This window comes from Vulpes vulpes, chromosome 2 (assembly GCF_048418805.1).
Source record: "Vulpes vulpes isolate BD-2025 chromosome 2, VulVul3, whole genome shotgun sequence".
NCBI lineage: Eukaryota > Metazoa > Chordata > Mammalia > Carnivora > Canidae > Vulpes > Vulpes vulpes.
The window spans coordinates 31,493,790-31,564,425 of record NC_132781.1 but is presented as its reverse complement, the minus strand read 5'-3'; the positions used below and the strand labels follow the sequence as shown (position 1 = coordinate 31,564,425).

Sequence of the window (70,636 nt, the reverse complement as noted above, 5' to 3'; positions counted from 1 at the left end):
AGCAGGCTCCCTGCCAGGCCCGATGGGGCATCGATGCCAGGACCCCGGGGATCACGACCTGAGCCACCCAAGAGCCCCAGGAAGGAGTTAGGGAGGGAGGGAGAGGGCAGCCCGGGTGGCGCAGCGGTTCAGCGCCGCCTGCAGCCCCGGGCGTGATCCTGGAGACCCGGGATCGAGTCCCACGTCGGGCTCCCTGCATGGAGGGGCTTCTCCGTCGGCCTGTGTCCCTCATGAATAGACACATAAAAGCGGGAGGGAGAGGGGCACCCTCCCTGGCCGGCCCTCGGGCGCTAGCCCAGCGGAGACAGCCTGGCCCGGGCCCCCAGCGGGAGCGCAGCTCGGGGAGCTCCGCAGGGCGGCTCAGGCCGCGCCCGGGGCGCCTCGCTCGGGGGCTGGGGGCGGGGGCGGGGCCGGCCTCGGGGAGACACCGCCGCGGGGGGGCGCCCTCCCCCACCCGCCCCGCCCCACGTGACTTCCCTGGCGCCGCGGGCCCGCCCTGCCGCTCGCTCGGTTTCGTTTCCTCGGCCTGGGGCGGGGCGCCAGAGTCCCCGAGCCGGCGCGTCCCGGCGCGTCCCGTCCGGCCGCCAGCGCCATGGCCGAGCTGGTGCCCCTGGCCGAGGAGCTGTCGTGCTCCATCTGCCTGGAGCCCTTCAAGGGCCCGGTCACCACCCCGTGCGGCCACAACTTCTGCGGCGCGTGCCTGGACGAGACGTGGGCCGTGCAGGGCCCGCCCTACCTGTGCCCGCAGTGTCGCGCCGTCCACCCGGCGCGGCCGCAGCTGCGCAAGAACACGGTGCTGTGCGCCGTGGTGGAGCAGCTCCTGCAGGCGGGCGCGGCGCCCCAGCCCCCCGACGGCCGCCCGCCCGCCGCCCCGGCCCCGGCCCCGGCCCCGGCCCCCACCGGCCAGGTGGCCTGCGACCACTGCCTGAAGGCGCCCGCCGTCAGGACGTGCATGGTGTGCATGGCCTCCTTCTGCCAGGAGCACCTGCAGCCGCACCTCGACAGCCCCGCCTTCCGGGACCACCAGCTGCAGCCGCCCGTCAAGGACCTGCTGCGCCGCAAGTGCGCCGAGCACAACCGGCTGCGGGACTTCTTCTGCCCCCAGCACGACGAGTGCATCTGCCACATCTGCCTGATAGAGCACAAGGCCTGCTCGCCCGCGTCCCTGAGCCAGGCCAGCGCCGACCTGGAGGTGCGGGGTGCGGGGTGGCGCGGGAGGGCTCAGGGAGGCCGCCGGGGGCCTGCTGGGCGGGCGGGGCCGAGGGCCCACGGGGGTCACCTGGGCTGGGAGGATGGGCCTTGCTGGGCCCGACCACCGAGGCAGGGCGAGGAGAACATACAGGACATACAGGCCTCCCCTGTCATCCGCGGTCCACCCTCCGCGGGCCCCTCTGTGCAGCAGCTGATGTGGCTTGCCTTAAGCCTACTCCCGGCTGACGGCTTTAGTAGACGGTTTCCAACATCAAAGAGGAGCCCTGGAGGTTACCTCGGGAGATCTTGGCAGCATCCAAGACGTGGATCTAATTGGGTTCATCCTGCAGTTGAGGAAGCGGAAGATCCAGAGAGGTTAATTTAGCCTAAACTAACCCCGTGAGTGGTGGAGCAGGCATTGGGACCCCTCCCTGGTTCGACTCTAGAGTTTGCCACTTTTCCCCATGACCAGCCCGGTACCCGAGTTGGGGACATTCCTGGAGGCTTGAGGTCATGTGAACCAAAAAGCTTCGGTAGGCAGAGAGGTTTTTTTTTTTTTTTTAAATAGTCACACACAGAGAGAGAGAGAGGCAGAGACATAGGCAGAGGGAGAAGCAGGCTCCATGCACTGGGAGCCCCACCTGGGATTCAATCCCGGGTCTCCAGGATGGAGCCCTGGGCCAAAGGCAGGCGCCAAACCGCTGCACCACCCAGGGATCCCCGAGAGTTCTAGTGACCAGGGAGGATCATGATGAGCAGAACCGTGGGCAAATGCCAGATCTCTCTGGAGACCTCCACAGGCAGCGCCAGACTCTTGCACCACAGTACCCTCCAGCCTGGCTGTGAGACTTTCCGAGCACACTGTTGGTCCCCGGGGCCTGAGTGCTCATCAGTAAATTGAGGAGGTGGGACCAGGTGGCTCCTAAAGGAGCCTTCCAGGTCTGTGATGGTTTTAGTGGTTTGGGGTAAATCATAATTTCCCCTTCTGGACTCAAGGCAGGGCTGACAAGGTGTAATCGGACCACCTTTTTTATATCAGCATGAGCTCCACAGTATAGCCTGATTGCCTTTAAGTCTCTCAGCCCAGTCATGGAGAACAAGGACTGTCCTGTTGTCGAAGGAGATAGGAGGCCTGGCAGAGGTTTGGGGCGGGGGCGGGGGGCGGGGCGCCAGGACCAGGGGCCAGGTCTTGTTCCTGTGCAACCATAGCCATTCCCGGGCCTGGTCTGCTTCTCTGTCTGAGCTGGGGCCCTCAGAACTTCTTCCCTGAGTCTCAGAGACCAGACCTCAAGACATGGCCTGAGAGTTGACCTCTGAGGCATGACCAGGTCAGGCACGGCCACCTGGGTCTCCACCAGCTGCCTTAAAGAACCTGTGTCACTTTTCAAGCCAGGAGCTGCATTCTGCCCCATATCAACTATGGTTTGGGGCAAGTCACTGCAATTTTCTGAGCCTCAGCTTCCTCATCTGTAAAATGGGATAGTAGCCTTCCCTCCCAATCTGCGAGGGCGGTCAGGAGGCTCTGGAGGGATGAGCTGTGTGGAAAGTGCTTTGTAGGCAGGTCCCCATGTCAGGCAGGTGGCTGGTTGACCTGGGCTCTGACCTGGGCTTGGTGTTGACGCCTGGGTTTGAATTCTGACCGCTTCCTCTCTGGGCGAGTACTGCCTAAGTGCTGCAGGTGTACTTTCTGTGCAGCTGGGGTGGAAGAGAACTTGCTGGGGGGGGGGGGGGCAGGTATCAGGCTGCCCATTTCTTCTTTGCCTCAGGGTGCATGGGCCTATCCTTGAGGACCCATGATGGCTCTTGCCAAAAGGCTCTTCTAGAAGTTCTTGTCCATGAAGTCAGAAGGCAAGTAGGGTCAGGAGGATTCTTCTCAGCCTGGCCTGGAGCTACAGCTCTCTCTCAGCCTCTGGGGCCTGCATCCGTAAGTGCTTGGCTTTGTAATCCTTGTAACACGCCTGGCCTTGCCACCTCCCCAGGCCTCACCATTGTCCTGGCTAGCAAAGTCCTTCGATCGGCCTCCCCTTCTAGCCCTGCTGCTGTTCACTACTGGGACAGAACCAGTCTCATTGGTCAGTGCCCCAGCCTTTAGTGGCCGGCTTGGCTTGGCTACTGCTGTGGGGCAGACTCAGGACTCTGGCGCTTCCTACATCCTCTTGGAGGACTCAAGTCCCCAATATGTGAGCAGAACCTCAGAACTTCAAAATATTCTCTACTCTCAATGAGGAGATTGTTGCGCCTCTCAAAATCCTTGGGCCACTTTCTTTTGCCTGGAGCCTGTTGGCCCCTCTCTCTGCCATCAGGGGATTGCCATATACATTTCATTAGTGGTGGAAACAATTTTCCAAACCATAGAGTTTTGGGGTGTACTGCAGAGAGTGGCTTTTGGAGGTGGAACAGTTGGCAGCCCTGGGTGTTTTGAGTTCTTTTCTAGCTCTGAGACCCGTGAGTCAGGATCTGCCTTGGCCTGGCCTTCTGCCTTCGGCCCACTGTTTATCTTGGCCACTGTAAGAGGACGGGTCAAAGGGCATTGTCACGCAGGTTGAATCTGAAACATCATCAGTACGTTGGGCTTTCAGGGACAAATTAGTGTGGCCTTGGTCTCTGCCTCCAGCCCTTCCATGTGACTGTCGTTGGGTTGTTCAAATCCAGATTCAAGGTCAGATTTAGGCCTGAATATCTTAGTTGAGTGGGAGAGGCAGGAAAGTGGAGGCGAGGCTGGAGGATGTTGAGCCAGCTCATTAGGGGAAGTAAATGTTTTTTCTTGACATTTCTAGTGTACTCAGTGCTTTCATTATAACGCCAGGACCTTGTAACGCTAGTTAACAGAAATGTGACCTCAGGCAAGCCACTTAATTACTCTGTTTTTCCATGTCCCAATTTATAGAAGACAAGTAACTCCCACATTATAGTGTCAGTTCTTAGTTTTTGATCAGTTAATGCCTATAAAGCACTAGAACAATGCCTGGCTCGTGGTGCAGATATAAGAAACTCTAGTCACTATGATTATGGTGCTGGGTTTTTTTCCTTCCCGTTTCTGTGCCCCTGTTTTTCACCTTAGCAGGGAGGTTGGACGCTCCAAGATTGATTCTGAAAATTTATAGAAATGCTAAGAGGCCTTGGATGATATTATCTTCCTTCATGCGCAATTGGCTCTGGTTCCTGGAGGTGGCTAGGGACTTAGCGATTTTGAGTCACCTTAGTTCAGTTTCAGGGACTGAGCTGATGGTTAGCTGGCCTACTGCTTGCTCATCCTTATTCCCAGCCTGTAGCCTGTGGAGGTCCCCGCCCCAGAGCCTTGGACTTTGACTCCTGTCCCTCTGCTTCCCTGTGGTTGACAGTGGTTCTTTCAGCTGTCTTCCAGAATGGCAGGTGGCTCTGGGAGAACCACTCCAGACGCCAGGCTGATTTCTCTGGATTTGCTCCCCCTAGATCTTGGCTGCCGTCCTTCCCTGTTTGGTTAGCTCCCCATTGTCATTAAGCAGATTTTTCTACCCAATAAGTTTGCTTTTCTGGTTGTTTATAGGGGGAGGGTGGGCCCCAACGACCTCATCTACCATCATGGAATGAACCGTCCCTGCTCGTTCTTGGCTTTGTGAGCTCAGCCCCCGTGCAGGCCTTCTTGCCTCTGTTTCGTCCTCAGTAAAATAGGTGCTAACAAAGAGGCTCCTAATAAGCCAGGCTGACATTTCGTTTATCCTTACTAAAATCCAGGCACTGTGCTACTGTGCTGAGTTCTTACATTGTTTCTGTTAATCCTCCACTGGCCCTGTGAGGTAGAAACATTTGTATCTCTTTCTTGGCCAAGGACACAGGTGAGAGATGCTTGGACAGCTGGGAACTGGGGACTGGCACCCTGGTCTGTCTGTCTCCAGGTTCTATGCTCAACTTCTTTCTTGTACTGTCCCTGTAGGAGTTTGAAAGGAGGCAATAAATACGAGAATACTTCAAAGAGCTAAAGGCGGGCAAGACTTGGGTTGGCAGAAGGCTCTGTGGGATAGATTCTGGGGGCAATCCCTGCTGTTGGGGGCTGGTTGAGGTGGTTTCTCATGCTGGTGCTTTTCTCTGCAGACCAAGCTGAAGCATAAACTGACTGTCATATACGATCAGATCAGTGGTGCATCCAGGGCGCTCGAGGACGTGAGAACCAGGCAGCAGGATGTGCAGGTGAGTGATGGGGCTCTCCACCGCCAGCCACGGCCCTGGGGGCTCCAGTCGGTTTCACACACAGGGTCGGGAATAGGCATCACCTTGCAAAACATCCAGAAAGCTATGTCCCTGAAAAGATCTTTTGTAGACCTAAACTGGAAACTGTCTACAAGCCCTGACTGTGGTGCAGGGAGGACAGGGGCAATCCCTAAAAATTAGGGCTATACAGTAGTAATATAGGGGCGCCTGGCTGGCTTAGTTGGTAGAGCATGGGACTCATTTATTTATTTATTTATTTATTTATTTATTTATTTATTTATTATAGGACTCTTGATCTTAAGGTTGTGAGTTCGAGCCCCATGTTGAGTGTAGAACTTACTTAAAAGAAAAAGATCGTGAGGGGCTCCTGGGTGGGTCAGTCAGTTAAGCATCTGCCTTCAGCTCGGATTATGATCCCAGGATCCTGGGATCGAGTCCTGCGTCAGGCTCCCTGTTCTGTGGGGAGCCTACTTCTCTCTCCTCCTCTCCCTGCCATTCCCCCTGCTTGTGTACTCACTCTCTTCATCTCTCTCTCTGTCAAATAAATAAATAAAATCTTAAAAAGAAAAAGATTGTGAGAAAAAAGTGCTAATATAAAAAGTGGTTATGATTTAAATGGGGAAAAAAACAGGAAGCAAAAATGTAGGTCTAGGGCTATCGTACCACAAACTCAGTTTACCAGGACAGAAATGTGTTCTCTCATGGTTCTGGAGGCCAGAAGTTCAAAAGCAAAGACAGGGCCACACTTCCTGGTTCTAGGGAAGAATCCTTCCTGCCTCTTCCAGCTTCCAGTGGCTCAGGCATTCCTAGGCTTGTGGCTGGAGTGACTCCAGCCCTGGCCTCTGTCTCACATGGCCTTCTCCTCCCTCTGTGTCTTTTCTTCTGTCTCTAATAAGTCATCTGTCATTGGATTTAGGGCTTACCTGGGTAATCCAGGATAACTTCATCTCAAGATTCCTACCTTAATTTACCTGTGATACTTGGCTCCTGTGGGCAGATCTCTGAGCCCAGCTGCACAATGGAATCACATCTTTTTCCCAAAGGTGGCTGTGCGGCCTACATGAAGGCATGTACAGGAAAGTACCTGTACTGGTTGGAGGGGGTCGGCTAACCTGCTAACAGAGATTACCTCCCTCCTTCCTCCAAATTCAGAGGCTTAGATGAGATAGAAGTTTCCTTTGTTCCCTTTGGCAGATCTGAGCCACCCAGACTAGTGAGATGTCTCTGTCCATGTGGACAGGACAGGACTCAGAATCTTTTCTTCTTCTCCTTTTTTTTTCTTAAAGACTTTTATTTATTTATTCATTAGAGACACAGTGAGAGGGGCAGAGACATAAGCAGAGAGAGAAGCAGGCTCCCTGCAGGGAGCCTGATGCGGGACTTGATCCCAGGACCCCGGGATCATGACCTGAGCCAAAGGCAGATGCTCAACCACTGAGTGACCCACGTGCCCCAAGTCTTTTCTTCTTACCTGACTACTGCCGGGGGTTATCTCACCCCTGGCTGAAGCTGGGTGGCCATCACATCTTCGTTCTAGCCTGCAAAAGAGGGGACAGGGAAGAAGAGTGTTGCACACACCACTTCTGCTTATGTTGCACTGGGGCTAGCTTAGTCCCCTAGCCGAGTCTAGCTGCAGGGGATGCTGGGAATATAGTCTGTGACAGGGCAGCCATGTGCCTTTGTAAACCCCAGGAGTGTTCTCTTATTGAAAGAAAGCCATTCTGTTTGTTCCTAAGCATTAAAGGGCATCATGCTGTATGTTGTCTTCTGCAGGTTGTCTTTTCCCTCATGGAAATTTGTCTGTGCATTGCCCCAGTTCATTAGTTTTCATTACTGTTTAATAGTATATCCCATGAATAATTTGCAGATTTGTGTCTTATTGATAGACATTTGGTTGTTCCCGGGGTCCTGATAATTCAAACAATGCTGCTTAGGAGCATTCTTGTGTCTATCTCTGGGGCAGGTTTTTATTTTTTTTAATTCAATTAATTAATTAATTGATTGGTTGGTTGGTTTTATTTTATTTATTCATGAGAGACACACAGAGAGAGAGAGAGAGAGAGAGGCAGAGATACAGGCAGAGGGAGAAGCAGGCTCCATGCAGGGAGCCCGATGTGGGATTCGATCCCGGGACTCCAGGATCACACCCTGGGCTGAAGGTGGTGCTAAACCACTGAGCCACCCAGGCTGCCCAGGTTTTTATTTTTAAAATTTTTATTTTTAAAATTTTAAAAAAGATTTTTAAATTTATTCATTTGAGAGAGAGAGTGAGCGACTAAGAGCATGAGAGGGAGAAGGGGCAGAGGGAGAGGGAGAAGCAGCCTCCTAGCTGAGCAGGGAGCCCGACGTGGGGCTCGATTCCAGGACCCCAGGATCATGACCTGAGCTGAAGGCAGATGTTTAACCGACTGAGCCTCCCAAGCACCTCATCTGAGTGTTTTTCTAGAGAATATTCCCTGGATCAGGTATGAGCAGATTCAGATTCCCTAGATACTAGTAGCCAAATTCCCATGTAAAGCCATTGTGCCCATTTGTCCTCACATGAAGTACAGCTAAGACTACCTGGTGTTCATCTCACAACACTTGGTACCACAGGCTTAACTTTCTTGCCTATCTGATGGATGCCCCTGTGTCTTGGCCCCATTAGGAGACTGCAAGTCAGAAGATGAAGCAGCTTAGACAGGAATGCATGGAAATCAAGGCCCTCATCGATGGCGCAGAGGCCATCTCAATACAGAAGATAAGGGAAGAGGAGAAGAGGGTCAATACCAAGTTGGGCAACATTTACCAGATCCTCCTCAAGAAGAAGAGTGAGATCCAGACTCTGAAGGAGGAAGTTGAACTTGCCCTGATCAAGCGAGACGAGTTTGAGTTTCTGGAGGTAGGTCTCGATAAGACACTGGAATGCCCTCTCCGCCTGCCTGCATGCTGTTGACAGTGCAGCGGGGCCTGACGAGGTGTGGCTGTAAGTGGTCATTGGAAGTGGCCCAGAGTGCGCACTGTACCTGGTTCCTGTGCTGCAGGACTACCTGCCACAAACTTAGTGGTTTGTACGGGCATTTCTTTGTCACCTCATGCTTTCTGTGGCCCAGGGGTCGGGACGTGGCCTAGAGGCTTGCAATCTGAGTGTTGGCTGGGCTGCATACCTTTTGGAGCCAAGGGCTCATGGGTTTGTCGGCAGAATTCAGTTCCTAGGGTGCAGGCCCGAGGTCCCTGCTCTCTCCCTGGCTGGCTGAGGCCTGCTCCTGGTTGCCAGAGGCTGCTGCAGCTCCTTGCCGAGTGTCCTCCTCCTGGTTCCTGACATGGCAGCTACTTACTTCTTCAAAGCCAGCAGAGAATTTCTCCCTCCAGGAAAGCCTGGTCCCTTTTTTTTTTTCTTCTCCTTAGGTTATTGGTCTTTCTCTTTCTCTCTCCTCTCTCTATCTCTCTTTTTTAAAAGTAGGCTCCACACCCAATGTGGGGCTTGAACTCATGACCCTGAGATCAAGAGTCATGGTCTACCCACTGAGCCCGCCAGGTACCCCTCTTTTTTAAAAAAAAATGTATTTATTTATTCATGAGAGACACACAGAGAGAGGCAGAGACATAGGCAGAGGGAGAAGCAGGCTCCTCGCAGGGAACCTGATATGGGACTTGATGATCCCCGGGACCCTGGGATCCCACCCTGAGCCAAAAGCGTCTGGCTCAAACACTAAGCCACCCAAGTGCCCCCCCCCCCCCCCCCCCGCTTTTTAAAAAAATTCTAACTCCAGTATATAGTTAACATACAGTGTTATGTTAGTTTCAGGTGTACAACAGATTCAACAGATTCAGATTCAACAATTCTCTACATTACTCAGTGCCCATCATGATAAGTGTACTCCCAACCCCCATCCCCTGTTCCCCCAACCCCACACCCCCCTCCCCTCCAGTAAGCACCAGTTCCTAGAGTTAAGAATCTGTTTCTTGGCTTTGTGTGTGTCTCTCTCTATTCTTTTACCCTTTGCTCCTTTTGTTTCTTAAATTGCCACATATGACAGAAATCATGGTGTTTGTCTTTTTCTGACTTATTTTGCTGAGCATGATACTCTTTAGCTCCATCCATGTCGTTGTAAATGGCAAGATTCCATTCTTTTTTATTTTTTATTTTTTTATTTTTTATTTTTTTTATTTTTTTATTTTTTTAAATTAATTTTTATTGGTGTTCAGTTTACCAACATACAGAGAAACACCCAGTGCTCATCCCGTCAAGTGTCCGCCTCAGTGCCCGTCACCCATTCCCCTCCACCCCCCACCCTCCTCCCCTTCCACCACCCCTAGTTCCTTTCCCAGAGTTAGGAGTCTTTATGTTCTGTCTCCCTTCCTGATATTTCCCAACATTTCTTTTCCCTTCCTTTATATTCCCTTTCACTATTTTTTATATTCCCCAAATGAATGAGAACATACACTGTTTGTCCTTCTCCGATTGACTTATTTCACTCAGCGTAATACCCTCCAGTTCCATCCACGTTGAAGCAAATGGTGGGTATTTGTCATTTCTAATGGCTGAGTAATATTCCATTGTATCCATAGACCACATCTTCTTTATCCATTCATCTTTCGATGGACACCTAGGCTCCTTCCACAGTTTGGCTATTGTGGCCATTGCTGATAGAAACATTGGGGTGCAGGTGTCCCGGCGTTTTATTGCATCTGAATCTTTGGGGTAAATCCCCAACAGTGCAATTGCTGGGTCGTAGGGCAATTCCATTCTTTTTTTAAAAAATATTTATTTATTCATTCATAAGAGACACAGGCAGAGAGAGAACCAGGCTCCCTGCGGGGAGCCTGATGCAGGACTCTATCTTGGATTCCGGGATCACACCCTGATCTGAAGGCAGACGCTCAACCGCTGAGCCACCCAGGTGTCCCAGCAAAATTCCATTCTTTCTTATAAGCCTGATCCCTTTTAATGGCTCTGACCTGGTGAAATCAGGCCCACCCAGGATACTCACCTTTCTGATGAACTAAAAACCAACAGATTGGGGATCTTCTTTACATCTGCAGTATTCATTCAGTTTTCCCATGCTTGGTAACTGAACCACAGGAGTGATATCCTGCCGTATTCACTGTCCCACCCGTACTCCAGGGCATGGGGAGGGGGGAGCAGATTATATGGGGTGTGTACCCCCAGGCCAGGTGGGCATCTTGGGGGCCATCTTAGAACGCTGCCTACTGCATATGCCTCTGCCCCTCCTCCCCATGGACCCTGGAGGTGTCTTTCTAAAGGCCCTCAGTGACCAGATCCTGTCTTTGCCAGCAGCCTCCTCTCTTGCCACCCGCCCCCAGCCCATGCTCTGTGCTATAAGCACCGCACAGCATTCATCGTTCCCCAGACACACTGGGCTTTGGATGAGAACTCCAGGGCGACTTCCTCTGCCTAGTATATCCTGTTTTTTTTTTACAGGGCCACCCCAGCTTCCCCCCATCTTCCTCAGATCTTGTTATCCTGCCATTACTGGTGATGGAGCAGGTCACGCTGCCTCTGCTCTAGCACTGGGTGGCGTGCTTTTAGATGTGCTTGTAGTCATGTCCGTTCAGACTGTCTGCTCCTTCGGGAAGCCCATCCCTCATCACTGCCCCCTTCTCCTGGCACGCAGCGCATGTTCTGGTGAGCCCCATCGATGGGGTGACAACGCCTCAGAGGACCAGATTCCTTGTTTAGGTCCTGGGGAGAGTACAGGAGTGACTGGGAACCTCCTCTTCTCCCTGCATGGACTTCTCTCCATGCCTGGGCTGGGCACCACTGATTTTCATCTCCGTATTCCTTCCTGTTTGTTGGAGTGGCTGCCTGCAGCTCTTTGAGAATGATTCTGAGTCCCTTTCTAGAGCCTCTTAATGCTGTATGACCCAACTTTATCTCAAGGTTTGGGACCTTCGGTACATTCCTTCCTTTTCCCTGCATATGCCCTGGCTGAACCTGGGCCCCCCAAGGCATCCCTGTCCAGTTTTAGAACGTGTGTTCAGAGCTGGTCCTCGAGGGCCGGACATGGTCCTGCACCTCCTTACTTGGCCCGCCACAGCTGGAGGAGGGGGGATCATTATCCATGGGGCTCAGCAGATTGTGTCCCAACTTTGTCCCTGCCACTAATTGGCAGAGTTCCTGGCAGGATGCTTGTTATTTCCTTTTTCTTTTCTTTCTTTCTTTTTTTTTTTTTTTGACACTTGTTGTTTGTGGACTTTAGTGTCTCTCATGGTAGGTGACTGGTCTCTGAGGGCCTGTCCCCATCCAGAGAGCTGTGACCAAAAGTGACACATTAGCCTCCAGCAACCTCTGGCCTGTAATTTGGGAAGGCTGATTGGACTGAGCACATGTGGGCATAGGGATGCTCCTCGTGATGTTCATAAAGCCGGAGCTCGGCCCTGGCTTCCCTGGAGCTGCCTGAACTAACTCCTTGGCTTGTTTCAGAAAGCGAAAAAACTGCAAGGAATCTCAACAAAGCCACTCTACGTCCCCAAAGTGGACCTGAATCAGGAGCTGATAAAGGGTATCTGTCAGGGCACCTCAAATCTCAAAGAGAGGCTGAAACACTATATCAGGCAGTCCCAGGACCAGAAGGCTGAGGAACCCACCAGCTCAGGTAACCATTAGCAACCACCACGCTCCCCTCCTGGGACCCCTGAAATGGGTTGGGTCCCCTCAGTGTTTTGGTGTCGGGGAGAGGGTCTTGATTCAGAGCACAGGGGCTTGAATTTCAGGGGTCCTGAGACATCTGCCCCCTCCCTCCATCTGGGAGGTGGTGGGGAAACATCCTGGGTTGTAGCCATCCTGCGTAAAACATTTCTGGGGGCCTTGATGCTAACAATGGGACTTTCTGGACAGGCTCTTTTTGTCTGTGATCTTGAGGCTTGCTCAGATGGCTTTTTTTTTTTTTCTAAAGATTTTATTTATTTACTCATGAGACACACAGAGAGAGGCAGAGACACAGGCAGAGGGAGAAGCAGGCTCCATGCAGGGAGCCCGATGTGGGACTCGATCCTGGTTCTCCAGGATCATGCCCTGGGCTGAATTCAGCGCTAAACTGCTGGGCCACCTGGGCTGCCTCTTTTTTTTTTTTTTTTTTTTTTTTTAAAGATTTTATTTAAGATTTTACTTAAATATCTCCTGACTCAGTCCACTGGTCCCCCTGCCAGCCACCACCTGCCTGCTTTCTCTTGCCACCACCTGTGGCAGCTTTCTAAATAATCCTTCCGTATCCATGCCTGTTGTGGCCAGAGAGCTTTTTAGTATGCAAATCTGATCTCCTGGGACTTTCTTCCCTCACCCTGTTAAGAGAGTTTCCATTGCTTTTAGATTTCAGACCACGCTCTTGACAGTGTTCTACAGGACCCTGCCTGGTCAGGCCCTGTTCACTTCACCAGTCCTGAAGTGCCCCCTTGTCTCACACATGTCTCTGCATTCAGTTCCTCACATATGCTAAACTTCCTACCACAGGGCCTTTGTACATGCCCTTCCCACTGCCTAGAAGGCTCAGACTCCACCATCCTCACCAGTTCACTCCTCTCACTTTTCAGAGATTGGGTGAAACATTGTATTTCTCAGCAAACCTTCCCTGTCACCACCACTCCCACTCCTCAGACTAGGTCCCAGGATCTTTATCTTCCTTTGGGAGCCTTTGCTTTTCTGTCATTTTGTTCTTCCCCCACTAGATTGCAGTTTCTGTGAGGGCGGGGCTCAGTCTGTTTTTCATCCAGTACTCTCTCCCCTCTGCCAGGCACTGAGCCTTGCACACAGTTAATCTTACTGCATAACCCAGGTGGTGGGCTTGCATTTCAGCTTGGCTAGCTGAGTGTCCTTGCAGAAGGGCCTCTGAGACAGGTGTGGCACACTCTGTATAGAGGGTAAAACTGTGGATGAGTTGGCCATGCATATTTATTTTCCTACTACATCAGTGATTGCTAGTCTGGGGGAGGAGGGTTGATGGAAAAACTGGAGGGGGAGGAACTAGCACTGCATACCAGGGTTATTGGCCTCATTGCCACAAGCAGGGGGCTCATCCCTGTTGACACTGGAAGAAATTGAACCTCAGAGAGGCTTCAGAGGTCATGGAGTGGGGCACTGGCAGAGAAAACACTTGACCCCCGCTATATTTTAAGCCAGAGAAATGAAGGACACAACAAACTTGTCTTCATGTCACCTTGTTTCTAGCTCTTGTAAATGAATGGATGGGGAAAGTCACTGGAAATTGCCTTTGTAAAGCCTCTCTTCTCCCGGCCCTAGGCAAGCTGGCCCGGAGGGTGCCTTCAGAGGAGCTGCATAAACTAATGCCTTCTTCTTTGGCACAGGGAACCCTGGAGAGCATGGCTCAGCATCCACGCACAAACCCATACATTTTGCGAAAAAGCTCCCGAGTAAGTAACTCTGCTGCTGTTCCTGGGGCGCAGCATGGCTGTGGCCAGCCGGGGCTCCAGCCGAGACCCTCATAGGCATGGCTGCTCCCACCAGCCTGGCCCAAATTGCTGGGGGAGGGGGGCGAGTGCCTCTGGAGATGCATCTGGCCACGGGCCACTGAGCAGGAGCTGGAGGGGCTGTGGTGAGAGCTCCCCTGGGGTGCTCAGCAGGACTGGCCCATCAGCACTGACTCTGCAGGTGGCCTGGGCCAGCAAGGTTACCAAAGCCCGCTTGTCTTGAGAAATATTTGCCAACACCCAAGTTTTGGCCCTTAGGCAGAGTTGTCCCCCCCCCCCCCCCCCCCCCCGGCTCCCACCCCGGGAGGAGCCTGGCGATGGTCCCCGAGGAGCCAGGGTGGCTGCTCCTCATGGAGCTCAGAGCTGTTCTGTCTTGAGTCATCCTGTGCTTCTGCTGGCAGGACACTTCCCGCCCTTCCTCCCTTGATTGTCTTTCCCTTACTTCCCCCTGCCCCCCCAGCCACTGAAGACATTATTTTCCTAATCGCCCCCACCCATGAAATTTTAATACCGTGCATATGCAGTATGTCTATTTATAGACTATGCTTTTATACATATAAAGAATAAGATTTTTTTCACCTTCTACCAAAAATCCATTTTGGCCCGCTTGGGGGCATATCACCGCCACGGTGAGAAGGCACGTGCTATTAGAACAGAATAGAGCCAGGGCCCGGGTGCTGGGTATGCGTGGAGTGGGAAGCCCCCAGCTCAGCGGGCAGATGTGGAAGGACACTTGGCGTGACCAAGGGAAAAGGAAAAATAGCAGAACCAATGCTGTGCACCTGTGTCCTTCTCAGAGCACCACCCCTGCCCCCGGCAGAATTTCTTGCTGCTGCCCCAGATCACAGCGCCACTCTGGCAGGAGTGAGCTGTGGATGCTGGCCACGGGCTGCCATGGGGCAACGGGCAGGGAAGGAGTGGACCAGTCACAGTGTAAACGGGACTTGGAGCAACTGCGATGACCTGGGAGGGGGCCCTCTGGAGATGCCGGTCCTGCGGGAGTGGGCGGGAGAGAGGGAGATGGGGCCAGTGTGAAGACAGCGTCTGGAAACAGGACTCAGGAATGGGAGGAAGGGGGACCAGGGGGTCACAGGGGGCTGAATGGGGGCTGGCGGGGAGGTGGAGGATGATATAAGAGAGCCGGGGATGTCCACCACGTGAAGTACCCTGCAGGCAGGCAGGGATAAGAGCCAAAACACCCTTTTCATTCTAGGGGTGGGGAAGGTGGCAGAAGGAACCCGAAATCCTCTAGCTCCAGTAGACTCGAATATGTTTCAGACTCACCAGGGGTTTGTAAAACACAGATCGCTGGGCCCCACCCACAGACTTTCAGATTCATCAGGGTCATGGGTGGGATCCAAGAGTGCATTTCCTACAGATTCCCCAGCAGTGCTGATGCTGCTGGGTGGTGGGGGGTGCGCTTTGAGAGTCTTTGCTTTAGCTAAATTCAGTTTTCATAGTTGCATACTCCAGATAGTTTTTTTTTTATTTTAAAGATTTTATTTATTTATTCATGAGACACAGAGAGAGAGAGGGAGAGAGAGAGAGGCAGAGACACAGGCAGAGGGAGAAGCAGGCTCCATGCAGGGAGCCTGATGTGGGACTCGATCCTGGGACTCCAGGATCATGCCTGGGGCTGAAGGCAGGTGCTCAGCCACCCAGCCACCCAGGCGTCCCTCTCGAGACAGTTTTTAAAGACTCTTGTGATACTCAGCAAGCATCTTTCTTTGCTGACTCCCTTTTCCATCTTTTTTTCTTTTTTGGGGTTATGTTTTCTTTTGTATTTTTATTTTACAGAGGTATAATTTAATTAGAGTATAGTTAATTTTGACAGACGTGTATGTGTGTGTCACCTTACCCAAATCAAGTTAGAGAATTACCCCAGAAAATTCCTTCATGCTCCTCATTATCGGTCCCAACCCCCAAAACCACTGATGCATGTTTCTGTCATCATAGATTTGTGTGCTTGCATCCAATGAAAATATCCTAGTGAAATATATTCCCAGTGAAAGTATCTGTGTGGATCACATTCATGCAAATGGTTCTCATGGGATTTTGAAGGTGTCATTGGGCTGTGCTTGCAAAGATCTTCATTCTGAAAATTTTCTTTTTCAGAAGAAGAAAGGAAAACCAAGAAACCTGGTAGGTTATGTACCTGTGCATCTTTTTGTTTCTGGAGATTGCTCACGTGTGAAGCTAAGTGCTGGCAGGCTGCGAAGGCTGTCCTCTGGCATTGGGGCTCCGGGATGGAGCCCGAGTTCTGGGATTATGTTCCTTTGGGGCAGGGTGGGGATGAGGCCTGAGGTTGGGGGTGAGCTCAAGTACATGTGAGCGAGATGAAAAGTGAATGTTGCCCTGGGTGGGCTCACCTGTATCATGCCAGCTGTCCAGGTGTGTTTGTGGAAGTAGCTCTTGAAGATGAGTGTGGAAGGGAGGACAGGCCATCTAATCCCTCAGTGTCATGTTTCTCCTCCTCATCCGCAGCCACTGCCTCTGCCTCAGCCTCGTCTGTCAAGATGCCAACCTTCGGAGCCCCAGAGCAGTTACCGGACCTCAAACAAGCAGGCCTGGAGAGTGAGTTATTGCGGGCAAGGGGCAGTGCGGGGTGCCCACGCTGACTTTGTTCTGAAAATGGCTGTCTGTGTCCTCACCCAGCTGGAGCCAAAGCCACCTCCGAGCAGCCAAACCTCGTGTCCCTCAAAGCCAAGGTGCTGGAGAACTTCTTACTCAAGTCCAGGCCCGAGCTCCTGGAGTGTGAGTAGTGTTGGCTCTGAGGTGTGATGCTGTTGGCTCTCAGGCTCTGGGTGGCTCTGTGCATGGCTTTGCCCTCGCCTCCGCCAGGAGGTCCAGCTTGGTCCCCCTTCTTCTTGCTGGTGACTGGCCTATTCTCCACTCTGCCGCAGCCTGACTGGCTCCGTCCCACCAGCACCTTCCTCCCCCCTCCCCAGCTTCTTTCCAGCACAGATTCCACAGACGGTGCTCTGAACCCCTAGCCCTGCATGAGCCCAGCTCCCCGCTTTCTCTGGGGTCCCACCTGCTGTGCCTCAGGCATTGCTGGGGGCCCACTGCCGGTACTCTGGTTCCAGTTTTCTCCTGACTCCTCTGCCATCCCAGAACCTTCCCACTTGCCATAACCAGTCTTCTCCCTGTCCCCCACCCACCCTCGCTTCATAGAGAAGAGGGGCCCCTCCTCCCCTTGTTACTCCCATCTCTCCTGCATCTCCACCTGCCCCCTCCTGCGCCCACCCCAAGGCCAGCTACTCCTGTTCTGTCTGGACTCAGGCTCTGAGTTAGGCCTCCCATCCCCACCTCTTCACCCTCACTGGCTCTCCTGGGGCCTGCCCTTCCACAGCATGTTTAAATTTTCCTCATCACGAGAGCAAAAGCGAAACAGAGGAACACAAAAGCAGCCAAGGCAGCCTGCCTTTCTTGGCTGCTGCTCTGTGTCTGTTTCCCTCTCACCTGAATACTGGTTAAAAATACAAATTCCTGGGCGCCGGGCCAGTGCTGCAAGATCAGGCTGCAGGGGACCAGCACAGAAGGCTGTGTGGTCCTCTCATTTCCTCGGTGATCCTATTGAGGGAAGTTGGAAAAATACAGCCGTGTGGAGGGGAGACTCCAGTGCTGGGCCTCAACTGTGGCTGCATGTCAGAGGCCCCCCTGCCCTGCCCGCCCCAGGCTTGACCAAACCCTGCTGGTGGAGCTGTAAGTCTCCATGTTGCTGGAAGCCCCCCAGGGCTGTGGGGGCCAGAGCCACGGGCCTCATTCTCCCACGGCAGTCTGGCCTCTGACCCTGCTCCCTCTCCAGGCCAGCTCTGGCTGCGGGTAGCGGCATCCCCATGCAGCTAAATGTCAAAGCTGCCATTCAGCTTCAGTTGGCTGGGCTGCACAGCTCAGCAGCATTCATCGTTCTAGAAGGGAACACTCACCATGCTGCTCTGGTGCTCTTCCTTAAGCTCCTTTGCGAGCTTGCCTCCCTCAAGCAACTGTAAGTGGTTGGAGTTGCATCCTCAGGCCCAGCTCTGGGCTCCTCCTGCTTGCTCTTTCTGTTTCCCATCCACACCCGCAGCCTCGCTCAACAGCCACCCGTACCCTCGTCCACGCAGTAGCCGAGACTCCACCATGGAGCGTGCCCCTGGCCCTGCTCCCTCCGCAGCTGCAGGGGGCCAGGTGTGGGGGGCAAGGGGGCTTGGCTTTCTCAGGGCCTGCCTCCCCGGAACTTCCTGCTCTCCTGCCCCCATCAAGACCCAGGCCTGGTAGAGCCGCGTAGCCGCTGGTGGTGCCCTGACCCTTGTGTTTCTGGAGCCCTGTGCTCCTTGGGAGCAGACACGTGAGCAAGGGAAGGCAGTTCTAGCAACTCAGGGCCTTAGAGAACATTTTCCCTTGTCCGTTCGTTCATTTTGCCCAGGGGGAGCCTCCGGCCTCCATGAAAAGCATCTTGCCCTAAACCACCTAGCAAGGGAGTGGCAGGTGGGGGGAGACTCCAGGCCTCTTGGTTCCCAAGTTCCTGGGCTAGGGATTTCCCCTCTGCCCTGCTGCCCTGGGACCTGTTTCCCACAGTCCAGGGTCTCCTGGGAGGGGAGGGGCAGAGATGAGTGTGTCCCAGGAAGGAGGTGGAGAGTCAGGACAACAAACAGCTGAGCTCCATCTTCAGATCTCCTGGAAGTGGTTGAAAGTGTGGCAGGAAGGGTGGGGAGGCCAGTGCTGGTGTCCCAACCAGGAATATTCAGGTAATCGCTATGTTTACAAATGCCATTTGGCTCCCTGCTGCCCACCAAGTAGAGTCTAGATTCTTTAGTTCTCTGCTCTGTGGCCCAGACATGTCTCTCTTCTCCTGCTAGGACTTCTCTCCCAGGTGCTCAGCCTTGCCTGGTCCTACCACGTGCCCACCAATCATTGTGACCCCAAGCTTTGCTCTCAGTATCCCCTGTGTCCAGAATAGCCTCTCCCTACCCTACTTGCTTCTGTTTAATTTTCCTCATCAAACAGCGAAATGTTTCCCTGTACCCTCCCCACCCTTCAAGTAGGACCACTTGTCCCTCTAGCAGTGTAGGCAACCATTCGGTGGGGTGCGGTCTCACGGTGTTGTTATTGATGGGCTTGTCTTGCTTGTTGCAGTGTGTACTCTGTGGGGTCAGGTACCATGTCTGGTCAGAGTTGTGCATCTTGCCCAGAATCGGGTGCTAAGTAAATGGCCCTGGATGGATGAATAGACAGCTGGGTGACTGATAGATGGAGAGATGGAGAGACAGATGGACAAATGTCTGGCTGGCTGGACAAAATGGATGGATGGATGTGTGTATGACGGGTGGATGGGTGGATGGGTGGGTAGATGAATGGATAGATGGATGGATCAGTGGAAGGATGGATGGATGGATTAAAAACCTGTCCCAGTTAGGGAAAGGCTTAAAAGTGAGAGCACTTTGGGCTCCTTGTAATCAATTCCTTGGGTGATGCTTTCTTAGATGCTGTGAAATTCAGCCTGGACTACAACACTGCCCACAACAAGGTAGCTCTGTTGGAGAACTACACTGTAGCTTCTGTGGCAGACTTACCCCTGAACTACCAGCCACATCCCAAGAGGTTCACATACTGCTCCCAGGTGCTGGGCCTGCACTGCTACAAGAAAGGGATCCACTACTGGGAGGTGGAGCTGCAGAAGAACAACTTCTGTGGGGTGGGCATCTGCTATGGCAGCATGCCACGCCAGGGCCCGGAGAGCCGGCTCGGCCGCAACAGCGCCTCCTGGTGCGTGGAGTGGTTCAACACCAAGATCTCTGCCTGGCACAACAATGTAGAGAAAATGCTGCCTTCCACCAAGGCCACGCGGGTCGGTGTGCTGCTCAACTGTGACCATGGCTTCGTCATCTTCTTTGGGGTCTCTGACAAGGTCCACCTGATGTATAAGTACAGGGTGGACTTCACTGAGGCTCTGTACCCAGCCTTCTGGGTGTTCTCTGCCGGGGCCATGCTCTCCATCTGCTCCTACAAGTAGGCAGGCCGCAGACACTGGCCTCTGGGTGCCCGGGACTGGGATGACAGAGCTGCCAGTGGACCTCTCTGAGAGCTTCCTGAGATTTCCTCAAGGGTTGGGAGTGTGGGAGAGGACCTGTGGAAAGCTAGGGTTAGGGGGTTGGGGTAAGAGGAGCGATCTGGCCAGGGGAAGAGGTGGGGTGATTGCACTATGGGCCAGGAATCATGGCCACCTCCTGGTGCCCATCAGGGCAGGGAAACCTCCTCCCCCTTATTCTGCTAGGTCCCCAGCTACTGGCAGGTGGACGGGGCTTTGGGGAGTAAAATCATTAGCACCCTTTCCTCTTGGAGGGAATCTGTAGCCACTGCACACTCTTTCTCAGGCCATGTGGTATAGGCTCCTTTGCTCTCTGGAGCAGCCTTTGGATCTTAGCTTTTTTGATTACTCTCTATAGGGCTATTCAACTCAATAGATTTTTTAAAAATTCCAAAATAATTGAATTTCAATATTATTCATCCCCCACCTGTGGGGGTTCAGGTGTATGCTCAGGTTCCTGGTTATTTTCTATCCTTAAGCTACCCATAGCGGGTCTCCACCCAGATCAGTTTCTGGAAGAAGTGTGTCCTCTCCCTCCACTGGAAAATAGCCCTGCTTCGCTTCCTCTCCTCATACCTGACACCCCTTGGATGGTTTTTAGGACGTTGAATTCAATGGGAAACTTTTCAGGCTAAGGTTTTGAGCCCTGATCTGAATCCCCCTGTGTGGGATTTGTGATTCAATATCAGGGTGACCCAGGTCCCACGCATGGCCACCCCTCCCAGTCCTACCCTTGGTAGACACTCTGGCGGCACCAGAGAGCCTTGTGGGAGGCCTTCTTCCCAAAGCTCAGGCACTGGGGCAAGGGACGCTACTGGGCGAGGGCTGCCCTGGGTTGACAAGGTGTGATGGTCCTGCTCTCCGGAGCGTCCTCTTGCCTTGCTGCTAACTGCTCAGCGAGAGCCTCTCCTCTCCTGGCTGGTGTAGATACCACGATGGCCGGCAGTCGAGTGCCTACAATCGTGTGGACAGGTCACTGGGGCAGCCTCGGGGACTATGTGAGCTCACCTGCTGGGGTGACTACCTAGGGCCAGAAGCGCCTTCTGGCAAATCCCGGGGAAATGGCAACGTTCCTGTTTACCCCTGGCCATGGCTGCACACCCAGTGCTGGCCTTCGTGGGAGTCAGATGCCTGTCACTGGCTCTGGCCCCTTCTCTTTTCCTCCTTTGAGCTAATTCCAGATGTGGGGATTGACCAGGACAGGGGGCACGGAGACTTTCAGGGCCAGGGAGGGAACAGGCTCCAGGGCCCAAGCAGAAGGGGATGACTTTCCCGCAGTGTTTCTCTGCAGTGAAAAGAACCGTAGCCCACGAAGGGGAAGGAGGGCATGGATTGCCGAATTCCCCGAGCTCCTTATGTCCTGATGTTGTCAGGACATAAATTGCCAATCCAAGAGTGGGAGGAATTTAGCCTCTTGCTGGTGAAATGAATCCTGCTCTGGACTTTCCTAAGAGGGGAGCTCAGATCAGGCTCTTTGTGGTATAAAGAAGAAGTCACCATTGGGGATGTGGGGACCCCAGACCTCTTCTATGAATATTTGAGAATTTAACACATCTCTGACCTTGTGCTGGAATTCCAGGGCACTTCACTCAGGCCCAGAGCACTGGAAATTCCTGACAGGTGTGTTCGTCTGGATTGTCTCCCAGCAAGGACTTTCACTTCCTTGGGAGGGAGATCATCTTTGTAGGGAAGAGATCCCTGCAGTAGCCGAGATGTGGTTTTTAAAAAGCTTTCTTCCTTTGATACTGGGAAGGAGAGTTCTTTAGTGATTCTTCTCTGCTTTTGACCCAGGTTAGAAGCATCTTTATTGATCTTCTGAAACAAAAGTCCTGTCTGAAGCCAATTCCTACTTGGGGAATGGCTGGGGTTAGAGGAGGGGAATGCTGAAGACGAATCCAAGGGTCCTGCTGTGGCCTCCTTGTGCACACCTGAGACTCACAGAGTGCTCGTCCCTGGAGATCGTACAGCTCGGGACAGGGAAGCAGGGTTGCCTCTGTTTCTAAAAGAGGCAAGTAGGTAACCCACACTGAGCTCTGTACAGGGCGCTCTGGAGATGTAAATGGAGGAGTGCACCCTTGCTGTCTCGAGCCATTCTATTTGCATTGGGGAGACAGTGTTCCCTCCCCACTGCCCATCCCAGAGTTTGGGGCAACTTTGTATTTATCTGACTTCTTGTTTTGCAAAGTAAGTCAGATGAGGAGGTTGGACGACTCTGCTTCCTACTCTTGCCATCCCATCATGGAGGAGATGCCTCCTAGATGCCCCCTGGTACTCTGGGGAAGAGTCAGAAATCCCCAGGAACACAAACATAAAAATACTATCCTAGATCTGGGTATCAGGGACTGACAGTCACTCTGGCATGATCAGGTCAGGGTCAGGTTTTTGTATTATTCAAGGCTGGCCGGTCTGTCTGCTTTAATTGCTCTGAAATGGATCTGTGATCTGTAATATTGAGACATAATCTCTTTATCCTGCCTCCTCCCAACCTAGCACACTATTGATTTTAGTTAATTAGGAGTATTTGAGCTATTATTTCATGATTTTTTAGGGAGTCGATTCTTTTTTTTCTTTTTAAGATTTTACCTATCTATCCATGAGGGACACAGAGAGAGAGAGGCAGAGACACAGGCAGAGGGAGAAGCAGGCTCCATGCAGGGAGCCCAACGTGGTACTCGATCCCAGGTCTCCACGATCACGCCCTGGGCCAAAGGCCACGCTAAACCACTAAGCTACCCGGGCTGCCCAGGGAGTCGATTCTTTAAGAGCTGATTAGGGTCATTACCACAGATCTTTTGAAACCCAGGAGAACTACCAGCACGAAGGCTGGTTGACGTGCCTCGGAAGCTGTAATGTAACAAAGCAGTGTCTGGTACTTTTTCTTGCATTGAAGACATTGTATGCATTGTCTACACACAGCAAAAAGTATAGCACTTTCTGAGTTCTGTGAGTCCTTCATGATTTTTTTTTTTAAGTTTTCACGAATTCTTGAGCCCGAAGGAGTTCGTGTGCCATAGACTAGATGTTTGTGTTGCTTCAAAGATTATATGTTGAAAATTAGCCCCCAGTGCAATGGTATGGGGAGTGGGTTAGGTCATAAAAGTGAAGCCCTCATGAATGAGATTAAGTACCCTTATAAAGAGACCTCCCTAGAACTCCCTTGCCCCTTGTGCCATGTGGGGACATAGCAAGAAGACGGCTGTCTTAATCAGCAAGTGGTTCCTCACCAGACATTGAATCTACCAACAATGGATCTTGGCTGGATCTTACAGCCTTCAGAACTGTGAGAAATAAAGTTTGTGATTTAAGCCATCCAGTTTCTGGTATTTTTGTTATAGCATCCCAGACGAAGACACCGTGGGAGCTGGGAAACTGAATAAAGGAAACTTCATTTAAAATGGAGTTGAGGGTGGGCACCTGGGTGGCTTAGTTGGTTGTGTCCAACTCTTGGTTTCAGCTCAGGTCATGATCTCAGAGTCATGAAATTCAGTGCTACCTTGGGCTCTGTGCTCAGAGCAGTGTTTGCTTGTCCCCCTCCCTCTGTTCCTCCCCCTGCTTATGTCCCATCCCCCCAAATAAATAAAATATTTTTTTTCTAGAATGGAGTTGGGAAGCCAGAAGGGGGAGTTCTCATGCTGTACCACTCCTTGCAGCCCTTTGCAGACCCAATGGGAAGAAAGCACCTTGCATTCCCAACAGGAAAGCACCTGCACTTTACTACCCCAGCAGGAGGAAGGGAGATTTTTCTCCTCCTCCTGGCAACAGCTCAGCCAATGAGAGACCCTTGGAGCTTAGCCAGTGGAAAGCCTCTTAGAACTCCCAGTTTACTCCAGCAGGTGTTTTGTTGGTAACAGCCCTCCCAACTCCCCCCACCCCACTTTCCTCTATAAAAGAATGTCCATCCCAGGTGGTATTGGAACACCACTGCATCTTGGATGATGGATGGAACCTAGCCTTTCCTGACCCGGTAGTTATAGTCTGCCTGCATTTTGCTGCAGAACAATCTCAATACGTAAACTATAGGGGGGCAGGTCTAAGGGGAAGAGAAGGGACAGTAATATAAGGACGGCTAGTCAGGTGGGAACTGTTTTGGGTGTTTTGGGTGAAAACACGTCATGACTGATGATTTCCCCGGCCCATTTTTGTGACAGAATTTTCTATGTTGAACAGTTGTTTCCTTTGGGAAGTCCAAACACTTGAGGTTTTTCATTTTTTCCATGTGCTCCTGGGTTTTCTCAGTTGAAAACTTATAGCTGGGGGCACATCTCCCAGTTGGATTTTGAAACATTCCTGGTTGAATGTCCATGAAGCTTGCTGATGAGATGCCAATGCATGGGGCTAGGGCATGGTGCATGCTATGGTGCTTCTAGGATGTTCAGCTGTTGCATATGTAGCTTTGTGGGGGCATTTATTGTGCTTGGTGTTCTGTGAGCTTCCTGGATCTGGACTGATGTCTGACATTAATTTGGGGAAATCTGCAGTCATTATTCTGAGGAATAGTTCTGTTCTTTTTTTTTTCTTCTTCTTCTGGTATTCCATTATGTGTATATTATACCTTTTTAGTAATCCCATGGTCCTTGGATATTCTGGGGTTTTTTTTTTTCAGTCTTTCTTCTTTATGCTTTTTAGTTTTTGAGGATTCTGTTGAGGTACATACTTTAGCTCAGAGATGCTTTCCTCAGCCATGTCCAGGCTACTAATAAGCCTGTTAAAGGCATTCTTTAGTTGTTACAATGTTTCTGATTTCTGCCATTTCTTTCTCTCTCTTTTTTTTAAAAATATTTAATTTATTTATTTGAGAGAGAGCATGAGCAGGGAGGAAGGGCAGAGGGAGAGGGAGAAGCAGACTGCCTGCTGAGCAGGGAGCCCGACTCTGGGATCATGACCTGAGCCAAAGGCAGGTGCTTAACTGACTGAGCCACCCGGGCGCCCCCATCTTTTTGGTTCTTTCTGCTTACGGCACCCATTGTTCCTGTATGCTGTTTACTTATCTATTAAAGCCCTTAGCTTATTAAAGTTGTTTTAATTTTTTATTTTTTTTTAAGATTTTATTTATTCATGAGAGACCCAGAGAGAGAGAGAGAGAGGCAGAGACACAGGCAGAGGGAGAAGCAGGCTCCATGCAGGGAGCACAATGCGGGACTCGATCTCGTGACTCCAGGATCATGTCCTGGGCCGAAGGCAGGTGCCAAACCACTGAGCAACCCAGGCGTCCCAATTATAGTTGTTTTAAATTCCCGGTCTGATAATTCCAACCTCCCTGCCATGTCTGGTTCTGATGCTTGCTCTATCTTTTCAGCTTATATTGTTTGCCTTCTGGTGTGCTTTGTAACTTCTGACTAGCCAGATGTGGTGTACTAGGTGAAAGGAACTGCTGTAGACAGGCCTTTGGTGTGGTGGGGAGGAGACATGTACCATTGTCCTGTGATGAGGTCTCAGATTTGGGTGAGCCTATGCCTCTGGACTGTGAACTTCACAAATATTTATCAGTTTTATTCTCCTCCAAGTAGGACAGGATGGCTAGAGGGGGCTGGAATGGAGTATTCCTCTGCCCCCAGATCATTAAGCCCTGATAAAACCCCAGCATTGTAGGCTCTGGTTAAATAGTTTCTCCTGAGGGCAGGCCTTGCTAAGAAGAGCAGAGTGCTCTGCTGTGTTTCAAAATGGTTCCTCTTGCCCACCCTCCTGAAAGCTCAAGAGGATTATTCTCCAATATTTACTGTGGGAAACCTGATTGAGCTCTTGGAGGTAAATCTCACAATATAGTGGGAGTACCTCCATGACTGGGTCCCCTTGGAGTTTTTAACCTTCAGAGTCGTCTACAGAGCCTCCAGCAATTCTTCAATTACACTCTAGGTGTTTCTACTCCAGCACTGGTTCCATTGGTGTCTACTTTCGGAAGTCATGATTCCTTGTGTTTGCCTGTCTTTCCAATCTTGGGGACAGCAGTTTGCCCTGCGTCCTCCCCTCTCATATGGGTCCAATGGTTGATCATTCAATCTGTCAGCTTTTTACTTATTGGTAGGAGGAAATTGCAGCTTCTAAGCTTCCTATGTGTGGAACTGGAAACTGGACATTCATTCATGCTTTTATTTTTATTCAGTTCAAAATACTTTTAGTTTCCCTTATTTCTTCTTTGACCCATCAGTTATTTAGAAGTGTGTGTGTGTGTGTTTTTTAACATATTTGGGAGTTTTCTAGATATCTTTGTTACTGGTTTTTAATTTAATTCCATTGTGGTCTGAGAATATACTTCGCATTGTTTGAATTGTTTGAAATTTATCAAGTTTTTTAAAAAAAGATTTTATTTATTTACTTATGAGAGATACAGAGAGAGAGGCAGAGACATAGGCAGAGGGAGAAGCAGGCTCCTCGCAAGGAGCTCCATGTAGGACTCGATCCTTGGACCCCGGGATCACAACCTGAGCCAAAGACATCTGGCTCAACCACTGAGCCACCCAGGCATCCTGAAATTTATCAGGTTTTGTTTTATGACTCAGAATATGATACAGCTTGGAAAATGTTCATATGCACTTGAGAAGATTGTGTATACTGCTGTTGCTGGGTGGAGTGTTCTATAAATGTCAGTTGGTCAAGTTGGTTGATAGTGTTGTTCAAGTCTTTTATTTATATCTTTACTGATTTACATCTATTTATTGTATTGATTCTTGGGAGAAGGGAGTTACAGTCTTTGACTGAAAGTGTGGGTGTATCTACTTTCCTTTTTATCAGCCTCATATTATGAAATTTGAAGCTTTCCTATAAGCACCTAAATATCAGTTAGGGTTTTTATATCCTTTTGTTGAAGTGACCCTCTTATTCTTATGAAGTGACCATTATATGTCCCACTAGAATTCTTCACTCTGAAAACTACTTGTCTGATATTAATATAGACATTCTAGCTTTCTTTTGATTAATGTTAGCAAGGCATATCTTTTTTCCATCCTTTTGCTTTTAACCTATGTCATTATATTTAAAGTGGATGTCTTATAGATGGCATATATTTGGTTCTTGCTTCTATCTGCAATCTGACAATCTCGGTTTTTACCTGGTATGTTTAGACTATTTACATGTAATGTAATTATGCATGTAGAATGGGAAATAATGCTCTGGTCATCTTTGAAAAAAAAAAACTGCCATAATGCTCTTCCTTTTTTTCATCTCTCCCCAAACACTTCTATGTGGGTTTTGGAGTGGCCAGTATCTATGTTAATTTATTTTTTGTTCTGTGAGATTACTATTATTTTACTTTTGAGAACAGGGAAAAGTTCATATGAAAAAAACTACTCAGCTTGTAATTTTACAATCATCTTCTCTATGTAGAAGATTCACACACACACACACACACACACACACACACACAATAACATTTGAACCTTACTACCAATATTTATTAATAATATTGTATTATTACCCTTTGATGTTCCTGGGACTACCAAATGTGAAAACTCTTGAAGTGACACAAAGAGTAGTGTCACCTGCTTAGTTGCACAGAAACTTAAAAGGCAAAGGCCTTTTTTAAAATTTATTTTTAAGTAATCTCTGCACATAACATCGAGCTCAAACTCACAACCCTGAGATCAAGAGTTGCACGCTCCACCAACTAAGCCAGCCAGGTGCCCTCAGAAATTAATTTTTTTTCAGAAACTAAATTCTTAAAATGCCAAACCAAATTAATGCTTCATTAACAGAAATTGCTTCTTTATTAAAAAAAAAAAAAAAAAAGCTCAGAAATGCATTCCCACTTTATAAAACACTCATTTATAAAGGAATGACATCTCTTTATGTAAGACCAAATGAAAAGGCTGAATGCAGTATGTGCTCTATTTCTTTTTGGGAAAGTTATTTTTAAAAATATAAATCGAAATTTGCTAATGATAGGAGTGGCAACTAACTTTAGTCAGAAATAGATGCCAGCAATGTAATCTTAAAAAGAATTCTATGAAACGTAAACAAAAAGCTTCCCCATTTACTTCCCTGTTGTGGGGTGGCCACACAATTTTGTACTCTTCTATGAGCAGACATCTGTTCTATTACCAGGAGTCCTGCCTATTAGGTGGGGTGGTTTCTGTTTTGCCTTTGTATTCCTTAATGACTCATAATGAGACATTACTCTTGATGTCTAACAGTTGGATATTTCTTTAGCATATTCAAACAGTGACACATAAGTGACCTTTCATTTATCACCTTTCTGGAAGGTGGCCAATAACCAGAAACTAAGTACAACAGTATTAGGTATGGTTGTACACTTAGGAAACTGCAGGCTTTGCCATGGGGAAAAGGAGAGAATGCTAGAAGTGATCATTCCCAAGGTGAATATGGGAACATTCTGGCAAGGTGGAGACTAAATGAAGGTGAAAAGTAGATGCTGGAATTGTATCCCAGAGTTGTGTCTCTTCTCTGTTGTGTTTGTGATCATTCCCTTTCCATGAAGTAGTTCCTTTCCCCTGTGCAGCCAAGTATGTCCTGTGTTCCTTTAACAAAGCAACAATAGTTAGTGAAAACCCCACCAACTTGCCAAATCTGGTATAGCTTAAGGGCGAGCTTCCCCAGGTCATAGGTCATCTTCTGTTGCTCTATTTAGGACACTTGTCCCGCCCCTGCCCCAGATATGCCTCTGTGGGTCATCAGTGGTTCCTTGCGTGAAACTCTGACTACAGATCCCCTCCCCACAATGCTACTGTTGCCATACTGGCCTAATGGAGGGAGTATTCAGTGAATACTTTGGAATTCTTACTATATGCCAGGTATTGTTCCAATGCCGGGGATACAGCAGGGCAAAAAAACAAACCCAAATCCCTGCCTTCATGGAGTCTATGTTCTAGGAGAGGGAACAGAAAACACATATTAGGGAAACAGTGCTGTGAAGAAAATAAAGCAAGGTCAGGACATAGTGTCATAGATTTATGTGTGTGTGTGGTGGTCTAGATAAGATTTTCAAGGAAGATCCCTCTGACGGGATGGCATTTGATCAACATCCAGAATGAAGTGATGTAGAAGGTCAGACCATATGAAGCTAAGCTTGGGGAGAAGAGCAAAGGCCTTGTGGCGGGAATGTGTCTGTCATCTGGAGGACATCGTGGCATAGTTTTGGATTTTATTCCAAGTGTGAGGTAATGCAAGGAAGGCCACACTTCCCTTTAGTCTTTCTCTCTCATTTCCCTCCAGAAAGTAAGCTCCACGAGAACAGGAATTTCAACTCTCTTGTTCACGCTATTTTGCAAACATGCAGAAAAGTTCCTGGGACATAGTAGATGCATAAGAAATGTTTGTCAGTTTGTGAATGAACATTGAGAATACATGCTCCAATGTGCATGAAAGACTACAATATGTTTGGGGTCAGCCAGAGGAATTTAGAGCAAAAAAGTCATAATATTTAACACTTGATGCTAAACATGACTATTTCCAGAGTTCTAGGGGAAAAAAGCAAAAGTTAAATCCTTCACAGATATTCCCTAGAAGCCTTCTGGAGCTTAGCCTATCTTTTCTGGTCTGAGTCCATCTCATTTTACTGGAAGGAGAGAGCCCTTTCTTCAAACTTGAAGAAAGAGAAAACAGAGAAAACCTCCATACCCCTCACAAAACCCAGATACAGACTGATTTTTGCTCTGGGATTTAGTTCTTCCCATTTCTCCCCAAAGGACAATTCATACGACACAACATCCGTAGGAGCAAATTCCCTTACACCTAGGTATTTAGTCTGGATGATTCTCAGACATTAGATGCATTTGAATCACCTGGAGGACTTGTTAAAACAGATTTCTGGGCTCTATCCCCAGAGTTTCAGATTCAGTAGGTCTTGAGACTTAACATTTTTTTTTTAAAGATTTTATTTATTTATTCATGAGACAGAGAGACAGAGAGAGGCAGAGACACAGGCAGAGGGAGAAGCAGGCTCCATGCAGGGAGCCTGATTGTGGGACTCGATCTCGGGTCTCCAGGATCACACCCTGGACTGAAGGCGACACTAAACCGCTGAGCCACCCAGGCTGCCCGGGACTTAACATTTCTAGCATGTTCTCAGGTGTTGCTGATGCTGTAGATCTGGGGACTGCACTTTGAGAATCACTGGTCTAGAAGAACACCTTCGGGGGCATCAATAAGTATATCCATCTGGGCTTTTGCGTGTCTAGTTTGGGTCCCTTTGATGTCCACTGACTCAAGAGAAAGAACGTTCATTTGGCAGCTCTCTACATGGTGGAGCCTTCCCTTGAATACTGATATTTCTCATCTCCTTGACTTGGATCATACTTCACTTCCCCTTTCCTGGTTATTTGTCATTTCATCCTGTCAATTCTACTTGTCCACTTCCCCTTAAAGGTGAGTGTCCAGGGTCCCTGCTATTCTCACCATAGCACTCTGCCCTCCAGGAACCCACCCACCATCACCATCATCACCATCACCATCATAGTTAACACTGATTTCCACTTCTTATGTTCCTGGTATCAGACTTTATACACACATATTAGTTAGGACTCCACTTTTGATGCCAATGAACAGAAAACCCAACTTTAGAAAATTGGGAAAATTTTCATCTCACACACCAAGTAGTCTCAAGGTAGGGCAATTCCAGCGTTGACTGACTCAGTGGCTCAACATTGTCATCAGTGGGTCTTTCCTTCCTTCCACACTGCCATTCTTAGCCTGTTGGCTTTGTCTTCCTTCAGGTCTGCTTATCCCATGGTCAGAAAGCGATTGCAATGGCTGCAGGCATTCTGTGTAGTCATGATGCTGCAGACCCTAACATACCTTATTACATCTTCCAAGCCACGCTGAGAAGGTTCTATTCTCCATTTTTTTTTTTGTAGATGAGGAACACAGGCTCAAGAGATGTTAGAATCCTGAAGGCGTTATGTTACGTGAAGTAAGCCAGATGCAAAAGGACAAATAGCGTATGATGCTACTTATATGAGGTACATAGAATAGGCACATTCGTGAAGACAGAGGGCAGGACAGTGGCTCGCAGGGGCTGGGAGAAGCAGGGAGTTGGGAGTTAGCGTTTCATGGGTAGGTGGTTTTGGTTGGAAAAGATGAGAAAGTTCTGGAGATGGATGGATGGTGGTGACGGTTGCACAAGGGGAATGTACTTAGGCCACTGCATTGCACACTTAAAAATGGTTCAAAATGATACATTTTGTTATGTGTACTCTACCAACAGAGCAAGAGTGAGATTCCCCAAACGGCCACAGCCCTTCATGCTTTTCCAGAACCTTCCCACACTCTAATAGGCAGAGCTTATTGCTCATTTTGTTGAGACTTGGCAGTTTTGTCACCACCTTGGTCCTAGAAAGTGATAGAGGTGACACTGTGGGACTTTACAGGCCAAGTCACAAAAGGAGCTAGGGCTTCTGCCTGGCTCTCCCTCTCCGGCTTTCCTGGGAACTCAGACACCGCGGATGCGGATGCGGGAGCCCCGGCCCAGCTGGCGTCCCCACCCGAGGGGTATGCGAATGCGTGAGCCCGCAGCAAACAGACCCCGTGAGAAGTGCACGGGCCCCGCCCAGGTTGCAGATTCAGGAGCAAAATAAATATTGGTACTTGAAGCTACTAAGTTTTCAGGTAACTGGTCACACAGCCGTGCGAACTGGAACGCACACACAGTGAGTGACAGCCAGAGCCCGGACCCAGGACCTGGGGCTGAACGCTGCTTGCTGGTCCCCCCACTTCTCCAACGATGACGCACAAATCTGGTCACGGGGCTCCAGCCGGCGTGGCTGTCCTGCAACTTCAGTCTCTGGGAGTGTGTAGGACCGAGCTTATGTCCTGTTGCTCAAAGCCAGCTCTCCCTCGCCTAGAGGACCAGCCCTGCCAGGCCAGCGTGACGTCCTTGCCGGTACCGCTCAGGCCAAGGCTTGAAGCACGCCGTAGCTGAATCTTGCTAGAATGCCTTGTGATCCTCCCAGACGTGAGACGCGAGGTCCGTGAGGAGCTGGTGCAAGGCTGTCTTCTGTTGGTCTCCGCATGCCTCCTGGGAAGCTGTCATGAGAGCGTTTCTCAGCTCCCTGAGGTTCGGGCAAGGCGTGGGTCTCAGAATCTCAAACCACTTCCCTGCAGTGTAGAACTAGCTCCTCAGCAATGCTTGCTCCATGCTCATGCTGCAGTCACCTGGCCCCCTTTCGTGTTGCTGGTGTGCTTTTTGGTGTGTGAGGCAAAGATCCCTGGGAGCTCATGCTTTCTCTCTCTCTCTCTCAAATAAATAAATAAATAAATAAATAAATAAATAAATAAATAAATAAATAAAATCGTTAAAAAAATAAAAATAACAGTTTATTACTTAAAGAGCAAAAAGAATAAGCCGAAGGTGCAAGCTCCCAGGGAAAGGGTGAAGTAGAGTCCTCGCTGAGCAGGGAGCCCGACGCAGGGCTCCATTCCAGGACCCTGGGATCATGACCTGAACTGAAGGCAGACGCTTAGCTGACTGGGCTCCCCTGGGAATCCAGGAAAAAACTGTTTAAATCTAAAAGTGGCTCCTCGTAACTTCACTGATTCAATCAGTCAGGGCTTAGCCTTGGCAATGTATGTGTGAACTTGAAATCCTGCATTTCCCCATTCCTGTCATTTATGTATTCACAGTTCATATTTATTGAACAAATTCATTCTTCCAAGGCTTGGAATCTTTTTTTTTTAAACTTATTTTTATTTATTTATGATAGACATAGAGAGAGAGAGAGAGAGGCAGAGACACAGGCAGAGGAGAGGGAGAAGGAGGCTCCATGCCAGGAGCCTGATGCAGGACCCGATCCCGGGACTCCAGGATCGCGCCCTGGGCCAAAGGCAGGTGTGAAACCACTGAGCCACCCAGGGATCCCTAAGGCTTGGAATCTTGAGACAGCTTAACCCTTTCCTTGAGGTATCCTTCATCCAGACCTGTCAATTCTTCCTCTGTAATTGTTCTCATTTCTGCCTCTATTCTCATCTGTGGTCTCCACCTGCCTTTAAACCCTCATCCGCTCACTCCTAGATTGTAGTAGGGTCCTTGAACTAGGCTTCCTATTTCCAATCCTTCTCCTTGTGACTCATCTTCCACGGTACTGCCCGAGTAATGTCAAAATGCCATTTCATACGTGGTACCCCAAGGTTTTCAAGCGTATAGTGATGCTTTAGCTTCTTGTTCAAGGCTCTCCGATTTTTGATGTTATCTCCACATTCATCTTCCAGTAATCCTCCATGTTAACCTTTTCTTCTCACCAGCTTGGCCAAAACAATGCTCTTTGAATATGCCAGGTGGCATCTCCCGTGAGGTTCAGGCCAAGTGCCACTTTCTTCCTTCCTGAACCCGTGTGCTGCTGAGTTCTCTGTAGTACTCAGTGGGTTTGTGGATGAGTCCGAAAAGAAAATGACTGGATAATCAGAACTACCACTGCCAGTTGGTAGTAAATGTCTGAGACATCTCTACTGAGTCTGGTGATCGTGGCTCAGAAGTTCGTAAGTGGAGTCTAGGAGGCCCCTGGAACTGGTTGTAAAATTCTGCTGTGCGTGTATAGCAAGACTCTAACACTGTGTGTGTGGGTGTGTGTGTCTGTAACTATAACTGGCTTCTTACAAGGTCTGCTTGTGACCTAGTAAAGGCTGAGAACCCCTGACCTAGACAAAACATGGCAGGACTTAGAGACAGAGCAACAACAAACCCCATTAGATTTTGGAGTCATAAGACTGACCAGAATCCCAGCTCTGTGAGACACTGGCATGTCACTAGCCTTTCCGAATCACAGTGTACTTGTTTGGAAAACAAATTACATCTCCTCTGCCTACTTCAGTTGGGCTTTTGTGAGGAATAAATAAAATATATGAAATTGCTTCATAAATGATCACTCTACAAGCATAAATTATTATCCCACTTAATTCCAAGCCATATGGTTCTGCGTATATGTTCCAGTTTACACAATTTCTTACCTATCTTGAAATAACAAGTTCTTACCAGTCTTTTTAATTTGAAATAGAGTTGACAAATTCTTATTTGTCCTCTCTCCCCCTCCTTCTTGTGATCTGTTTCCTTGGTTCAAAGTCCTTTGTCATTACCTGGATCATGGCCACACACTTTGGTAGGATACTAAAGGTCACTGCTCCTATCACCAAATTGCAGCAAGTCTCCTGCAACATTTCAGGCAGAGCTTCTTTGTGAGGAGACTCATTGCAACTGGGCCCCCTCCTCTACTGAGGGATGTAAGGATTTATTTAAAGCAGGGCTTCTCAAAGCTAACTGTGGTGGACCAGGTGGACCAGGAGGCTGGTCAATGCATTAGATATTGGTATTTTTATAAAATAGAGAAAAATGACATGAAAAAGACATGCAAACTACAAGCCACATTTGATTATCTTTAGATTCAATAATCAACTGCCAAAATAAGGTATAAAAATGTCTAAATTCTTAACTCAATTTCTGCATTTACTGCCTGATAGATTGCAAGCAATTTGTGGGCCATGCTTTGAGTACAGATTTACAGGGGTTATGTGAAAACAAAGCCCGGCAGAGAATCTGGTTACTGGTCAATTGACGGGCTCTTGGGTCCAATCAGCCACAAGGGAGGAATGATCACATGGCCCTTTGGCAGTCTTGGACTGGGGCCACTTCCCGGGGAATGGGGCATGAGATACACACAGGTATGCTGTTTGCCTGGACTGCCCTAGGACTGTCCCTAGCAAGTTCATTTGTTTGAAGACTATGGAGTGTGCTCTGAAAATGCTGGAAATTGGATGCTGAAAGTACTGTCCTGCAGAGTAAGTGTTCTGTAACACAGACGGAACCTTCACAAAAGATGTGCAAATGCTTGTTAATTTGAATGCAGGGATGAACAAGATAAGCTCCCTGCCCTCAAGAGCTCAGAGTGTACACAGCTTTCTCACAAATTCAGTTCCTAATTCCTAGTTCCAAAACCCTACTGAAAAAATTACATTCTTGTGGCCAATGTGCAATGCTTTCAGTTCATCAACATCTCTGAACAAGTAATTCATCTTTTTATGTACGTGATGAGTTTCCTTGTGTGTGTGTGTGGGGGTCCCTTTGAGGGCTTATCATAAACCCTAGCATTCTCAGTGCCCAGCATAATGACGTGTCTGCCCACACCTTACATTGCTTTCCATACTGTATAGGGCTGATGGGTGTGTGGAGGGTAAAAAAAGCAGCAGGCGTGAGGACCTGGCATTAACATCCAGCTCTGGGCGACCAATCTGTAAAATGGACTTGATAATGTCTACTTGCAGCACTGCAGATTATGAGTTGAAAGTAAAAACATCTAACATAGGACCCAAATGCCCAATAATGTGTTAAATAAAACTGCATAAAAAAAAAAAAGTACTTGTCCAGGGTTCTTCAGTTAATAGTCTTCCTTGTGAACTTCCGTGGGGGTCACAGCCAAGCGGGGTAATTCATGTTTAAACTGACTGATCAGGAAAAGGTACACTGTCCTTGGCATTGTCTGTTTAAAAAAAGCAGGTAAGTGAACAGGGAATTTTAAGTTACTTCAAAAAATTTGTAAGAATGGAACTTTTGGGTAAAGATGACAAGAATGAATGTGCATTCAAGTACAAGTGCTTTGCCCCAGGCTACAAGAACCATTAGCGGTACGAATCTCATTCTTCTTTCTGTTCGCAAGCAGCTGACCCAGAGTCTCCCACACAGTTTGTCCTGCTGCAGACCAAGGACCATCTTCTGGGAAACTAATTCAAAGCTGCCTCTCTTATCTCACTGTTGTGTCAAAAAACACAGGATCACGCTTTTTGGAGTGAACTTTAAATTTTATTAAAAAACAAGCAAACGTTTTCAACATATCAAATGTTTTAATTCCATTTCTCTGTCTGTAGGCATCAACCACAACAATACAGAGCAAATGCAACAAAGGCAAGTACAGCAGGGTAGTTAAGTGGTAGGTCTGTGGCCCTGGGGCCGGGGGTGGGGGAGAAAGTGCACAGGGCCGGTGGGCTGTGTCGGCGGGGCCATCCCAAGTGCTGACGCTCTGGGCTCCGAGAGCAAGTGCCGCCAGCTTACCTGCCAGTGATCAGGGCCAAGGATCCAGGCTGCTCTAGACTTGTATAAAATAGAATTACAAACCAGAGTGCGCCCTATCTGTAGGGCTCATTCAAGCCAACCATTCTACAGAGAGACTGCCAGGCCCAGAACTAGAGGAACAAGATCAGATGTTCTGATGAGCCACCGTCCTCTGACACTAGCACGGCTGCCCTTCCAGCAGGAATGTTTTCATACATGGCATGGTCTGGGCATCTGACGGATCCGTCAGATGCCCTGTTAGTCTGGACAGTGTGAGGGGAACAAGGACAGCAATCTAACTTCCCAGCTCTCCTCTTCAACTCCCCACACTGGTCACCAAAAAGCACCACACTGTGGCAACTTCTATGGTCTATCCTGCTCAGTGCCTGTGTATGCATGCTTCCCTTTCATGGGGAGGCAGCCCAGGCCCCAGCAGAAACTGAGGAAGTGCCTGGTGTCAGCAATGTGCTTGAATCTGCAGCTTCTAGGTGACTCACTTTCTTCAGACGTTTCTGGAGATGACTAACTTCAATCATTTAAGTTTTGTGAACTTCTGTATGAGACAGTGACATTTTTGGATTCTTTCTCCAGATCCTTGGAATGTACCTTTTTGATATTCCTGTGAGCCTCACACACAGACTACAGTCAGGGCCTTGGGAGTAAGTGTGTGTGTGTGTGCGCGCGCACGTGCACACCGTCAGAACTAAAACTAACTGGATTCTCAGACCATTTCTTCACTAAAATTAGAAACATGAGGAACAGAGGTTAAGCCAGTGCTTTACTATTCAACAAAATGCCTTTAAAACTTTGAAATAGCCAAGTTGTCATATTCCAAGCAGCAACCAAGACCTCCAAAATATTTTCCACCAAAAAACATGAGGTTTCTGAATATGTACAAATCAGCAGAAAATTAACCAGGTGACAAAAGTCGTCAGAGTAGTGGCTTCTAAACCCTTAAAAAAAATACAGTGGAATCCTTTTTTTCAAGAAGAGGAAGGATTTTATCTACGGAAACTTATTTTAAGCAGCATCCAGCAGGGGGCTGTGCCGAATGAAGAGAGAAAGCAGGAGCTCTGAGGGGGTCTACTCCACTGATCCCTGAGCACTGCTTGTGCTCTAAGCTTCCATGGATCACAGTCCAAAACCGATTTCCATAGAAGGATCTGAGGCTACCAATTTTTAAGCAGTCGGATAGATTAATTTGGATAGGATATGAACAAACTGTTCATAGAATTCCTTTAGAAGAATGATCTGGGGGGGGGGGGGGGGGAGAAAGCAGTTAGTGGAATCTCCCTTCCTAAAATTTTTCTTAGACAATTTTAAGAACATCCAATTAATTCGATTTGTCTGCAGGGTATTGATTCAACAGAAGCCAACATGAGGTACGGTATGGGCCAGTAGGTTTAAAAATTTCAGGGCATCCCTGGTGGCTCAGCGGTTTAGCGCCGCCTTCAGCCTGGGGCCTGATCCTGGAGACCAGGGATCGAGTCCCATGTCAGGGTCCCTGCATGGAGCCTGCTTCTCCCTCTGCCTGTGTCTCTGCGTCTCTCTCTCTCTCTGTCTCTCTCCTGAATAAATAAAAATCTTAAAAAAATTTTTTTTCAGTGTGCATCAGGAGCACTCAAGGTCCTTGTGAATAAAGCCAGAGATGCCTATGTCCCATCTCCTGAAACACTGATTCAAGTCAGAGGCTGGGCTTCAGCATCAGAGTCAGTCAGCTCCCCAGGGGCTTCTGATGCTGCAGACCACCCGTAGATCACAGTCTGAGAAACAGGAGATAGGCCTTAAAGGGAAAATTTGAGAAAGTAGGGACAAACTTTAAAACCAAAACAAAACAAAACAAAAAAACCAAAACCACCTCTTCCATCTTGTTGCTGGGAACATACCTTCATTCAGATTGGGACAGAGTAACACCACTGTTTTTTCTTCTTAAATTCCTAGATATTTTTTTTAGATAAATCTACCTATATTCTATTGTTCCAAATTAGGTAGAATTAAAAAAAATTCTGAATATAAAGTGCTGGTTCTTGCTTCAATATTATCATTTCAAGGAAAAAAACCACACAAAATTATCACCTATTCTGTTGACCTTTTTGGCCAAACAAGTACAAATTATGAATTCGGATCCACGTGAATCTGTAAATTAATATAACCTTTAAAGTCTTCTATTTAGTGCAAATTTAAAATTCCATAATATACAGTAAATACAATTTTACTTTATATTACAAATGCAAACCATTTTTCTTTTGACATGCTGGTAGTATTAATTTTTACAATGCCAAAAGGACTTTACAATTTCTGAGTCACAGAATATTTTACAACTCTAGGCAAACATATTTCAAAAAGCAAATACTACATGTTTTGACACACCCTACAAAAATAAAAATAAATAATTTTGACTATAAAATTTTTATAAACATTAGCTACATTAAGAGTTCACAGCTAATTGTTACAGAAAACCTAAAACTCATTTAAGATCACGTAATCTCCCTATGAGACAACCTGTATTTTAAAACACAAGTCAGTTTGATTTCTGCTAAACATAACAAAGCACTGAAAATTATCACCATCTACTGGAGGGATCCCTAGGAGCTGCCAGGTATTCAGTGTTTAAGCCACTAAGTTTAAGGAATTAGGAATGTACTAGGACGGTAAAGGAGAGAAATCTAAAAACAGACAAGGAGATATGCTTTACTTCGTGTATTTCTTCCTGAGAATGTAGAATTTGCTATTATGTTTAAGTCAAGACACTTTAAAATGAACAGGAAAATATCATGGCAAGTTATTTTTGGAAAGTACAGAATCCCTGGTAATGTTGACATCTGCTACTCTAATATATAACTTGCAAACATGAGCCTTGTAAACTGCCCTTATTTAAAACAAGACATGTGCCTATCCATTTATTTGAAATGCTGGGTAAATGTACCTAAAAAGTAAAAGGGCTTTGCTAAAATGGTACTTTATGATAATGATATTCAGAAATAACTTTCCTAGATGAAAATGAAGTCTGAATGACTGAATAAAGCAACAGAAAAACTTCTTGAATGGTCAGTAGGGGAAAAAAACCTTACTGGATTATGAAAATTGAAAAAATTTGTTTAAATACACAAGGGTGTTATACATAAACCTGTTGTAAGTCCAATGTAACATCAGGGTTAGGGTATAGTTTTAACGGTTAAAAAAAAACTAGTTATTTTGATTATTTTAATTCTGATATCCCAAACTAACTACTTTGATTCTATAATTAGCATTATGGAATTATATTATAGATAAATTACAGCCTAAAGCAAAGTGAATTTAACAGTGTATTTATAAAATGTGGTATCTGTAACAATGTTGACCATGAGTTAAGGAATAAAATTCACTATACTCAAAACATGATCAGTCCATAAAAGAAAATCTATAAAACTCTCCCACCAACCTCGACAAAGGCGTATGAAAAAGGTGAAAACAGATTTACTCACAAAATCTTTCAATACTAGAATTTAACATCTCCTGTTGAGATCTGGAAGAGGTTAACTTAAGCCGAATAAAAGTATTTTATATATATATAATGCACTGACTACTGTATCCTTTTTTCCTTCAAAACATGGCCCCAGCCTGAGGATCAATGAAATTTAAGTTTATGGCAATTCACGGATGACAGATCCAAAACGGATCCCTAAAGAAGGTTAGTATTGTTTTGGGAGATACAGTCTAGTCTTTCAGAGATGAATGTCATGAAAGACCACCAAGCCCACAAAATGGGCCATTTGTTAGAAAAACACCAGGCTGGTTCACACCAGAAGAGCGCCCTCTAATGGTGAACCATGAGACTAGCCCTTCCACAAGTTTTTGGCAAATGAGGGTCAAATAAAAACAATGAAACAAAACTTTCAGTTATGCAAAAGTTGTTTGCCAGTGCTTTCATTACCCTCTTTTTAAAAAATATTGAGTAATATTTTTGGAAAATGAGATTATCTGGGTAATATATATGCCAGGAGAATTAAATTATGGGTTTTAATTACTTAGTCAATAGGCTACATTTCTAATTATGACTATGTGATAAGTTTAACATATTAAATAAAGCCATGTATTGTAAACACTAACCACAAATATACCACAACGAAGAAAATAAATAAATAAAAAAATATCTCTCTCATTTTAAAATAAATAAATATAAACATCTTAGCACAGGAATCTGTCCACTTCCCTAAGGGAAATTTCTGTTAAGTACTTTGGATATCAAAAACTACTGTACTTCAAAATACTACAAGACCACTGGACTTTTAGAAGTTAGTAATCATGACTGAACTTTTTTTTGAACAATTACTATGACAAATTTTCTGCAGTACTTTTTTTGAACTGTTGATACTGTCTTTTACTCAGGAGAAACTGGTCAACAGTCCAACTCAGAAACCCTTTCAATCCAAAGTGCTCTGAATGTTCATCTTTACCATCTCACCTATCTGACTGTCTGCTGGCTACACGTGGTCATAAATGAGATGCTGAATTTCAGTTCAACGTGTTCATTAATAAGATTAACCGAACAACATTTGGGGGTCTGAAAATGCTCTCAAGATAAAAATTATAACAAAACATTTAAGTATCGTCTTTAACACTTGTCCTTTTAGGTTTCCTGGAAATAGATCCTTACAGATCCACTCAGTGTTGGGAGGCAGGAAGTGTTCAGGGGCAAGCTGCAGGAGGAGGCCCTGCATTAACCATGCTGGTTTGACACTAAGCATATCCTTTCAAAAAAGTAGGTTAATTATTTAAAAATGTTATGGTGTCACACATTAAGAATTAAGATGGCAATGATTTTTCCACCTATATCTTGCTGGATGGGTAACATGTCCATCAAATGTGTGCTCAAGAATAAGGAATGAGGGTGCATGCCTCAGAGCAAGGCCCATTCTCCAACATAAAGCCACGAGAAACACTTCACCTTCAAGTAATTAACATTCTGTGACTTTTTAAAGTTAGTGCATTATGAATAGGGCGTTCTGCTGAAAAAGGAACAGGCATCTGTAATCAACTGGAAATTTGGCTGTCTGGGAAATGCTATTTACATAAATGTATCCCCATTATGCTACTGGTGAAATTAAGATTAAACAGTTGGTAGAGAATTTCTAACTTCCGGATGACTATGTATCTATTTGTTGGTGAGGATTTTACTCTTTCATTTCCTCATCCGCCTACTCAGTTTCCTTTATGTCCTCTTGATCTGAAGTACTGGAGATGTCATCATCTGTCTGTTCTCCGGAGAAATACAACATCAGTGCGTGTGTCTTGTGAGTTATGGTGACGGTGCAGGGCCCCTGGGCCCATGGCTCCCCATCTACCTGCATGGGCATCATCGAGCACTTCAAAATCAACTGGTATGGGGGAGATAATTAGACAAAAGTCAGCCCCCAAAAGTTCAGAAGGAGGTCCTCCTTAATACTACCATCCACAGCCCCTTAACCTTTCTCAGGGAGTTCTTAGCCTTTCGTTCTTACAAAATTAATCTGAATTTATCTTTGGTCATCAATGGTTTAAGGGATTCTTTTCCACTGAAAGCTTTGTTTCTTCTACACTTCCTGTCTCTTCCCTCTCACACCCAATCCTTCAGCAGAGGCTGAACAACAGTGCAGGCTGTAGAGCACCCTTCAAGGGAAGCTATAGTGTGCAGATCTTCTAACGCAGCAGTGGCTTAGAAATGGACTCAGACCATGAGCCTACGTACAGATGAAACACAGAGCAACATTCCACCTACCCGCACCGTGTGCGCTTGTCCTATTCGGAAAGGGTTTGCCAGTTTCACTTGAATCTGAGCGCAGTGGAAAGACCCGTACACTCCAACGACCTCCAGCAAACCGTCGTCATGCCTACGGGTGGAAAAAGGAAACACCGATTAGGTGATGCCATGAAATACAACCAGCCATGTTAGGACAACAACGTTTTCATCAAGGTGGACAACTGACTTATTAAATATTCGTATTAATGAGGTATGGAAAAACGAAAAATTTTGAACACAAAATATTAACAGTTTATAGAGAATGAGGGAACATGACATATCAAAAGTGACCACAAGTGTACCCACCTGGCTAGAGGGTAAGTCTCGTCTCCCATCCCTTCCCACAGTCTGCAGCCACCGCCCCAGTATCCGATGTTCAGAACTATAATACCTTCCAGGTTAGGCAGTTCTACTCGCTCGCCATCCAGTTCTAGCTTTAAAGAAATCCGAGGAGTTAGTTACTATGAGGCATGCTATTTCCAGACATATCCACTCAGGATTCACATCCATTTCCATACATGTAGGGTGTGAGAGACGCACGTGTAACAGATTCCTTCCTACCCGCCCCCCAACCCCCCAGCCCCCCCCACCAAGGAATCTGCCTTCCTATTCAGTGGTTATTATAATACATTAATGGTAACATTTTTTTTTTTTTTAGGATTTTATCTATTTATTCATGAGAGACACAGAGAGAGAGAGGCAGAGGGAGAAGCAGACTCCATGCAGGGAGCCCGATGTGGGACTTGATCCTGGCACTCCAGAATCATGCCCTGAGCTGAAGGCAGGCACTTAACCGCTGAGCCACCTAGGCATCCCTCATTTTTTTTTTTTTTTTTTTTTACTAAGGTTAAAATGGCACAGTTTTTGTTAAATCTCAGTATCTTTTTTCCGGCCTCTTCTGATTTGCCGTGGCACCGGAACTACTCCCTTCCTTTGCTTCTGGAAGCCAGACTCTCCTTCCTGGGGTGGTCCTTCTCAGACAATACTGACAGCCCCACCTCCTGCCTCAGGTTGGCTATGTCCAAGGCTCCACACTCTTCTCAGGCTGCAGACTATGGAGGAGAAGCTCAGCCACTGCCATGTCGTTAACTGCCATCCCGGGGCTGCTAGCTCTAGCTCACTGGGCCAGGAAAAGCACTGGGCCAGAACTGTGTATCCTACTGCCCATAAAACACTTCAACCAATTGCGGCCCTTGAAATTGCTATGCATGGCACTGAGCTAATGTGAAGCGTCTTCTCTACGGCCCTGACCACCTACTTCCCAGGAGAGAAGGCTTCAGGCCCCAAAACCTAAGCCACAAAGATAGGGCCATCTTTGCCTACTTCGCTTTCACCCTCCACTTCTAAGTAGCTACCATTTCCCTCACTTCCACTGACAACCAGTCGGGCACTTCCTCAAGCTCCTCCCCCACGTGCTCCCGCCAGCTGTCTCTCCTCTTCCTCATCGCTCTCAGAGCACTAACAAAATGCAAACATGCCATCCCCGATGACAGCCTGTCAGTGCCTGATTCGTGCTCAGTACAAAATCCAACTTCTCTGACAGGCCAGCATGGCCCCTCTGTCATCTGGCCTCAGCTCTTGCCCCTCTCCCTGCCACAAGCTATGCTCCAGCAACTCACTCAAAGACACCACGTTCTTTCTTCCCTCTGGATCTCTACACGTGTTCTTCTTAGCCTAGAACAATCTTCTTTCTTTGGAGGGGGGCGGCAGTAAAGGTTGACTGAGCAAGAGTGAAGGTTACTGAATGATAGAGGACAAAGCTCCCAAAACCCATCTGAGAGCGTTGCCCAGCCTAGAACAATTTTCACCTTTTTTCACTTAGCTATCTCTTACTTAATTTTCAGATTCCACCTTGTCACTTCTTTAAGAAAGACTTGGTATGGTCCCTTTCCCTAGACAGTTTCTCCAGCCTCTGGGTTATGCGCTGCTCTTATTCTATTAAGATCAAATACTTTCCTTATCACATCATCCCTCATTCTGTATTGCAGCATGGTTTAAGTATCTTCCTTCTCTCTACACCATAACCTTAGTGAGAATGAGGAATTGATTGATTGATTGATTTATCTCTGACTTGTCAAATTTCCTAATTTTTTTTTAAAAAGATTTTTATTTATTTATTAATGAGACACACACACACACACACACACACAGAGACAGGGAGAGGGAGAAGCAGGCTCCATGTTGGGAGCCCAACGCGGGACTCGATCTGGGGTCTCCAGGATCATGCTCTGGGCCAAAGGCAGGCGCTGAACCATTAAGTCACCCGGGCTGCCCAGAATGAGGGATTTATCACTGTATCTCCAGGACCTAAGACAGTGCTTGGCATTTTATAGGTGGCTTCACAAGTAAATTTTTTTTTTTGTAATATTTTACTTATTTATTTGACAGAGAGCACAAGTAGGCAGAATGACAGGCAGAAGGAAAGGGAGAAGCAGGCTCCCTGCTGAGATGTGGCGCTCAATCCCAGGACCCAGGATCATGACTTGAGCCAAAAGCAGATGCTTAACTGACAGAGCCAGCCAGGCACCCCCACAAATAATTTTTGTATAAATAAAATATCAGACACATAAAAATAAAGTATTATCATGTTTGCTTCACTTTACCAATGCTATCAGAGCCCAGGATAAAGGAAAGATGATAAAACCTTTTTTTTTAATGGCAAATCTTGCCATCTATCCTGAGCCGTGGCTGCAAAATCTGTGAGCTCGGCATCAGCCTGACCGCCACGCCCTTCCTCCGGGTACATATCATCAGGCTCCTCACATTCCCTTATTTTTCTTTTTCCCAAGCTGTTTGCCTGGCTTTCCTTTTACTTATTTTACTAGTTCTAGGCTTTTCTGGCTTAATGTCTTTGTTGGTATGGTAGCCATTACAGATTCTTTCTGGAAGCAAGCAAGGAATATATATATAAGACTTTGGGGATCCCTGGGTGGCACAGCGGTTTAGCACCTGCCTTTGGCCCAGGGCGCGATCCTGGAGACCCGGGATCGAATCCCACGTCGGGCTCCCGGTGCATGGAGCCTGCTTCTCCCTCTGCCTGTGTCTCTGTCTCTCTCTCTTTGTGACTATCATAAATAAATAAAAATTAAAAAAAAAAAAAGACTGCCATATCATGATGTCAGGGATACTGCAGCAATAAGCACTCATTAACATTCTACTTTTACTGCTTGTACATCATCTTTACTTTAGTATAGAAGAAAGATACACATCGCAACCTAATATAAATTCAACTTTGCGTTTAAACTTCCTCTGAGAGTCACTGATGGGGTCAGGGACTGTGTGAGGTTGCTTCACATCTGTCATCCAGTATGAAGGGAAGCTGTTCAGTATCAGTTAAACAGACTGGAGGTGGATAAACTTGGGTTCAGATCCTGATTATGGGTGTATATGGATGGACACTGTGTGAATTTGGGCAAATTACTTAATTTCACACAGTTTTCTCCTCTGCATAATGAGAATATAAAAGTACCTGCCCTATAGGGTTGTGGTGACAATTTAGTGGGATAATGCATATAAAGCATTTAATAAATTACCTGGCACATAGTAAATATTCCATGTATGTTAGTGAAATATGTTAACAGAAAATTCAGCACTTTTGTTAAAAGAAAAAAAAAAAGTTTACAACCCACAGATCACCTAAAACTTTAAAAACTTACCTCAATTTTTTTATTCAAATCTTTACATTCTTGCACTAAACAGTCTTTGGTTCCATAGAATAAGTAAACAGCCTATGAGAAATGGACAGAAAAAGGGATATTAAAGCAACCTACCAAACTCTGAAAGCAAGACAAAGACCAAAGTTTCCTGACATGACCACTGAGCCATGTTTCCTTAGAATGGACCAGATTCTCATGGGAATAATGGGCACCATTACTTTTGAGCTGAATTAGTCCATTTTTCAGGGAATGTGAGAGGGAGCGGTTCGCCTAAGTGATGTTTTCTCTCAGTTTATCCAAAAAGCTGCATTTTACAAAGAAATACTATATATATATATATATTTTTTTTTTAGAAATACTATATTAAAATCAGAAAATTCTACCTTTTCCTAAGGTAGAGTTACTCACTGAAACAGGAATACAGATCATTCTAGTGAACATTTTATAATCACTTTTGGATACAGGAAGTTTGATGGAGGCTCTGAGATGTTAATCACTAATCATACAAACAGCAACACTGTAACTATATGAATAGGAAAGAACTCTGTAAATTTGAAATGTCTGTGAAACAAAACCAGGAGAAAAACTGTTTTGCATTTAATTTTCACATCTTGTTGCTTAATTATCAAGTCATTAAAAAAATTCCAAAATCAAACCTCCACCGAAGGAATCAATGGTACTAGAAATTAGAGTGATGATCATAGTTAAAAGCCATAGTAAACAAATTGCTGCTTCTCTTACTTCATCTGCATTTTGGACTTTTTTTGAGGCTACAGGAATCTGTTTTTTCCACTGAGGCCTTCACCCAAACTTTCTCCTGCCTAAAATTTTCTTCCTTAGTTTACATTTACGTAAATAAGATAAGCAACATGTGTCTTTCCATTTCCAACTTCCATTAGTTGTCACCTAAGCAAAATGTGAATTTTAGAAAGCTTGTCACAATTATAAAATACTCTGATAAAATACATTTAAGGATCTAATTTGACAGTCTTACACAAAACAGAGCAAGTAAATGTTTCCATAAGTAAGTTCTATCTGAATCTACTTGAAAGAGTGCAAGATAGAATCGAACTATTGATTTTTACTGTACCTTCAGTGATAAGCAGGAAATGTTATTTTATCCAACACACCTTATTAAGAATTCTGCTAGAAAACAGAGATGGTGCCTTCTCACGATGAGCATGAAAATTGAGAGCCATGAGAGCATCAGGTCCAACAGAAAAATAGTTGTTCATTGTGAATTCCTGTGCAAAAGGGTAAGAGTAAGCAACAGATTATGCTTCAGTCTAAGTCTATGACATATGTAAAAAATGTAAATCTTAGTCTTTTAGTTCTTTGTGAAAATTTAATACTTTCTGCAGTTACTTTTCACTTAGAGCTGATGCTACCCAGTGAAGTTTCCAGAAATAAAGCTTCAGTTCAAAGGCCAATAACAACCTATATGAATTTCTTCTGGTTCACATGCTACACCTCAGATCTTTTCGTCTAGCACAGCTCTACTTTGCATCCAGGCTTTCCACTCCTGTGTTCCCATCACATGTGCTTTTCACTTTCATTGCAACTCTCAGGGTCCCTGCTTCATCTACTTCCCACCCTGCAAAAACCCCTCAGTCTCCATCTCAGCTCTGTCTCTTGCTCCTGAGCCTGGAGCCTGCACTTCCAACTTGCATCCAATGTGCCACAGCCTCGAGGGTGGTGTGCCCCAAATCTAACTCATCTTCCTCTTCTTCAAACCTGAAACTCTTTCTCTTTTTCTTAGGTTGGTTAATGTCATTTCCATACATCCAGCTGAAACAACCAGAAACATGGTATAATGTGTTATCTTCTCTTTCCCTAATATCCAACAGCTGCCACATCGCCCCTCAATTCTACCTCTAGAATATTCTTTAACTGTCTTCCTGCTGAGAGTCCCAGTGTTTTGCCCTTGTGCAAGTTTCCAGGCTATTTTCCATCCTCAGAGTATCTGCTGGAAAATACAGAGCTACTGAGCTACTGTCTCTGTAGTTGTTGCTACCCAGAATCTGCAACCTGTAGGATCTACTTCCTCTGCCTGGAAAGCCTTTTGTGCCTTTCTCTGTTGCTCTACATTCTGTTTGCCTTGTAAGGACCCTGCACACATCACTTCCGCTGTAGTCTTTCCTGCCTGATCTGCTGAGGAGGTAAGAAGTGCACCTGCCCTGTGTTTTCCCCCATGGCCCTCTTTGCAGTTCAACTTGAGGGCTGAACATGTGGGTTTCTCTTCTGCTCTGGGAGCAGTCCCTGGAGGTAATAAGCACCACGTCTCTGCATCCCGGCACTGGGCCACACGTGTACAAGGGGCACTCCCCCATGTCTGCTGAACCATCTGCTACTGAGGCCCAAAAAACATACCTTGGGTTTTCTTAAGTTGTAGTACCCTTTATTTGTTACTTGAACTTTCCATCTAAAAAACAAAAGTTACAAAAAAAAAAAAAAGGTAATTATTACTAAATTAACCACCAGTTAACTATAATTATTACCAGTCAATTCTGGATGCCTATAGATGAGGTTCTTCTATGAAAACAGGATTTGAAAAAATAAGCACGCCTAAGTGACGATGCAAATTCTGAGGGATATCCCCAGCCTCCGTGACTCCAGTCCTTCCAATAATAACACAGTAGATAGCAAGAGAATAGAAGCCCAGTGCCTGTGGATGAGGACAACTAACACCATCTTGTACATTTAAATGACATCCGATAACCACACGAGTCTTCATCTTTAAACCAAACGATATTCCTGAAGCTCCAGAAATCCACTGTTCAGGAGAAATACTGCTCACCTGTCTAGTTTAATTCCATCTGCTTCCATTACGTTTCTTAAGACCTGTGCAACTGGGATCTCCCCTGCGTACCCCGTGCCCCAGCCCAGGGTGTTGGACAGATCGTTGCCTGTTCCCAAGGGCAGGACTGCCACCTGTGGAATGTACTTTTCTTGTCCCTAGAAAACCAGAGATACAGGTGAGAGGCTTCTCTTCAGACCATCTGTAGGGTAACAGTATTTGGTAAAACTCATAGACTGAACCATATGTCGCTTTTCTGAAGGTTAGGAGATCTGCTTAGTCATTATATTCAAAACCGGTAAAGTCTTCTAACACTCCTCAGTGTAGAAATAAAGGCAGCCCGAATACCATAACCCTTGTTTCGGAGCTGCTGCTGTAGGAGGCGTACAGGTCTCAAAGACAGATACCTTCATCTTCATCTCATCCACTGCGTCCAGGACCCAGCCCACTGTGCCATCCCCGCCGCAAACAAGCACTCGGGCTGAGTGATAGGGGAGAAGAGTACAGAGCTGCAGGGCTTTGATTGGGGGAGTTTTAGTCACATCGAAAACCTAGAAATGAAAGAAAAGGAAAGATTACTTTTATCCAACATTGTCCTCCATCTGTGAGGACAAGCTCCTTTCAGAGGAGTACACAAACAGCAGGCACAGTGAGAGGGAGAAGCAGGCTCCCCACTGAACGGGGAGCCTGATGCAGCACTCTATCCCAGGACCCTGAGATCATGACCTGAGCTGAAGGTAGACGCTTCACCAACTGAGCTACCAGGCGCCCTGATTCTTATTTTTTAAATTGAGGTATAAGTTACATATAACAAAACTCTCATTTAAAATGAACCCACTGAAAGTGGACAATGAAGTGATTTTTGGTAAGTTTATGGAGTTGTGCAAGCACCACTACAATCCAGTTCAGGACATTTTCACTGCTCTAAGAAGATCCCTTGGTGTCTGGATGCAAGCACTGGATGTAAGATCCCACATTGCCTGGCTTCAGGCAGCCACGCACCAACTTTGTCTCTGTGCTCCTGGCTTTTCTGGACAGGTTATATAAATGGAGCCAAACTATATGGGTCCTTGCACTTGGCTCACTTTGCACGTTTTTGAGGTTTACCCATGGTAGCATGTATGCATCAGTACTTTGTCCCTTCTTATTGCTGACTGATATTCCCTTGTGTAGGTACAAATTTGGTCTTACCAATTTGCCAGCTGATGGACAGCTGGGTTGTTTCCACTTTCTGGCTATTATGAATATTGCTGCATCTGCAGCATCTGCATTAAAAAGTATTAATCTGCATTAAAAACATCTGCATTAAAACATCTGCATTAAAAGTATTTGTGGGATGTCCCCTATGCTTTCACTTCCCTTGGGCAGTCTGCTAGAAATGGGATTGCTATGTGGTATGGTGAATTTCTGTTTAACTTTTCAAGAAATTGCTGTGCTGTTTTCTTAAGTGGATGCACCATTTTATATCCCCACCATGAAAACCCTTTCTCCATATATTCAAATGGTCTGATACTCTTATAATTCTTTCCTATAACAGAGTGACAACTGGTTTAAAGCATTAACCACCACTACAATTTAGGGAAAATGAAAAGCTAAACATGACAAGATTAATATAGACAGAAGCTTTTCTCTTTCATTACCTGGACTGGGTTTAGGAGGATCCTAAATTCTCCCAGCAGCCCTTCTCCCATGTTAGTTCCACTACGAGAGTTGGCCAGGATTATTAATGGGGTCCACTGCTTTCCAAGCTTAGAGGCTAGCTAAAAAAAATTAATGTAAGTGAAAAGGGTTTAATATCTCAAAGATACTGAGCAATAAAATTTTCATTTCTTGGTAATGGGTGCTGTAAATTTGCTGGGAGAAAAACAACTATCCCAGCACAATGAATACAATGTATAAATCAAAGAATTCTAGGAATGGAAAGTGAACTCAGAGATAATAATTCAACTTGTACTTATGTCTTAATTCTCTTCTCCATTATTCTAGATAAGTCACCTGGGTGATGCCTAAATAATAAGAAGGAACTAACAAGGTAGCCCATTCCACTATTAACTCAAATTATTAGGAAGTTTGACTTAAACGGAGTTAAAAATCTTTCAATAATGTCTCTTTATTGTTCTAATTTTGCTTCCTAGAGCAACCAGAAATAGTTTTATTTGTTCTTCCACAAAACTTCTGCTCCAACACCTGAAGCATTGTATCTTTTATGAGCCTTGTCTTCTAGGTGATCCATTTTAAGTTCTTTCAACTGTTCACAGAATAGACAGATTTTCTCTGCTCTCTTACTTTGTCCTTTTCTGGATGTATTCTAATGTATTTTAGTTTGCAAGGGTTTTTTTTTTTTTTTATTAAAAAAACCTTTTTTTTAAATGGGGTACTCAAAATTAGTTTTAAGAATTCAGATTTGCACAAAGGCCAAAGTCAAATGAGATTCATGTTCTTTTAACCAATCCATTTCTTCCCTCTCCCTTCTCCTTGTGGATGTAAACCTGAATGGAGATGCTTCCTGGCCTTACTTACCATTTCTCATCCTGCAGGGTCTCAGATTGAATTCAGACATATTAAGGGACTGTATATTTAAAAAAACATGTATAACATTAAACATAATGCCTTAATTTTTTTTTTTAATTTTTATTTATTTATGATAGTCACAGAGAGAGAGAGAGGCAGAGACACAGGCGGAGGGAGAAGCAGGCTCCATGCACCGGGAGCCTGATATGGGATTCGATCCCAGGTCTCCAGGATCGCGCCCTGGGCCAAAGGCAGGCGCCAAACCGCTGCGCCACCCAGGGATCCCACATAATGCCTTAATTAAGAAAAAAATTATTTTAGAGAGCAAGTGAGCATGTGTGAGCTGGGGGAAGCCCAGGGCAGAACGAGAGGGACAAGCAAACTCCATGCTGAGGGAGGAGCCCAGGCTCAGGACCCTGAGATCATGACCAGAGCCAAAACCAGGACTTGGATGTTCAACCCACTGAGCCACCCAGGCGTCCCACTGTTTTAAAATTTTAAAATGTCTTTTTCTTCAGCAGGAATACTGACAAAGATGACATTTAAGATATAAAATCCTAACTTGGAAAAGACATAAAATATAATTTCAAAATAAAATAGTTCAATTATTTTGGCATATTTAAGTAGGAAATAAATGCAGATTTTTAAAGTTATCCCTTAAGAACTACATAAAGACTGAGAGATACATTTACATCAGTTTCCATACACATATATCCTGCAAAGCGTTAACACCTTTAATGTTCAAATTATTTGTAAGGAGCATCTAATGTGCAAGGTAAATCTATCTTTAGGCACATTACATAAAGTTCCAAATAAAAAATTCGGTTAGAATAACGTGTGAGGAAAATCCATGTTTTCTTTTCACAGATAGTAATAAAGAATTTCAAAGCTGGATGTTTATCAGAGCTATCTGAGGACCCTAAAGAAATACAGATTCCTGGGACCTGCCTTCCACCCACTAAACCAAACCTGGTGATGGCGGCGCGGGGGGGGGGGGGGGGGGGGGGGGGACACGCTTGGGAATTTATTCTCAAAAAGCTCCCCGTGTGATTCAGATGCAGGCACTGACTGAGAAACCAGTAAGAGAACATTTCCAATTTCCCTTTCAACATGAAAGCGCTCCAGAGCCAAACCCTGTGGCACATCCCTGACCACTAGGCGGGGTTCTACAGCTCACCATAGTGATTCTTCCCTCAATGCCCCACACTTGTTGCACACTGACTTCAATGACTTGTGAAAATCAATTACATAAGGAAAAATGAACTCTAATTACCACTGCATAATCCGTTTTTTTGTCTTTACGCATCTGATTGATAGAAGTCAAATAACTTGGGGGGATGATGAGGTTTCTGAATTCTCCAAAATCACATTTTTCATTCTTCAAGCTATTTTTCATGCACTCGTCATGTACTGTTTTCTGACACCAAATGCACCTGTGGGAAGAAAGAAACTAAGACAATAATTAATTTTAAACCATAATTTCACTGATGTGTAAACAGATTGTTGCTGTAAAAAAAATTAATAGTAATCTCATCATTATTAGAACATAAAATCTACTAAATAAAAGATTTGTAACTGCCTGCATAGTGAAAAGGAGTGATCAAGTTTGAATATACTTGGCAGTGCAATCTAACAGTGGTTTTTAAAGTGTGGTCCAGGGCCCCCAAAGATCGTTCCAAGACGACTCTGAGGTTAAAATCACTTTAATAATAAGGGGCACCTGGGTGGCTCAGTCAGTTAAGTGTCTGACTCTTGATGTCAGCTCAGGTCTTGACCTTGGGGTCATGAGTTCTGGCTCCATGTTAGCCTCCGTGCCCGGTGTGGAGCCAACTTAAAAAAAAAAATCACTTTAATAGTAATACCAAGATGCTATTCCATTTTCCTTCTCTCAGGAGTGTGCAGACCCAATGCAGAAGCAGACAGGAGTATGTAGGTGGCCTCTAAGCCAAAGAAATGTACCAAAAAAAGTAAAACAGTGTCACTCTTCTCAAGTTTCATTTCTTTTTCATAAAAATATTATGTTACTTTAAAAAGGAATATTTAAACAATTTCTCAGTTTTAATGTAAAACATGGAAATGCCAGTAGACATAATCCACATAAACAAAAAAACTGGGTCTACGACAGTGGTTCTGAATCTGAATTATTTGTGTTTTTTTTTTAAAGATTTTATTTATTTATTCATAGAGACAGAGAGAGAGAGAAAGCGGCAGAGGCACAGGCAGAGGGCTCCATGCAGGGAGCCCGACATGGGACTCGATCCAGGGTCTCCAGGATCACACCCCAGGCTGCAGGCAGCGCTAAACCGCTGCACCACTGGGGCTGCCCAATTATTTGTGTTTTGGTTGAAATATGTTTGTGAGGCCTAAAAGTCCTTCCTGCTTAATGAAATGCTCCACTGGCCTGGGTCCAGTTTGAAAACCTCCTAAGTTAGGACATCCTTGAACAGTCTAGTAAGTAGAGTAAGATAGTCAATTTCTTGTTGGCAGTTAATACAAAACTAGTCTATATATTGCATTTGAAATACAGGCAGAAGACATTTATATTCAGATTTACCTCTGGATGGGCGTTGTGTGTGAAATAAACAGAATAGTGCTGGAAAAGGTCCCGGGTTTCCATTATTAATCTGCTAAGAATTTAATCCACTCACAAATAAGGCAGAGCTGACTGTATAGACAAAAGCAGGCTGACAGAAAATAATGGTTATAATTAAATGAGTAATTAAAAAAAAAGAGGATAAAAGGTTTTTGCCCAAGGTCACCCTTTTGCACTTCTATTTTAAGGTTGTTTTTTTCCAGTGGATGTTCAGATTTGCCAAGTGATTACTGCTATTTACTCAGGAATCCTATTTGCTGCTGAAAGCAGTGTTATCTGCATTATTTGTTAGAAACTATAAAATAACCTGCATATGTTTTGTTTATACTTGCTTTTAAACAAAGCCTGAGAAACCACAATACATGTGTACTGCAAAGTATACCAACTCCATCTACTGTGGTATTAACTTTATTTATTTATTTATTTATTTAAAAAAAATTTTTTAATTATTTATTTATGATAGTCATATATATAGAGAGAGACAGAGACAAGGCAGAGATAAAGGCAGAGGGAGAAGCAGGCTCCATGCACCGGGAGCCCAACATGGGATTCGATCCCGGGTCTCCAGGATTGCGCCCTGGGCCAAAGGCAGGCGCCAAACCGCTGCGCTACCCAGGGATCCCAAAAAAGAGGATATTGTTATTGAAAATAACCTGAAAGAGTACCCCTGAATTATTTCACATAGGTGTCCTCCAGTAAGAAATGTGGGACTCAGGGGTAAGAAGAACATTCACTTTTTTTTACTCTATAGTCTCCTGTACGAGACATTTAGATAATTTATTTTTCTAAGTATAAACAACATGATGAACTACCATAAACAGAAATGAGATTATTTCTCTGGAATCCTAGACGTCAATTTCCTGCTCAAAGGGCATGAATTTTCCTAAGATTTTTTTCTTTAATAATTCTTTCATAATTTTTTGAGTATAGTTGACACATAATATGTACATTCATTTTATTTTTTTTTATTTTTATAAAGATTTTATTTATTTATTCATGAGAGACACACAGAGAGAGAGAGAGGTAGAGACACAGGCAGAGGGAGAAGCAGGCTCCATGCAAGGAGCTCAACGTGGGACTTGATCCGGGGTCTCCAGGATCACACCCTGCAGCACTAAACCACTGCGCCACCAGGGCTGCCCTGTACATTCATTTTAAATATACAATATAGTCACTGATAGACTGTCTAGTGTCCTTGTTTTCAGTGCATGGAGATGTTCATCATATCTAACACTTGCTAATCCTGCGCATTAGTGTTTTAAATGTTTTCTTTGATAATTGGATAGAAGACTTTTGTTTTAATTTGGGGGGTCTTTGATCATTAGTGAAGCTGTATATTTTTCTGCCTGCTTCTGCGAATTGACTCATGACCCATATTCATCTTTTACTAACTTTTAATAATTGCATGTACTTTTTACTTATGCAGGATATCAACCCCTTCTGTCACATTTATTGCAAATTTGTTTCAGGGTTTTTTTTTTTTTTTTTTCAGTTTTCTTTTAAATTTACTTTTGAGGGTCGCCTGGGTGGCTCAGCGGTTAAGTGTCTGCCTTCAGCCCAGGACATGATCCTGGAGTCCCGGGATCGAGTTTTGTATTGGGCTCCCTACATGGAGCCTGCTCTTCCCTTTGCTGTGTCTCTGCCTCTCTCTCTCTCTCTCTGCATCTCATGAATAAATAAATAAAATCTTAAAAAAAAATTTATCTCTTGGGCAGCCTGTGTGGCTCAGCAGTTTAGAATAGAGTCCCATGTCGGGCTCCCTGCATGGAGATGCTTCTCCCTCTGCCTCAGTCTCTGCCTCTCTCTCTCTCTGTCTCTCATGAATAAATAAATGAAATCTTTAAAAAAAAATATTTCTTGATAGATCTCTTTCCCTCTGTGGTTTATTTAAATGTTTTTATGCCCTGAAGTCCTTCACCATTTCCAAAAAGACACTTGCCTATCGTTATTCCGCTAAACCCCCATCCCACCCATTCAGTTTTCATACTTACATCTTTTTAAAAAAAGATTTGGAATTTTAGTCAGAAGAGTCAGAGAGAAAGAGAGAGAAAGCGTACACATAAGCAGGGGGAGGGGCAGAGGGAGAAGCAGACTCCCCACTGAGCAGGGAGCCTGATGGGGGGGGCTCAATGTGGGGGCTTGTTTCCAGGATCTGGAGATCATGACCTGAGCCAAAGGCAGATGCTTAACTGACTGAGCCACCCAGGTGCCCCCATATCTATCTATGTCTTTAATTACCGTGCTGCTTCTGGGGCTAGAGGTTCCACTGAGAAACTCATGGAAGTGTCTAGGTTTCTTGGAACCTTATTCATCTATGAACTAAGAGCCCCTGCTTTAATATATCTAGTGTTTATTTTGGTATATAGTATGATACGAAAATCTTTTTTTTTTTTTTTTTTTTAAGATTTCATCTATTTATTCATGAGAGACAGAGAGAGAGAGAGGCAGAGACATAGGCAGAGGGAGAAGCAGACTCCATGCAGGGAGCCCGATGTGGGACTTGATCCAGGGACTCTGGGATCGTGCCCTGAGCCAAAGGCAGACGCTCAACCGTTGATGAGCCACTCAGGCATCCCAAAAATCTCGCTTCTTTTCCCCCCCAAAGAGTACCTGTCCCAGCACAATTCATAATCTTTTCTATCCCAGCTGATTTGGGACACCTTTATCATTTACTACATTCTCATAAATTTCACAACAGATTCTTTTAACTAAAATGATGGCTATTATCAGCCTTGGCTCTGTAAAGCTAGAGCCAAATGCTTGCAAGCTATGAAACATTAGACTTTTCCTTACAACTAAAAAAATTGGGACTGGTTTCTTTATTTTGTTATTAGGGTTTAATCTAGATTTCAAACCTGATGGGAGAATAAGACACTACAAATATCCTGATGTTTTAGTTTCAACAATCATGTCATTGACTAACTGCTTATCTGTTTACTTTGAAAAATTTTAAACCTACATAGAAGTCAAAAAGATAGCAAAATGACCTTAAGCCAACCCTTCACTCTGATCCTTAATCTTTTTTTCCCACAATTGCTTTACCTCTTTTGATGTGAACTCATATACTGCTGAATCATTTAAAAGTATTAGAGACTTTATGAGATTTTTACCTTCCAATACTTCAGCAACACCCTTTCGTTTATGTACTGTCTAGGGCTGGTTTTATATTATGATGGACAGTGAGTTAAGTAATGGTCTGCAAAGCCTAAAATACTTAGTTTTGGCTCTTTATAGAAAGTTTGTCTGCCTCTGCTCTAGAAGGTGATCTGGTACCTTTTCACTGTTTCAGATAATGAATGAAATGAATAAATACATACCAAGAGAACACAGAAACATAAAGTTTAAGATCAAAGCCAAGACTGAAGTAGTCGATGTAATTACCTGCTAAAAGTCAGAAGCTTTGTTTCATTAATCAGCGTGTTTGTGCGCCAGAGCCCACACGTGCGGGGGAGGAAGGGGGCATGCAGTGACAGGATGTAATGAAAAGGTCGTATAAATAAAAAGGTACCTTAAGTTTTCCTAATAAGAGATGGCATACTATGGGGAACAAAGGTTTATTTAAAAAAATGTAATGAATACTTATAATTCCCTATTTTAGTCAGAAGAGAAGTGGGAAGGAAAAAAGGAAGACCAGGAAGGCGTGTGAGACACCAGGTGCAGAAACACATTATAGTGGTTGGGGTGGATGGGAGAATATACTCACAAGAGAAAAAGCCTACAGGGAAAGTAGAATCTGGCACAGTGCCTGGCACAAAATGGGTATTTGCTATGTGAAAATTAAATAATGACCTAATGAGTGTAAATTAAAGGGCCTTTGTCACTCATTCTGCAGAGCTTAACTGCAGTGTGATAAAATCACTTATTACCTGAGTCTATGTAGTTCTCTTAAGTCTTGTACTTACTTAGATTGTGATATAGAGCTTACCACGGCTGGATAAAATCCAGAGACGGACAGTCTGGCTTGTGTTTAAAGGTTCTAAATAGATATTTATTTTGTTTATTTTTCTGAAATATCTCATTCCTACAGAAGGTCATAGCAGACAGTAATCCTGCATAAGATTATTGGCTAAAATTAATCAGCACACTGCGGGACATTCAGGACACTGTGCTCTTTTCCCCATGGGAATAATAAACACTTCCTAAATTATACAGAGATCGTTTCTACCATTAGTGAGGGGTTCTAGCATGCTGGGAACAGATGGCTCAGTAACTGGTAAGAAGAACCTCGTGAGGAAAAGATCTATCCTCACATTCATTGCACACAAAGGGGAGGATACAACACTAAGGACAGAGGCTGATGTTATGAAACGTACATAAATACAGCAGTGTCTCCTCAACTTTAGAATTATCTGCAGGGCCTGCTAGAGCAAAGATTGCTGGTCTCCAAGCCAAGTTCCTGATTCAGTGGGTCTGGGGTAGAAGTAGGGTTGCCAGGAAACTAGAAGATGTTTGGTTAAATTTCAATTTCAGATAAACAGTTTTTATCAGGTATAATAGGTATAAGTCTGTCTCAAATACTGCAAATGTTTTGTTTGCTTAATCTGGCAACACTAGAATTTACATTTCTACCAAGTTTCCAAATGATGCTAATGCTGCTGGTCTGGGGAACCTACTTTGAGAACTACTGAAATATAGGATAGAATGTCATCACCCAGAAGAAAAGATGTGGGCTTGGGGGTGAATAGAAGATCAGGTAAGGGTTCTTGGCGGAAAGGGCATGAGATGAGTCCCTAAGGATAACTAGAAGCTACCCAGGGGAGGACAGCCTTGAGAAAGGGAGGGGCAGAATGAAAGAGTCTGATATTTTAAGGAAGCCACAACCAGCTTGGCATTTCATCATGCAGGTGGGGTCCAGAGAGCACATGAGACTCTGGGTACCGTGTTAAGCACCTGAAGTTTACACTGGAAGTTCATCAGGGTAAGTGACCAGAGCAACTGAAAGGGTTTAAGTAGAGCAGGGACTGGATCTGATAATACGTTTCTAAGATTATTCAGGTGGAGGATCAGAGCACTAGGCTTATTCGTTAAGGAGTATCTAAAGCACAGTTAAGATATTTATAGAATCCATTTTTATCTAATTCTGCAGACACAAAGAAGGGAAGGAAATAAGATGCAAGTCATGTCTTCTTTCCAACTAATTCCAGCTTTTGAAGCTAAAGGTGACTTACAGAGAGAATTACAAAGTTTACTTAAAGACGCTGGGTTATAACCTAGCTCTCACTGATGCCAAAAGGACTTCTAAATTTGAAAGATAACAAAATCAATGGTTATAAAACTCTGTAGTTGTTTAAAACATATTTTTGACAATTTTTCTTAAGTCTAAATCTGAAGTATAAAAATAGGTGTTGACCTAACAGTGCTTATGCTAAGTTAAAAAAAAAAAAAAAGATTTTGAAGTAAAATACAAAATAAAGACAAAAACAAAAAAGTAACTTGCCATCCAGTGTCAGGTTTCTATTTTAGTTTCTAAATAGGTTTAGAGCCCTTTCCACTTGTCAGAAGTAAAACTCATAACAATGAAGATGTCCAGACGTAAGGCTGAGCCAAGGCTAGGCATGTCGGTATGCCTAACCCTATCCTGGGGGTTACAAATCCCAGAGAGCAGGTCTATTTTACCACTGCGTATAATTCTCTTAACTGTAAAATGAGTTAGATCAAATGATCTGCGGAAGCAGCCTCCCTCATTACCAATCTCTAACAAGACCAAAGGGCATCTTCCCCTATTTTCAGATAGTATTTAAGAACATTAATGTGTTGTCGTGTGTGTATTTAGAAGCTGCTAAAATATTTTTGGCTTAACCAAAGACTTTTGTCTGAGATGCTACATGTCCTGCCAGGCCATGTGACAAAAGGAGAGCCCCTCTAAGTGTTACCTTTCGCTACAGTGGGGATGTCTATATTCGAAAAAGATGCTTCCAGGGCTGCCATGGAAGGACACTGGTTTTCACTGCCCATTTATAATACCACCCGGAGGAGGATCAGTTTCACGAGTCCAGAGAAAAGCGAACTGTGTCCATACTTCGTTGTTCCTTACGTAAAATGGAGATAATCCACAGGAATAAACGCTAAAATACCACGCACAGTGGCTATGAAGTATGCAGCACTTGGAGATCTCTGGATCCGAATTAAGGCCCAAGTGTCATTACCTAAAAGGGCACGCGGGCTGAGGAGCAGGGGATGGAGGTATCATCCAGGCGGATGACCACTGCAAAGCTGCCCTGTCTGCCGGATACCAGGGACGTTTATGAACTTGTTTCCTTTCAGTGGGCAGTGGAGGCCATTGGCAGAGGTCAAGGTAGGCCTCTGCGCCCGCTCCAGGGGATCCTGCCGCTTAGCACGCATTCCGGGACCGCGAGGACCCACAAAGGCCTCACCTGTAATCGCAGAGCTTGGGCTGGCTGCCGCACTGCTGCTTGCAGACCACGCAGTAGCTGCACAGGGGCACGTTGCCTCGGATCCAGTGGTGGGGCATGGCGTCCAGGGCCCTGGCGTCACTCTTGAGCATGATCTCCTTGCACGGGAAGCGCTTGTCGGCCTTCTTGAGGCAGCCCTCGTCCACGCGCAGCCCGCAGCAGTCGCAGAAAGCGCCCAGCAGAATGTGCTGCGCGCACACGCAGCAGTAGGTGGGCTGGCTGAACAGGTCCGTGTCGCGCCAGCCGTGCTTGCTCTTGCGAAAGATGTCCCTGCGGTGCAGCTGGCGACGCGACCGCTGGACGCTGCACCAGAAGGTGATGAACACCGGCAGCAGCACCGAGCACAGCGTCCACAGGACCAGGTGCCCGTCGGCAAACAGGCCCTCGTGCGGCGCCGGCCGCCTCTCCCCTTCCATCGCGTCCAACGCCGCTTCCGACCTGGGAGAGGAACAGGCGGGTACACCCGGGCTCGCGGGGCCCGCGCGCCGCCTTCCGGGGGAGCCTGCGGGGCGGGGCGGGGCGCGCGGGGTGGGGGTGGGAGCGGGGGCGGGGGGCGCTGTCTCCCGGGACGCGCGCGCGCCCGCGGCTCCCAGCCGCCCGCCCCCGGAGCCCCCCGCCAGCCGCGCCGGGCGCAGGAGGAGGCGGCTGCCCTCGGCAGGGACGCGGCCGCGACCGTTAGCCCGGGGCCCGCACGCCGCAGCCCGCAGGCGCCCGGACCTCCCCGCAGGCCCCGGCCCCCGCCCCTCGGGCCCTACCTCGCGTGGGTGGGAACGCGGCTCCGCCACCCGGGCCTGGGGCCGCCCTCGCTCCGCAGCCTGCCCGGGCGCCAACGCCAGCGGAGGGCCCCGCGAGGCCGCACGCACGCCGAGCCGGACGGCGCGGGCGCGGGCGCGGGCGGGGCGGGGCGGGGCGCGGCGGGGCGCGGCGGGGCGCGGCGGGGCGGGGCGGGGCGGGGAGCGGCGGAGGTGCGAGGGGCGGCGCGGAGGCCGACGGGCCGGGAGGGGAGGGGCGGGGCCTGGAGGGGGCGGGCCCGAGCGGAAGGGGCGGGGCCGTGGGCGGGGCCTGGGGGCGGTGGGCGGAGTCACAGTCAGGTGCGGCGGTAGAGGGCTGCGAGGTAGAGCCGTGCACGGCTGTAGCCCTAGAAATTGACAGTAAGCGTACTGCCTGGCGGAGGTGGGAGCTGGCCCGGTTTTGCATGATGGAAGGGAGAAAACTGGCAGCTTTGATTGTGTTACATCCTAAAAAAAAAAAGCACGGAACAATCCAAGTCAGGAATTAATAAATGTCGCCTGCGTTCTTGCCAGTTGTTTATTACACACGCGCTGTGGGCCGGGTACCGAGGCCGGGAGCCCCCAGCTCTCCAGGAGTGCCGGGCCTATTGTCACAAGCCTGACGAGAAGCATTTATTTAGACCTATCAGTAATGGCTTACTTGCACCGCAGCCTCCATCTCTGCACTTGCTAGGCACCAGGCTGAGTATCATCCCCATTTCCCAGATGAGGAAAACCAAGGCACAGAGCGGCAGAGAAACATGCTTGAGGCCTCGAAGCCGATATTGGGACTGAGGTCCCTTTGTTTTAAGTTAGTGGTCCAAGTGAGCTTCAAATCCAAACAAAACCATTAGAGTGTCTCTTATTTTGTTATTTCTCTAAGAACCTTGCCCCTGGGGATCTTGTTAAAATGCAGATTCTAATTCCCTTTTTAGGGAAGAGGCCTGAGAGTCTGCATTTCTGACACATGGGTCAGTGATGCTGATGTTGACGGTTTCCAGGTCACACTCTGAGTAGTCATCTAAAGTGTTTGACCATCTGGATTATGAAGCTTGGGGGCTGGCTGTGGGGGAAGCGGGAAGAGCGCAAGGCTGCATGGTGAGACCTGGAGCAGATCGATCCTGGCCGTACACATCTGTGGATCCTAATTGAGGCAGAGCTCTTAATGTAGTTTTGATTTGAAAACATAACAAAGAATACACTTTTTTTTTTTTTAATTTTTTTTTATTATTTATTTATGATAGTCACACAGAGAGAGAGAGAGAGGCAGAGACACAGGCAGAGGGAGAAGCAGGCTCCATGCACCGGGAGCCCGACGTGGGATTCGATCCCGGGTCTCCAGGATCGGGCCCTGGGCCAAAGGCAGGCGCCAAACCGCTGCGCCACCCAGGGATCCCCAAGAATACACTTTTAAAAATTGAGGGGTTTAAAAAAAATTTCCATTGTGGAACATTTGGAAAATGTAGAAAAGAAAAGAAAGGAAGAAGAATCATCCGTCTCTCACCCCAAAGACAACCTGTACTTGCAGATCTTGGCAAGTAAACTGTGATTTACTTTTTCTTTTTTAATTTTTATTTATTTATGATAGTCACACAGAGAGAGAAAGAGGCAGAGACACAGGCAGAGGGAGAAGCAGGCTCCATGCACCGGGAGCCCAACGTGGGATTCAATCCCGGGTCTCCAGGATCGCGCCCTGGGCCAAAGGCAGGCGCTAAACCGCTGCGCCACCCAGGGATCCCTGGTTTACTTTTTCTATACGGAATTTTGATTGTATGGTGGATATGTTCTCTGGCTTTTTTTTTTTCACTTCCAAAATAACTTCTAGACATTTTTTTGAATTTATATTTAGTGATTTCTTAATATTCCATTCTATGAAGACAGTTCACAGTTGTGACCTTACCTCTGTTTTTGGCTCTTTGTCTCAAATATTTTGCTATGATATATGTAATTCCTCTGTTTAGGTTTCTTTGCTCAGATTCTCACATTTGGGTAAAGGATATGAAAAGTTTAAGGGTTATGGAAAATTTTTTTAAACAATCATAATCTCTCTTTCCTAAGTGAAAATCACCTGGGAAATTTATCTGTATAGGGACAGATTAATAGAGATTAGCAGGTCTGAGGAAGACACTTTTTTAAAAAAAGATTTTATTTATTTGAGAGAGAGAGATTGAGAGTATGAGCTGGGGGGAGGGGCAGAGGGAGACAGAGCAGCTGATTCCCTGCTGAGCAGGGAGCCCAGTTACAGAGGATGCAGATGCGGGGCTCCATCCCAGGACCCCGAGATCATGATGTGAGTTGAAGGTAGACGCTTAACCGACTGAGCCACCCAGGCGCCCCTGAGGGAGACACTCTTACACTAAAGGAAATGATAATAATAGTTATTATTATAGCCAACCTGTGTTGCCTGCTTAGTTAGAGCCTGGGCACTGTGCCAAGTTTATCATCCTCATTTTACAGATGAAGAAAACTTGTTTGATGTCATATAGCCAAGAGTCAGTGGAGTTGGGGCTTTGACTCCAGTTAGTCTGAAGCCAAAGCCAGTCATGCTCTCAAGACAGGCAGATGTCTCAAGATATGTTCTTTCACCACCTACAGCAGCATTTTCTAAAAATGTGGATTCCCAGGTCCTGACCAGGTCTCCCGAATCAGAATTGTAGTGCAGCTGAGATTCTGTGTGCCTAACAATTCCCCACATAATTATTTTATTTACTTGTTCGAACATTTTTTGGGCTTAATTGTGAAATATATCACGCACACAAAAGATCTTATGAAACATAATGCACATACATGCAGTTAAACATATACGCAGTCAAAAACAGTAATAAACACCTGTGTGCCCACCACACAGGTTAACATGTTGAACATTAGGAGCCTCTCCTCTGCCCACCCGATTGCTATCCTCATCGGGAGACTACTATCCTAATCTTTATGTTCTCCACTCCCTTGCCTTTGATAGTTTTGCCATCCCTGAAAGTATCCCTAAACAATATAGTTTTCTTTCGAAAAAACAAACACAAACCTGGCTCTATCAGGAAATAGGAGTAAAGGCACTAATATATGAAAGATCCTGGAGTTGATGCGTTGAGTGGTCTGGGACAGAGTCTGAATCCAGATTCTCCGAGAAGATACCACCTGGGGAAGTCAGTGAGCATGGTCTTGGGAAGATTGCTAACCACAGTGGGGACAACCGAGTAGGGCTGTAGTTTGCTCATCTGGCAAAAATCTGGCTGGGCGGGGTGCCTGTGTGGCTCAGTCGATTGAGCGGCTGCCTTCAGCTCAGGTCATAATCCCAGGGTCCTGGGATCGAGCCCCACATTGGGTTCTCTGCTCAGTGGAGAGCCTGCTTCTCCTTCTCCCTCTGCTCCTCCCCACTGCTCATTCTCTCTCTCTCTCAAATAAATACAAAATCTTGAAAAAAAAAATGCATGGGGCTGAGGGAGCAGGAACCTCATCAGCTCATAGTTGTCAAAGTACCAAAAGTCTATCCACAGTGTGTCTGGACCTCATGGAGCACATTGCCCCTGTGCCGACCTGGCCTGCCTGCCCTTTGTGTCAGAGCACAGTGGTTATCTTGGAATTTCTCTTCACTGTTTTTCTGTGAATTTTCTGTTTCCTGGGTCCTGGGACTTCCCCTTTCTTGGTGAATTCCTGTGTGTGTGTGTGTGTGTGTGTGTAGCACACCCATCAGGAACTTTAGGAGCAAAGGTACATGGAAGGTATAGTTTTGAGTCCTTGGATGTCTCCCGATATCCTTGTTCCACCCTCCATATCTGATTATTTATCTGGGCATAGAATCCTAAGCTGGAAATAATTTCTCTTCACAACATTTGAAGACATCGCTCCATTTCTGCTTGCTTTTAATGTTACCACAGAGATGTCTGAGGTTATTCTTATTCCTGATCCCTTGAATGGGACTTGTTTGTGCTTTCTGGAAACCTCTAGAATCTTCTCTTTTTCTCTAGAGTTCTGAAATTTCAGACATGTGCCTGGTGTGAGGCTGTTTTCATCTATTTTTCCAGGTTTGCTGGGTGCTTTCAATCTAGCAGCTCATATCCTTTGGTTCTAGAATCATATTGTTCATTTCCTCCTATTTTCTGTGATCTCCTTTTTAAAACTTCTGTTATTTAGATGTTGGACCTCCTAGACTGTCCTCTCTCTTCTTACTCTCTCCTTTTAAAAAAAAAAAAAAAGATTCTATTTTTTAGAGCAGGCTTAGGTTCACAGCAAAATGGACTAGAAAGTGCAGAGATTTCTGGTGTACCCCCAGACCCCACACAGGTAGAGCCTCTCTCACTGTATCAGCATCCTCCAGCAGGGTGGTGCATTTGCTATAGTTGATGAACCTCCATTAACACACCATCACCACCCAAAAGCCATAGCTTAGACTAGGGATCACTGGTGTACATTCTATGGGTTTGGACAAAGGTATAGTGACATGTACCCACCATTATAATATCCTACAGAGTAGTTTCACTGCCCCCACAAATTCACTGTGTTGTGTCTATTCATTTTCCCTTCAATCCCCACTCCTGGCAACCACCGATCTTTTTTTTTTTCCCCATCTCCATAATTTTGCCTTTTCCAGAATGTCATAGAGTTGGAGTCATAGCATATGTAGCCTTTTCAGATTTTTTTCCTTTAGTAGTAAGCATTTACAGTTCCTCTGTTTTCATGGCGTAATAGCTCATTTCTTTTTTCTTTTTTAAAGATTTTGTTTATTTACTTAAAAAAAATATTTATTTATTTATTCATGAGAGACACAGAGAGAGAGAGGCAGAGACACAGGCAGAGGGAGAAGCAGGCTCCATGCAGGGAACCTGATGTGGGACTCAACACAGCGTCTCCAGGATCCCGCCCTGGCCTGAAGGCGGCGCTATGCTGCTGAGTCACCTGGGCTGCCCTATTTACTTTTTTTCACAGAGAGAGAGAATGAGAGAGCGAGCTTGAGTATGAGTGGGGGGAAGGGCAGAGAGAGAGAGAGACTCAAGCAGACTCCCTGCTGAACACGGAACCCGACATGGGGCTGGATCTCAGAACCTTGAGGTCATGATCTGAGCTGAGACCAAGAGTTGGATGCTTAACTGACTGAGCCACCCAGCCACTCCAATAGTTCATTTCTTTTTAGTGCTGAATACTATTCCATTGCTGGAATATTATTAATCACAGTTTATTTATCCATCTACATACCAAAGGACTTCTTGGTTGCTTCCAAGAATTGGCAATTATGAATAAAGCAACTATAGACGTTTATCTGTGGGTTTTTGTGTGGCCATAAAATTTCAACTCACCTGGATAAATGACATCTTTAAAATATTTTTTCTCTCTTGCTTTTTTTTTTTTTGAACCTTCCCTCTACCTCTTTCTCTCTCTCATTCTCTCTCTCTCAATTTTGCTCTTTTTCTAAAATAATTCCATAGCTTTATCTTAATTGATTTTTTAATTTCTTTTTTTTTTAATTTTTATTTATTTATGATAGTCACAGAGAGAGAGAGAGAGAGGCAGAGACATAGGCAGAGGGAGAAGCAGGCTCCATGCACCGGGAGCCCGATGTGGGACTCAATCCCGGGTCTCCAGGATCGCGCCCTGGGCCAAAGGCAAGCGCCAAACCCCTGCGCCACCCAGGGATCCCCGATTTTTTAATTTCTAAGAGCTTCTTTCATTGTTAATTTGATTTTGGATTCTTCTTCTTCTTCTTCTTCTTCTTCTTCTTCTTCTTCTTCTTCTTCTTCTTCAGCATGCTGTTCACGTTTCATGGGAGCAAAAATGTTTTCTTGTCTCTCAGAGGATACTGTTGGATAGTTTTTTTCCCCTTCTCTCCTCGCCTGGTCTCTGATTGCCCCGTGTGGCTTTTCATTGGTTTTCTTTGTCTTCACCTTCTGCATGAGAGGCTGTTACAGATGTCTCATGAACCTCCAGGTGATTCTAGTTTAGAGAACCACTGCCAGAGTGTCTTAATCTCTCTGAAGCTGATTGTCCCAACTGAGATCCCACAGAGAAAAACAACACAGATTTCAGTACCTTTTTCCCAGAATTGAGCTTTTCTCTCCCAATTGAAGGTTTAGCACTTTTCCTGAATGAAGTGTAATGTGACAGCAGTCTTAGAAGTGGTTTCACAAATTATTCGATCCACAATCCACTCCTCCAGTGTGTTTATTTGTACCACTGTACGTTCCTACACTTTGCCTGTCATTCCTGTTTAGGTTGGAGGGAAGCCTAACACTGGCCATTGGGGATCTGATGCTGACCTTGGCTGTCCCTACCTGCTGGGCAGTTGGAAGCCGGGGCCAATGTCCTGGGCCCAGAGCAGAAATTACAGCCCCCTTGTGGAAGCATGCAGCAGGCCGGCTGGGCTCCTGTCCAAAGCCAAACCATCTTACCATTGTATTTACTGCTCCAAACAGGAAGGTATGTGTTTGTGTAGAAGTACTGAGAGTATGAAAAGGGAAGCCAGGGGCATGGGGTGTAAACATGGAGCAGGGAATCAACTCCTCTTGGAAAGGGACCATGTTTTCTTTTCTAATAAAGATGGATTTTTATTTCAACAATATGCAGAATTATATATTATTTATTTATTTATTTATTTATTTACTTACTTACTTACTTACTTACTTATTTAAGAGAACAGTGAGAGAGAGAGAGCACATGAGCCTGGAGCAGAGGCAGAGAGAGAGGAAGAAGCACTGCTCCCTGCTGGTCCTCAATCCCAGGATCCTGAGGTCATGTCCTGACCTGAAGGCAGATGTTTAACTGATGGAGCCACCCAGGCGCCCCTAGAATTATATACCTAAATGTAAGTGTGATTAATCTCTGCATCATTTGATCATCAAAAACATTTTTGTCGACTTTCTATCACATGCCTGAGAATGGGATGGACATGCAAATATAAGCAAAAGTGATTTCACAAAGAGAAGGAGGAATAATAACACTACTGATAATAATAATAACAGTGGTTTCCGAGTATTAGAGCCTTCCTGTATTTGTCAAGTACTTTACATATACTTTCTCTTTTTTTATTAATTTATTTTTAAATTAATTTTTCTATTATTTCTTTTCCTTTTTTAATTTTTAAAATTATGTATTTATGTATTTATGTATTTATTTATTTATTTAGGAGAGAGCACGAGTAGGGGGGCAGGGGCAGAGGGAGAGGGAGAAGCAGACTCTCTACCAAGCAGGAAGCCCAATGCAGGGCTCAATCCCAGGACCATGAGATCATGACCTGAGCCAAAGGAAAACAATCAACAACTGACTGAGCCACCCTGGCACACTTTCCTTTCTTTTTTAAAATCTCAAAACACTGTGAGAGGTAAGTTATAATTATTATTTTTTTCTTATAAATGAGAAAACAGTAATTTGGGTAGTCAAGAAATCTGCCCAAGTACAGCTTCAGTATAACCTAGGTATGAAGTTTCAGAGCCAGATTCAATCTCAGGTTCACTGATGACTCTGCTCTACAATCATTGCCATTATATCAAAAGGCCTACACACTAGATATTCATTCATTTTTGAGGGAAGCTTCTGTCAGGACCCTATAATAAACTTAGACTCAATAGCTTCTGGGTTGGGACCCATCTTGTAGGAACCCTTGTATCAGTTAGCTGTTGTCAGAAGGATGCTGTGTAATAAGCCACTCCTAGACTCAGTGACTTAAAATAACAATCATGTAATTTTAAGGATCTGCAGGTATTGGGTGGCTGTGCTTCATGCTGTGGGGGCCAGAGGCCAAGTGAGCTGAGTGGGGCTGGGTTGAGTGGGTCTACTGCTCAATAGGCTGAGCTTCTTGCTCAGATCCTTTCCAACTGAGATAATTCTGAGGCTCTGCTTGAAGGGGAGAGGGGCAGCTATTTGGGGGAAGTTCTTTTTTGTAGCAATTGCAGAAATGCAAGAGGGTGCACCTGGGTGCACAAACACACTACAGGTACCCTTGTTTGTGTTGTGTCCGATACCACCCCATTGTCTGAAGCAAGTTCCTTGGTTGAGCCCACAGTCAAAGGGCAGGTTGCAAAGTCATATGGCAAAGAGCATACATATGCGGTGGCGGTGGTGACGAATCAATGCTGATGCTCTAATCCACCACACCTGCCCAAATCTAACATCTGCTTGTATGGTGTGCCTGTAGATTAACATGTATACTATTAATGTGCAGTTTATGCAGTTATTATTATAAATATTATAAAAGAATTATATGTATACTGTAAAAAATAAAAAGTTTATAGTCTAATGGGAAAGGTAGAAAAAAAAATGAAAACAACTACAAAAAGGAATATTAGAAGTTATTTAATTGACTCTGGGCCTAAAGAATGTGAACATATTACAATTCTCTTGGGACAGATTCAGCATCTTCCTATAATTGTTTTTGTTTTTGTTTTTAAAGATGTTTCCTGGGACACCTGCGTGGCTTAGCGGTTGGACGTCTGCCTTTGGCTCAGGACGTGATCCTGGAGTGCGGGGATCGAATCCTACATTGGCTCCCTACATGGAGCCTGCTTCTCCCTCTGCCTGTGCCTCTGCCTCTCTCTGTGTGTCTTTCATGAATAAATAAGTAAATAACATCTTTAAAAGAAAAATAAAGATGTTTCCCTCGTCTCTGAAGTTCTTAAAGCTGACAGAATTAGAAATCACTGTCTTGGGGCACTTGGATGGCTCAGTCAGTTGGGCATCTGACCCTTGGTTTAGGCTTGGGTCCTGGGGTTGAGCCCCTCGTCGGGCTCCGTGCTCCATGGGAGTCTGCTTGCATATTCTCTCTCTCTTCCCCTACCCCTGCTCGCACACTTTCTCTCTCAAATAAATAAATACATCTTAAAAAAAAATAAATTACTATCTTATCCTTTTTTTTTTCTCAAGATTTTACTCATTTATTTGAGAGACAGAGAGAGAGAGAATAGGGGAAAGGGGCAGATGGAGAGGGAGAAGCAGACTCCTCAGAGAACAGGGAGCCTGATGGGAGGCTTGATCCCAGGACCCTGGGATTATGACCTGAGCTGAAGACAGATGCTTAACCCACTAAGCAATCCAGGGGACCCCACTGTCTTATCCTTTTAAGAGAGAATCTGGTGTGATGATGGCAGGAGCTTGATGGTGTCAGGTTTATCATTGATCCTTAGGCAGTGAAATTTGAGAATTCTTTTTATTTTTTAATTTTTAAAAAAGATTTTATTTTTAATCTCCACTCCCAATGTGGGGCTCAAACTCACAACCCCAAGATCAAGAGTTGCATGCTGTACTGACTGACCCAGCCAGGTACCCCAAGAATTCCTTTTACAAAAAGACAGGAAACCCACACAAATGGAAATATCAGTTGTGTAAGGATGACGTGATTTTGGTTGGTAGCATTCTTTCTGTTGGTAATTGGTAATGAAGCTTTCCTAGGCCTCTGCATCTAATGAAGATCTTCAGATTTGATTAAAATCCTAGGAAAACAGTCTGAGGCACAGCAGAGCCATGTCTCTCCGTTTACAGTGAATTCCTGGCAGCTTCTAGAAGAATTAACCTCCATGGCCTTGTGTTTCTTTCCCGTGACCTTGGTTATCCCCTGGTGCTGCCCTCTAGGCTGCCACCTTGTGGAGGTTTTGGGAGTTGCAGCTTCAACAGCACTGCAGATTCACCTCCTTTGATCCCGCGGCTGCTTTCCTTGAGAATCAGGGTAGAGGGTAGAAAAGAATTCCCACCAGAGTGACACTCGTTACAGAGTGATCGTGCTGTTTCAGTTTTCCTATAGTTATCCCTTTAGGACAATATCGGCAGAGGGACATTTGAGTGGCCCAGCCATCACACCTGAAGAGCCCTCTGCCCCTTCCCCTGAAACCTTGAGCCAGCCTCCCAGGGTGGGTTATAGGCCCCTGACTTGTCTCTAGAAGCACCTCTCTTGTCCACCGGCGGTTCCTTTTTTTCTTTTTCTAAAGTACAAAAGTAATACACACTTCTTTAGAGCTGATAGTCCAGTGGAAGAGCCAGATTTTTAAAAGTAAACAAAACCAGTATTTACTTACACATTATGGTGAGTACTATGGAAATGGAGTGGAATGGTGGGGCGGGGGAAGGGGCAGGGAACCTTCATGAGGTTGGTACAGGCAGGCTTGCTTGAGCAAGAGAATTTCAAATCAAAACCTGAAGGATAAGAAGGATCCAGTCATTAAAAGAGGGAGGAAGAGCATGTGCAAAGGTGCTGAGAAAGGGTTTGTTAAGTGTGGCTAGATTGCAGGGAGCTAGAGGGGAGTGGTCACAGTGGGGCTGGAAAGGGCAGCAGGTGGAGATGCCACGGGGTTCTGTGGTGCATGGTA

General features: G+C 46.0%; 2 protein-coding genes and 1 long non-coding RNA gene across 3 annotated transcripts; 2 read left to right on the top strand and 1 right to left on the bottom strand.

Moving 5' to 3' along the window:
• The first annotated feature begins 528 nt into the window (after positions 1 to 528).
• Positions 529 to 23,185, top strand: TRIM25 (tripartite motif containing 25). The gene is made up of 9 exons (XM_025995985.2): positions 529 to 1,192; positions 5,263 to 5,358; positions 8,027 to 8,260; positions 11,807 to 11,978; positions 13,684 to 13,749; positions 15,922 to 15,948; positions 16,291 to 16,380; positions 16,462 to 16,560; positions 19,272 to 23,185. Exons 1-9 carry the CDS (start codon positions 593 to 595, stop codon positions 19,799 to 19,801), a joined length of 1,914 nt encoding a protein of 637 aa, XP_025851770.2. The 5' UTR covers positions 529 to 592; the 3' UTR covers positions 19,802 to 23,185.
• A 12,402-nt stretch (positions 23,186 to 35,587) lies between these two features.
• DGKE (diacylglycerol kinase epsilon) lies at positions 35,588 to 60,481 on the bottom strand. Its single transcript, XM_072747538.1, has 12 exons — positions 60,342 to 60,481; positions 59,548 to 60,024; positions 51,854 to 52,013; positions 49,710 to 49,829; positions 48,477 to 48,620; positions 48,070 to 48,227; positions 47,643 to 47,694; positions 46,403 to 46,516; positions 45,273 to 45,344; positions 41,923 to 42,050; positions 41,596 to 41,707; positions 35,588 to 41,215 (listed from the first exon to the last, which is right to left on the bottom strand). The coding sequence occupies exons 2-12, from the start codon at positions 60,000 to 60,002 to the stop codon at positions 41,036 to 41,038; spliced, it is 1,695 nt and encodes a 564-aa protein (XP_072603639.1). The 5' UTR covers positions 60,003 to 60,024; positions 60,342 to 60,481; the 3' UTR covers positions 35,588 to 41,035.
• Positions 60,482 to 65,998: 5,517 nt separating this feature from the next.
• LOC140597784 (uncharacterized) lies at positions 65,999 to 69,166 on the top strand. The gene is made up of 4 exons (XR_011999712.1): positions 65,999 to 66,761; positions 66,975 to 67,146; positions 67,468 to 67,662; positions 68,731 to 69,166. It is a non-coding gene; the product is annotated as an uncharacterized lncRNA (long non-coding RNA).
• Positions 69,167 to 70,636: the final 1,470 nt, after the last annotated feature.

Bases quoted from the DNA above. Each gene is read 5' to 3' on its own strand.
- TRIM25 (XM_025995985.2), top strand. From the start codon at position 593: ATGGCCGAGCTGGTGCCCCTGGCCGAGGAGCTGTCGTGCTCCATCTGC. The intron at 8,261-11,806 runs GTAGGTCTCGAT...GGCTTGTTTCAG, and splicing joins ACGAGTTTGAGTTTCTGGAG to AAAGCGAAAAAACTGCAAGG. The intron at 13,750-15,921 runs GTAAGTAACTCT...TTTCTTTTTCAG, and splicing joins TTTTGCGAAAAAGCTCCCGA to AAGAAGAAAGGAAAACCAAG.
- DGKE (XM_072747538.1), bottom strand. From the start codon at position 60,002: ATGGAAGGGGAGAGGCGGCCGGCGCCGCACGAGGGCCTGTTTGCCGAC. The intron at 47,695-48,069 runs GTGAGCAGTATT...TTTGTTTTTTAG, and splicing joins GATGGAATTAAACTAGACAG to ATGGAAAGTTCAAGTAACAA. The intron at 41,708-41,922 runs GTGGGTACACTT...TTCCACCCGTAG, and splicing joins GAGACTTACCCTCTAGCCAG to GCATGACGACGGTTTGCTGG.